This window comes from Gastrolobium bilobum, unplaced genomic scaffold (assembly GCF_033153095.1).
Source record: "Gastrolobium bilobum isolate Gb01-03AN ecotype WA unplaced genomic scaffold, APGP_CSIRO_Gbil_v1 utg15966, whole genome shotgun sequence".
Classification (NCBI taxonomy): domain Eukaryota; kingdom Viridiplantae; phylum Streptophyta; class Magnoliopsida; order Fabales; family Fabaceae; genus Gastrolobium; species Gastrolobium bilobum.
The window spans coordinates 100478-162159 of NW_026897912.1; the positions used below are offsets into that span (position 1 = coordinate 100478).

The 61682-nt window shown below is 35.5% G+C and overlaps 5 protein-coding genes across 6 annotated transcripts; 4 read left to right on the forward strand and 1 right to left on the reverse strand.

Annotated features, from left to right (window-relative positions):
• Window positions 1-10970: 10970 nt before the first annotated feature.
• On the forward strand, window positions 10971-12584 carry LOC133311367 (GATA transcription factor 7-like). Of its 2 annotated transcripts, XM_061512408.1 has the most exons (3): window positions 10971-11133; window positions 11245-11549; window positions 11631-12575. In XM_061512408.1, the coding sequence occupies exons 2-3, from the start codon at window positions 11247-11249 to the stop codon at window positions 12276-12278; spliced, it is 951 nt and encodes a 316-aa protein (XP_061368392.1). In that variant the 5' UTR covers window positions 10971-11133; window positions 11245-11246; the 3' UTR covers window positions 12279-12575. The 2 variants fall into 2 exon arrangements, with proteins under 2 accessions (XP_061368392.1, XP_061368390.1); XM_061512406.1 differs by having other exon boundaries at window positions 11245-12584.
• Window positions 12585-19731: 7147 nt separating this feature from the next.
• LOC133311349 (protein FMP32, mitochondrial-like) lies at window positions 19732-23935 on the reverse strand. The gene is made up of 7 exons (XM_061512379.1): window positions 23685-23935; window positions 23445-23576; window positions 23310-23369; window positions 20457-20533; window positions 20299-20355; window positions 20122-20188; window positions 19732-20036 (listed from the first exon to the last, which is right to left on the reverse strand). Exons 1-7 carry the CDS (start codon window positions 23856-23858, stop codon window positions 19908-19910), a joined length of 696 nt encoding a protein of 231 aa, XP_061368363.1. The 5' UTR covers window positions 23859-23935; the 3' UTR covers window positions 19732-19907.
• Window positions 23936-25427: 1492 nt separating this feature from the next.
• LOC133311348 (zinc finger protein GIS2-like) lies at window positions 25428-30724 on the forward strand. The gene is made up of 4 exons (XM_061512378.1): window positions 25428-25575; window positions 28122-28341; window positions 28692-28784; window positions 29888-30724. The coding sequence occupies exons 2-4, from the start codon at window positions 28211-28213 to the stop codon at window positions 30435-30437; spliced, it is 774 nt and encodes a 257-aa protein (XP_061368362.1). The 5' UTR covers window positions 25428-25575; window positions 28122-28210; the 3' UTR covers window positions 30438-30724.
• A 14691-nt stretch (window positions 30725-45415) lies between these two features.
• Window positions 45416-47636, forward strand: LOC133311345 (protein SRG1-like). The gene is made up of 4 exons (XM_061512375.1): window positions 45416-45673; window positions 46343-46590; window positions 46780-47107; window positions 47221-47636. Exons 1-4 carry the CDS (start codon window positions 45428-45430, stop codon window positions 47455-47457), a joined length of 1059 nt encoding a protein of 352 aa, XP_061368359.1. The 5' UTR covers window positions 45416-45427; the 3' UTR covers window positions 47458-47636.
• Window positions 47637-48765: 1129 nt separating this feature from the next.
• Window positions 48766-58832, forward strand: LOC133311344 (zinc finger CCCH domain-containing protein 19-like). The gene is made up of 10 exons (XM_061512374.1): window positions 48766-49933; window positions 50052-50131; window positions 51538-51722; window positions 52487-53411; window positions 53508-53635; window positions 54244-54303; window positions 54384-54434; window positions 55085-55155; window positions 56164-56318; window positions 56413-58832. The coding sequence occupies exons 1-10, from the start codon at window positions 48837-48839 to the stop codon at window positions 58509-58511; spliced, it is 4851 nt and encodes a 1616-aa protein (XP_061368358.1). The 5' UTR covers window positions 48766-48836; the 3' UTR covers window positions 58512-58832.
• The last annotated feature ends 2850 nt before the right edge of the window (window positions 58833-61682 follow it).

Sequence of the window (61682 nt, forward strand, 5' to 3'; positions counted from 1 at the left end):
CTTCATAACCCACATTAAAGTAGATGAATTCCTCGTGGAAGAAGTCCCACAGTCTGAACCTCGAAACAAAGCTTCTACAAAGATCAACCTCCACACAGATACGTGCAAAACGAGCTTTATTCGTTATCTCCCCCTCAGCCCCCTCCAATCTTCTAAGTGAGGTTTTATCAACTTTGATTGTTTTCCCCAGCATGTTCCCGATTTTACACAGATGGTGAGTCGTGTAAAACTCGGTTGGTAATACGGGGATACGTAGCCACACCGCAAGATTTTGTACATTGTCATTGTAAGGATCGAAAAACGGTCTCCAACGTTGCACAATGACGTAAAGATCAGCCACTATCTACGGGACGTCATGAAGAACATGGGAATAGTCCTCCTCTTCGTTGAACATCAGGAGAAGGTGACCATTATCCAGGTCCGTAAGTTCAAAGGACCCCAGGAGGTTCCACAGTCTCTTCAGGCGTACCAACAAAAATCTAGACGCCATCTTCTTGCCCATCAGTTTAATAATGAGGGCCTTGGTCCCAAAGGAAATTTTTCTTTGCTCTGCCACCCCGATAACACTTTTTTATTGTGACCATCCCCTGTACCCTTGGTACCAAGGATTGTTGACTCATGTTCCCAAGAAGTATCCAAGTATGGTCAATTGGTCACAAACTCACCGTAAAAGTGTGCTTAAAATTATGAGTAAATATCATTTTTGGTACTCAGCAAATTTCACGATATCCGCTTTAGTCCCTAGTTTGTAGTCCCTAAGAAATTCAAAATGTACCCATTTAGTTGAAATCATGGTCCTCACAAATTCAAAAAAGACCCATATTAGTCCTCAAAAGGACTAAAATGAGTCCATTTTAAATTTCTTAGGGACCACGATGAGCCTTTTTATTTGCTAGGGACTAAAGCGAGTATCGTGAAATTTGCTGAGGAACAAAAAAGATATTTACTCTAAATTTTTTGGTTTGAGAAAGGACTGAATATTGTTAATTGTTTGTGACTTTCACTACAGGACATGGTCTTGGGAGCATGCCAAATGTATCTCTTAGGGTGTGTTTAGTAGAAGGTATCTCGAAACTTTGCTAGGCATCTGAAAGTGGATAAATTGGTTCTCCACGTTTGGAACAGGGTTTCCCAAAATTTTCCTACCTAACTGATTTGCCTAGCAATTAAGTTTTCTGTGCAAAATTGGACCAAAACTAAGGCAATGAAATCATATTTCTACGGTGGTATTCTATGGATACCCAGCTAAGCAAAAACCATGAAAATGGGTGCTGCCAAAACTACCCTTCAGTAAATTCCCACATACTTGTCGCAACTGCTTTCCTTTTTATATTGCAGAGCCCTCTGATCAAGTTGCTGGTTCAGCGGCTGAAATTTAGACAAAAAAGGATAAAAAATATTATATTGTACAACAACAGCAATTACATAACTAGGAGTAGACTAGCAGTGGTGAGTTTAGATAGTTTGCAAGTGGTGATAGATGTTGTCTCCAATCAGCCCCAGGTGATTGATTATGCGAACTATGTTTCTGCCTCAAAAATGTTTCACCTCCACAACCATGAAACCCTAAACCAAAACCCAAAATGGAGGAATCAATAACTCAAAGTAGGGAACATGTTTTACCTGTACATGCAAGGATTAACACGCCACTGCCTCACCGTGCCGGAGTTATGGTTGCTGACCGGAGAAACGACAAACAGAGAGAAAGACAGACAGGGACACCAATTGGCGTTGGGGGTGAGATATGGTACAACACTCACTTGTATGCGGTGGTTATTTTAAATTTTTTTACAACAGGGTCATTTTGGTCAATTCAACCAATTTTTCCATCACTATTTTATCTTCAACCAAACATAGATTTTGCAAATTTACATAAATTTCCCCAGCAATATTTCGGTGAACCAAACAACTTTTTTACATTTTCCTACCAAACTCACTTTCTAACCATTTCCCTATCAATTATATTTTCCTAGTATTCAAAAAAATTCTCTTCAACCAAACTCCCCCTTAGGAGCTGTTTGGCATGTAGATTATTTTAGAAATCTTGGAAAAGTGAGATGAGGAAAAATATTTTTCAACTTTTAGTACAAGAAAACTAAAAATATTTTCAGAAAACATTTTTTACCACATTTTAGTTTTAACTACTCAGTCCCAAATTAAAAATACCTTATGATACACGGTATTTTTATTGTTCCACAACATCAATATAATTAACTTAATATTCCTGGAAAAAATTTGGACCTACCAAACACTTTTTCATAACTTATACGAGAAAAAAAATTCTCATCATATACCCGAAAATCTTTTTTTTTTTCCGATAAAAAATATCTCCTATATCAAATGACTCAAAAGGGATTTATATGTTATAGTGTTCCTGTAATCAAGTTAAGAATGACCAATTTAACAATTCAAGCTTTTGGGTTGGGATGTGCATGGGTCGAACCGAACCGAATTAGTTTGAATGGTTCGGTTCGGAAGTGGTTCAGTTCGATTCAAAAATGGTTCGATTCGGAAGTGGTTCGGTTCGGTTCGGAACCGGTTCGTGTCGACCCTCTTTTGAAAAGAAAAGAAAACTAAAAAATAAAGTTATAAAAACCAATTTGGTTCGGTTTGAAAACGGTTCGGTTCGGTTCGGTTCAGAATGGTTCGGTTCTTAAACTGGTTCTAAAAACCGGTTCGGTTCATGAATCGATTTTTAAAAATCGGTTATTTTAAGGGCGATTCGATTCAGTTTACAGTTTGATTCAATTTTTTTGGTTATTTTGTACCTCCTACTTTTGGGGCAACAGATATCCCCGGAAAATTGGCATTCTTCTCTGCATGAGTCAAATTGAGCTGTCACCTCCTAACTTGAAAACTGAATCGGGAACTGAGGAACTTCCATGGCTTGCATCTCATGTGACTGGTATCGTTGTGGTGCTTATGAAAATTATTGTAAAAGTGTGTGGGAGCTAGGGTATAAATAGGCAAGACTTTGATTTAAATAGGTGACCTATGTGAAATACTTTAGGTCTAGCATGATCTTTAATGTCATTGAAAAGTATGTTTATTGGGATTATGAGTTACAATTTAAATTGACATAATAATAGCGTGCATTTTCATTTATTTATACTTCATATTTTTGAGCTTATTTAATAAACCTTGTTTAATTCATTTTAGATATGGAGAATATAATTAAATTTATATGTTCACATTTATATATATATATATATATATATTTATATATATATATATATATATATATATATATATATATATATATATATATATATTTATATATATCCGGGTCGACCGGTCCGACCAGTGACCCAATGACTCGACCGGGTCCATGCCCGGGTCGAGTTTAATAACACTGGTTGTCATGCACACCTTATATGTAATAGGCTAAGGGGCTAGCTTAATATAAGCCGAGCCGTAAATCCCTGTTAGGCTAGTTGATCCATTTATATATACTCTTAGTGTGACTCATTTTTCTCTCTCTCTTTTCTCTTCACTTGACCCCAGATGGCCTTACACAATTTTAATAATATATAAAAATAATAATTTTATCTCTTACAACATAAAAAAATTCAAACCATTATATATAGGGACATGATATTCTTACACCGGTGTAAGAGTTAGAAGTCTTACACTCAATCTTGACCATTGATCCACTTGTATCCAATGACTCACATTATTTCAAAATTTAAACCGTTAGATATAAATGAAATTAACGGATAAAATTAAAAGTGCAATTTACCCTAGTGTAAAATGATGCTGACACTTATATATAATGGTCATGTTACTTTGTTTAATGTCCTTGCTATCTACGACTTATATGCATGACGACCATTGTAGATTTTTCTGACAACTGTAAGAGTTGGTGGAAAATGGTTTTAACTACCATCTACCGCACAAAACGTGTAAATTAGCTAGGACATATACAGCACCAGAATCTCATCACAAGCGGGCAAGACTCTGAATATATTTTCTAAGGGGGTGTTTCTTACTATCGAAAAAAAAAATTGCCTGTCAAACTGGGGTAGGGAGAAAACGTTAGCCATGTTTGGTTGAGGGAGAGTTAAAAGAAAAATTATAAACTTTTGTGCCCATCAAGTTTTTTTCTACATAGAAACCAACACAAACTTTACCATTCAAAACATGGTAAATAAAGCTGCCTTTTCGCTGAGGGAAATTGTTTACAATTTTTGTTGACCAAAACAACCTTCAGAACACTTCAAATTGTATATTCAAATTGATAAGTAGTTTCGTAACTTTATTAATATTCTCATCATTTTTTAACTATCAACCAAATAAAACATCAGTAAATTTAATTTAATTTTCTCGGAAATGTTTTAACCTACCGAACATATTTTTGTAACTTACCCAACAAAAAATAGTTCCCACCATATTAGTGTCAATTTTTTTTTTCCGTTAACAAAAAATTTCTCATGTACCAAACGTCCCTTAAATGTTTCTATTAGTTTATTTTAAAAAATAATTTTTTATAACTTTTTTAAGAAGACTTAAAATTAATTAATTGTTCTCCGCATATAGTCAATGGGTTTTATAAGAGTTATGTTGTAGGAAAAATGATTGTGTAATGTTATAGAAATTCATTTTGCGTGCCTTGATTTTTTATTTATTTTTTTGTTTTAAAAAGTGTGAGTCCCATAAAATATTATGAGTGTAGAAAAATTTATTGTGTTATCTTAAAGGATAAAACAAAAACCCATAGTCAATTGGGTGTCAAACATCGACTCATTGTGTCTGAATTGTGAAACAACCGCGGGGAATAATATCCCTCCAGTTTTGTGAGTCCATTAGTCTTTGGCCCATAAGAATGTTTTCCAATGTGTAAAATTAAACATGAAAAAAAAAGTTATATAAAGGCGTATATCATATGGGTTACCTTTTTCTGCAGTCACTGCAGATAAGTTATCTGCAGTAAGTCTAATATGACGTCGTTTTGGACGAAAATCATGATGTTTTTGTAATTTTAATTTATTTCAGGTTATGATAGTCTTTATATTTATAATTTTTTAAGATTTCAATACCAAAACGACGTCGTTTCGATAATAAATGCAGATAACTTGTCTGCGCAGAAACATTTTTCCCATATCATATTTATTGCTGCTTTTTACTTTGTTAGTTCATGTATAAAGCTAAAGAAGTAGGATCTGGATCTTTTCATGTGAAAATTCACATGATCATGTCATGTGAAAAATCATAACCATACAAAAGTGGATCAGTAGTAATAAAAGAGGAGAGAAAAAAAATATTAAAATAGATACCTAAAAGATTAAGAATCATTCCGAAAGTCAAGCAATATGTGAATCTTAATAAAGATTTATAAGTTACTTTTTAATTTTAAAAATGGACATTCAAATCAAATCGTAAAATTCTTTTAAGCAAAATATCTTGGAGATGACCCATTGACTCACAAGTGGTTTAATTTGAAAGACACCTTCCCACTTAATAATTATTGGAAAGGGGGAGGGGTTGTGAAGAAACATACTTGATTAAGTGTATTTTTAAATTTCAAATGCGAAATGCGTTGTGTTAATACCTCACACATGACCGCTAAGGATTTAATGGAGAGAATAGTAGATAAGCACCACTAACAGATTTTGTGCTAAATATCGTTTTAGTCCCTTTTTTTTGGTGGACAAAAAAAAAGGTTTAGTCCTGTTTTTTATTTATAGTGTAGTCTTTCGTATTTTTTTTTATTTCACGTTTTAACAGCTGGTGAACTCTTCTTTTTATATTAGAAAAAAAATTGCAGTTGGTCAATAGCAATAATTTAACTAACATTAATAATTATGTTGGACTGATATTTCAAAAAAATTAAAATATTGCATATGATATTTCTCGATATTCTGATATGCTTCGATATTTATGATATTTTAAATTTCATTATATATCATAAAAAATGTAATTGATATTTTATTAAATTGATATAATAAAATTAAATACCGAATAAATTTTACAAAAATATATAAGAAAGTTTTAATTTAAAAATAGAATAATAAATATTTACCTCTTATATTTCTATGGACTTGTACTTTAATACTCTGCACCCAAATGAAGCGACTCTCAGCTCATAGATATTATTTGCTGCTTGAAGTAGGTTCATTAGCACCGGACCCAGTGTCGTTTTTATCATTGAGTTTAGTTGGACACTTAGTTTCGCCTGTGTGTATATACTCAAAGGGTTTAATATTTTTTATATGGGATTTATTAATCTCCTTCAATAGAAGATAACTTACCTCATGCATAAAAACAAGTTATGTGGGTCCTACCATTTTTTAAAAATAAAAAAAATAAAAAAAGAATGGCACAACTTTTTATGTCTCACTAATATGAGATAATTATCTTCTATAAAAGGAGATAATTTAAACTCTTTTTATATTGCATTAGATAAAAGTTATCTCTTATATATAAAAGTCTATGAAATTTATGTTTCTCTTTCTTTTTTTCTTCTCACATAATTTTTTATAAAAATTTTAATCATTTTTATGTATATGTAAAAAATACTTCTATCTGTTATAATGTGAGAAATATTAAAATTATAAACTCTCAAACAGCATGGACCATGCATCCACGTGTCGGCGTTGTTTACACGCATTTGTTTGTAGCTACTCCTTCTGTCGTCAATGTCGTCATGCGTCGGCCGAATTCGGTTTCAGCATTGTGGCTGTGGAGGACAGTTAATGATGATCAGTGAGGCAATGAGTATCCAAACTTATTATCGGCAAGCACTCTGGTATGTATAAATTATAAGAGGGCGTTTGGTAGTTGGTATTTTTCAAGATTTTCGGAAAATTAATTTTTTTTTTAAATTTTTAAATTTTAAATTTATCGTAAACTGAATATTTTTGTTATATTTTTAAAAATTGAAATTCTTGAATAAAAAAAATTTATCCTCTACCCAACATCTCAAGAAATAGACATTTCTCTTTTCTTCTTTCATCCCTTATGTTTTTAACTAGCCCATAATATCACTCTCGCGAGTTATGAGTCTTAACTCTTCACTCATAGCTTACAACTCCAAGTATTTTTATATCTTGTTCGTAATATTTGAAAGAGAAATTTTTTATTCTTAATATTATTTTAATAAAATAATCAATGCGGATTATAGTGCTGTAAAACTAAAAGTCAATACTAATATTGTCTACATAAAATAGAAAGAGGCGTGTTTAATTAGTTGATTCAGCGTTTTTGGAATACTCACGGAGACGTTAATTGGTTTGGATGTTGTATTATTATAAGAAAATTAAAATTTAAGTATGATCAGGAAGCATTTTTCTGTTGTTATGTAATGCAATCTCATGGTACGACAAGTCAATACTCTAGCTAGGTATTCATTATTGAATAACTAGGCGCGATTCCTATATTCAACATTATTTTTCTTTGTTTTGTCCAAATTCTCTTTACATTCTGATATGAGACTAATTCATATTCAGAGGTTTAATGATATCACTTTCATTATAAAGTACTTTGAGTGATATTTAATCCCTTATTATGTGAAACGTTGCAGCGAGAGCTGCTCATATTTTTTTATCTCTTTATTTTTAAAGAAAATATAAAGTTGTCCTTCCCCAATACTTTTTTTATTAAGCTTGTTATTGAATGATTAATATGATTAATCTTTTAAACTTCAAGTCCTAATAATCGCATACATTAGATTATAATTCATTAATTAATAAAAGCAGTTAACATGTATGGTAGCAACATTATTATGTTAAATGCGTGAAACAAAATTTTTAAAAATAAAGCCCTAAATAATTCATTTATTTTTATCTATGATCAATTGTCTACAACTATTGATACAAGATTAATTTCTTTTAATATTGTCGTGATTAACAGACCTTCTCAGTCAGGACTTTTAGTTTAGATAGTGTGTTTATTTTATGCTTAAAACTCTAAAATCATAATTTAAATAAAGTTACAAGGAATTGTTTTTACCTAAATTATGATTTGGGGTTGAAAAACTAAAAACACAATAGACTTGGATTTATTGTAATGTTAAAGTTTTTGTGTTGCAAGTATTTGTATAATTTTTCTGGTTTTAGCAACTGCTAAAAAAAAGTGTTTGTACATTTTTCTTTATAAAATAAAATATTAAATAAATTCATTTAATTGAGACTATAAAATCCAAAAAAAATCTAAAAAATATAAAATAATCAATCTTAGCAAAAATTAAAATGCTCAAAATTGAACTTATTGAAAATAAGTTGTTACAGTGTATACAAATTCATATAACAACCTTTTTTTTCTATTTATTAATCAAGAAAAAAATTTATGAAAAGATATTTTGAAAAAAAATACTCAAGAAAGATGAAACACATCATTAATTTCAAAAAACGACATTGAAGGATCATATTGATGTATTTGTTATTAAAGCATCAAACTAATTAATGACACTTATAATTTTTAAGACATACACAATATTTAATCTAATATTAATAAATAATATTATCATATTAAAACTTCCAATTAATTTAAAGATAAAAACAATCTCTTTTCATATTGAAATGACTAGTTACTCGTTTGTTTGTATTTCGTTAGTTCAAAACATGATTACAAATTTTCAAGATAATGAAATATGTTTTTTCTAAATAAAATAATCAAAAATATACTTTAGTTCTGTCATTGTTGTTAATAATTGTCATCCAAAAATAAATCTGAAAATAAGTGCTACTACTTAAATATGGAACTTTCTATATGAGTTATTACATTATTAGTTAGATTTTTTCTGATTTATAAAGTTAGATATATTAACTTTTAACGTGCTGAAGTTCCTTTAACCATCGTTCCTTTAATCCTGTCAGAAACAAAAGTGATTCATAATTTATTTTATTTTATTTTTGGTAATTAAGTGATTCCTGATTTCATACGTAACATACAATGTTATAGGAAGTTTTTTCTTTCTTTCTTTTTTTGTTCTTTTTTGGTGTGTATCAAATTTTAAAACAAAATAGGTATAGCAAATGATACAAGGGAAAAAAAAGTTACACATCTTATATAAAGTATATGAGTAACATAAATCATTTGAAGAAATTAGAAAATTTAGAAAAAAAACGTGTAATATTGCCCATTTTTAACTATTAATATGCAACAATGAAATTGAAAATAAAATATAATACCAATATTTGAATAAAAATATAATCAAATATAAAAAAGTAATATTTTTATAGAAAATCATTTCTAAATATTAAAAATAATATATGTTATATAGTATATGATTATAAATATTAAATCACAATATGATTGCATAAATAAAAGTAAAAAAAGGCAGATTGAAGTGTCTTTCAGTCCGGTAGTATGTACAAGAGGAATCATTTGAAAATTTAAGAAAACGGAACAACAACAACAAAAAATCTAAAAGAAAACTATATAGTAAAGCACGCAAAGTTATCCAAGTTTTTTAGATATGTATATGCAAATTAATAATATTTAAAACAAGATATCGTATCAATGTTAACACTAAATAATATGAAAGAAATCATTTTTTTTCTTTTAGGATGACAGCTAAGAGTCCATTAAGCATAAAAAGAACGCGCCAGGGATGGATGATTGAAGACAGGAAGTAATGGCTCCAAACATGAAAGTTGAGACCACGAATCTAAGCGCTTCATATTTTTAAAAGTCAAAAACCATCGGAAGGTTCACGCGCCAAACAGTCCAGAATATCTGACGTGCGTGATCATCTATGTCTTCAGTTCACAATTACATAAAGTCATAAACAGAAAAAATAAATAAAAATAAATTAATAGTGGGATGTGAACGAAGAAAGGTTATCCAAAAATTAACCACGTCACGAGGCGAGATCAACGCAACGCGGCTAAGCAATCCTTACCATTCTCGTAGAGGAATAAATCCTCATTATTATCGTGTACGGATATTTTGAGAATAAATCTTTAGTACTACTGTTGTATCAAAAATTCAGTGCATCTCACCAGTGAAAATATTATATGTTAGCTAAAATTCTTTTTTTCCTGTCAATTTTTTTTTTCTCTTCTCTGATGTGTAATGCTTTCATTGAAAAAATGTACTGAATCTAGGTACAACAGTAATATCAAAAATTTATTCATATTTTGAGTGTGATGATGGAATGTAATAATAATATTATAATTATGTAATTTGAGAAGGATATAATTATAATATTAAATTTATTTATTTTTCCAGAAATTTGTTGACTAATGTGTCACACTCTCTACTAGTCCAATATATATAGGATGATAATACTAAAGATTTATGGGAAAAATATTTGTTAATTTAAATGATATAAAGTTATGTTTTTTTTTAATAAAATTATATTATTTTGTTATTTTTTTTACAGAATTAAAAAGAAGAAAAAAAGTAGAGAGGAAATAATGTAATAATAGACCAAAATAATATAATTTTATATAATTTAAAATAAAAAATATATTTTTCGATATTTATTTCTCTCAAAATCCAAAAAGCTTGTTACCAAAAAAGAGGAAAAAAGCCAAGACAGTCGAGCCAAATTTTTCTAAAGTTGGACAAGTCGAACCCATTCTTTTTCTCGGCGGTTTCATCGTTCCTTGTGGTGTCTGATTTTTGAAAACTGTTAGCGCCAAATTGCGCTTTAGTAACACAAACTCAATCCGAGCCGTTCATCATCCCTTCAATGGAAAACCCAATCACAGTGGCTGTGGCCTGCGATTGTAACAGTCAAAACCGGCGTGTGATTTTAACGTTTTTGTTTTTAAGCTGGTCGCATACATAGTCGCATTAGACCGGGCCAGTTTTTTTTTTTTTTTTCGTTTGGTCAAAAAATAAGAATCATCGATGGCAGAACTTTTGAATTTACGGAGCCATCAAGGATCCATTCGATAAAAATAGACCAATAATAGTCAAGCCCCGCCACGTGACCAAATGTAACACGCTTGCTACATCATCCTCTTTAAATAAGAAATAAGATTTGGTACTGTTATGTATTTATTTAAATTGAATAAAGGCACAGAACAGAGATACTGATAAGAGAGAAGGAAGCGAAAAGGAAGATAAAGATAAATAAATACCACAGACACACAAGCACCAATTTCGGCCTTCATTTTTCGTTGCTTCAAAGTTCAAACCTAACAAAACTCGTGTGCGGTTTCCCCTCTCTGTTCTTCTTCGCAGGTAATAAAAAAAATTAAAAAAACCAGGAAGCTTTCATGTTTATTTAACCTTTTAACAGGAGAACTGAATTTTGCGACTGTTTTTGAAAATAATGGTTGAATTTATTCATAGAAATGGAAGCTGCGATGGTGGATGCTCTGAAACCGAGTTTAAGGAGAGAGTTTATTTTTCAGCAAGCGCTTCGCGAGGAGATTTTGTACTTGAACGGGAACACCGTGGTTGGTGGTGAAGATTTCTCAGTGGATGATCTCCTTGACTTCTCTAACGGCGAGTTCCAACATCACTCTGAACAAGAACAAGAATACGACAAAGAAAAACACAGCTTATCTGTTTCCTCGCTGTCACATGACGACAGCAACTCCTATTCCAGCGGTGTTTCCTATGATTCCATTTTCTCCACCGAATTAGTTGTTCCGGTGAGTCTCTGTCCGTTCCGTTATCGTTTTCCCCCAAATTCTGTTTTGGTTTTCAAATTGAAATTGGTTTTTCTTCTACAGGCCGGTGATTTGGAAGACCTAGAGTGGGTTTCTCACTTCGTTGATGATTCTATACCGGAGCTGTCTCTTCTGTACCCGGTTCGTTCGGAGCAAGCGAACACGCGGGCTGAACCGGAACATAAAGTGAAGAAATCAACAACTACTTGTTTTCCCTCTGAAATGAAAATCACCACCAAGGCCAGAACCACACGCAAGAGAAAATCCAACGCTCGCCTGTGGTCACTTAGCCCCTTGCTCTCGCGTCCTTCTTCGCCGTCGTCATGTTCTTCGGTTTTTTCGTCGACCGCGCCGCCTGTCGTTTTCCGCGAGCCGCCGGCGAAGAAACAGAAGAAAAAGGTCGAGGCCCAAGTGGTCCAAGTCGTTGGGGCCCAGTTACAGAGACGGTGCAGTCATTGCCATGTGCAGAAGACGCCGCAGTGGAGGACCGGTCCACTAGGCGCCAAAACCCTTTGCAACGCGTGCGGGGTTCGCTACAAGTCCGGTCGGCTTTTTTCAGAGTATAGACCGGCTTGCAGCCCCACCTTCTGCAGCGATATTCATTCCAACAGCCACCGCAAAGTGTTGGAGATAAGGAGGAAGAAGGATATGTCTGGACCGGTTGGACCGGAGGCCGGTTTGGCTCAGACTCAATTGGTTTCGACTTACTGAGTTTTTAGTTTAGGAAATGGCAGAATAGGCAGAATAGGTATACATCCCACCAACCGGTTTGAACCGGTTCGTTTTTTTTTGTATAATATTTAGTGATTTTAGTGCTAGTCAGCTAGGCAGGTAAAGAATATTCTTATTAGGAAGGCATTGATTGTTTGTATCCCGTTTCCTTAGCGTTGTTGATTTATTTAATCTGATACAGTTTAAGTTAATTGGAGGAAGGAAGTTCAATTTAATTAGGGTTATATTTATATCATTTTGCATGAGATAATTAAATTTTCTACACACAGAGAAGATGGATGAGTCACATTTCTTACCTATGGGTTCCAATTGATCTTGTTTCTATAACACAAGATAATTATTTTTCTACATCATAAAAAAATTATCTCCCATTTAATTATTAAGCTATTTTGCCCTTCTTATTCTAGTTGGCTGGGTTTGTTATTTTACTTGTCTCTCTGTCAAACTTTATATAGCATTGGATTGAATAATTCAACTTTGGATTGAATCATTCAAATTAGTTCAGCTGTGTGTTTTAGATTTCGTGAGAGAGCGGGAGAGGTGGGCCATAGGCAGAGACTTGGAGTGTGATTGAAGCAATAAAGTTTAGTTGCACTCATTTGAGACCACCAAAACCGTGCTAGTGCCAAATGGAGTAGTCAAGTGGGTGGGGTGGAGGTGAATTGATTGATCTTTAACATTGTGTTGGTGTTTAAGTGACCCATAAACTTGTTCTGAGGCTTTGATAAGTAAGTGGGTCATTAAGGGTTCCCCTCATGGATCCTTCTTGTACATTATATTGCTAGTGCAGCATGCAAGTGTTTTTAAGTGCTATGTGGAGTGTCTGGTTATTGCAATCTAACGTGCCTGCATGTGTGTAAAGTAGTTGGTGGTGGTGGGGCAAGAAATTATTTGTAGGATAAGATAATCTATAGTGACGATGGTAGCCGCAACCATTCAATGAACAACGTGCATTGGATGGATGACAACGGAAGACTAGTAGTATTATTGAAACTTTGGACTTTGAAAAGCTGTAACCATCCAAATGAAAAAAGAGCACAAGGACCATTTTATTTTTCACATGACTTGCACACCACTTTGCGGATTATTCCATATTATAATGCTTTAACGCTTAGGAAAAATGAGTTAGCCAAGATCAAAGAGGATGGTGAGAGAGAGGCCAAATCTAAAGCTTTTGTAGGGTTATATCAATCTTTAGATACCAAGATGGAAAAAGATATGAAAGTAAAAGAAGCACCGAAAAAAGATAGATAATAAAAGGGTGGTTAGACAATATATATTATCAAAGTATCATTCAGAACGCCAATTAACAAGAGTGTGAAGTTTAAGAAAATTTCAAATAAATGAAAGGAAAATACTTTGATACCTATTTATAAATAATTGTTGTGAAATTCATAATAAATAAATATTTACCAATTCAAGTAAGGTGAGACCTTATTAACTAACAAAACAAGTCTTCAATTTAAGATACGATCGATCATTTTTTTTTTTTTTTAACATGACCGATCACTTTTTTAAGGAGTGCGGGCAGTCTACTAACAAAGCATTACCTTTATTGTTTGTAGGGGTTTGCATCCATGATGTAAAAGAAAAAAGACAGAATTTTCTATACACACAACATTTTATGGACGTCACAATTTATGAAGCAAAAAAAAAAAAACCTAAGACACAGAAAACGAATCTCTATGACATGACCACTTCACTTTTCCTAAAACATAACTCTTATAAAACTCTTGTTTTTATATATGTTTATTTCATACCACCATTACCCCCATTATCCGAAAACATTACAGCGTCAAAATTGAGCTTTGAGCATAACTTACAAGAGGAAGCCTAAACAATAAATGGTTTGGCTGAAATGGTTCTGTAGCGTGTATATTTTGTTAAAGGTGTAAATGATTTGGGGTAACTTTGATTTAAATAGGCCATGTGTATAAAATACTTTAGGTCTCACCTGATTTGTTAGTTTTGTCTAACCCCAAATTATAAGTGTAACCTGATTTATATTTAAAAAATAAAATATTGACCTAAGTTTGTTAGTCTGTTTAGCCGTCTAATCTATTTATACCCTATTTTGGCTCATAGATAAAGCCTTATTAATAAATAATGTGGTTGAAATGGTTCGTAACGTGTGTATCCTTGACACATATTTACTTTGACATAAAATTTTGTTGGAATTTTAAGCTCAAGCCCTTCAAAGATTAGCAAATTAAGGATTGGAGTCTGACTAATTAATTCCAATCACAGAAATAAGGAAACTTTTTTATTATATTTTTTTGGGTAAAAAGGAATAACAAAACCTACTTCTAAATATCTCATGAGTCATGTCATTTTATTTAGGGAATATTTGAAATCTGCTTTGAAAAATAATTTTTTGATTTTCATAAAAAAATCTGTTTAATAAGATTTGTTTTATAATTTTTTGTTTAAAAGTTGTAATTATTTTATTGTTTTTAAAATCAAATTTAGAGAATATATCCGAATTAATTTTGTTTTGTTTTTGACTTTAAACTTTCAAAATATAAAAAATACTTATTTCATTAGATAAATTTAAGAACAAATAAATCAGAACACAATAAAAAAAAATTAATTTTTCTTTTGGACAATTCGAGACTTTGAAATTGAAACACTCAATATTTTGGTCTCCAGAGTGCCCCTTGGAGCGATTCTACGCTTGCTTACAATAGATTCAACAAGACTTGGGAGTTAGAACAGACTTGGGCTTCAACTATTTTGATTTTTTACTTAGCGTATACGCCATGGCAATTCCACTACCTACCCTATTGTACTATATATACTACTATTATATTGTTTCCTATTCTATCCGATGTTTATATTTTGGGTAATACTTCTCTTGTATAAGAAAAGTATTATCTCATGCTCAAACAATAAATAGGAGAGAGAAAAAAGGTGAAAGTGAGAGAAAAAAATCTTGTGAAATCCATTTGAAAAATGTGAGTGTAGTAGATAAATTTTTTTTTAAGTAACATAAGAAAAATAATTCCCTTGTATTTTTCTTCCAAAGACCAATAGGCAGAAAAATCCCACGATTATTTTTCATTTTCTTTGTGCTAGTTAGAATAAATCCACTTGCTCAGAATGGAAAAGATGTTCGAGAGATGAAATTCTACATTTATGATATTGAAATGTGATCACCATTCACCACCTTATTAATTAAACTAATTAAAAAAGTAGTTCCAACTCAAGTTGGTCGATTACTACTGGCACAGAACTCATTATTTAGTTTGCTTCTTGCGAGCAAACTGCAATTCTGGCTGTTTCAAAAAGCTAAAATTTTCAGTGAATACCGTCCATGAGGTTTTCAGTACATCTGATATTCGCAAATGAGTACATTTTTTTTTTCTTTTCAAAAAGGCAAAGTTTTTTTTCATTTAAACCCTCACTTTTATCTTTATTTTTATCTAAATCCTAATTTTTTTTCTTTTTTTGGACCGCTGTATAGTGCAGCGGTGACACCAAAGTTTCTCTCACATGCAGAAACATTAACAGAGGCACATGAAAGAAGCTTGCACTTAGAAATTATGAGAAAGGAGACTAAAATAAAAGAAGAAAAAGAAAACACATGCCGAAACAAAAGGAAGAAAATGAACGGGAAGAAGACAAATATTTAAAGAAGGGGAAAGAAGCCACCTCTTTTCCTTGAAAAAAAAAAAGGGGGTCATTCTTTTAGGAATAAATTTTTGATACTAGTGTTATACCTAAATTCAGTGCATCATATCAATGAGAGCATTACATATCAGAGGAGAGAGAGAAAAATTTGACAGAAATTTTTAATACAACACTAGTACCAAAATTTATTCTTCTTTTAGATTTTGCCAAGACAAAACATTTAAAGCAGCAGAAAGAGGCCACTCAATTAAATCTTTTCTTCGAGAGGAGAACAAGGTCTTTTCCGTGGGAACCACTTGGCACTTGCAAAAAAGTCCTTTCAGTTTATTTTGGCCCTTCAATAGAAAAAAAGATCTGACTTTGTCAAATTTCGAGTCCAGTTTCTGGCACTTCTACCAGCCTATCGTTTTCTGTAAATCAGCTTATGAGGCTATATTTAATGGAGGATTTTTCAAAGGAGGCTATGGTCTAGCATCTCTTTCGATTATACAAATTGTTTTGACCAAAGCAGAATAAGAATCTAGAAAGTAAGAATGAAAGATGCCTAGGTAAGTGTATAGTCAATGACATAGATTACTTTACCTATTATTTTATTTATTTATTTTTGTTTACTAATTTTTAATACTGTTAGATTAGAATCTAAAAAGGAGAGAGGAAGATACATGTTAATTAGAACTCATTTGAATGATTTTTTTTTCTTCAAAAGCTGTTTTTTTAAGAAAAAAAAGCATTCCTCGAAAAAAGTCTGTTTGGATGTCTGCTTTTAAAAAAAAACATAAGTCGTAAAAAAAGCCAAAAACTTACTTTTTTCGAACGCTAAAAATTTTAGCTTTTAAAAAAAACAGAAGTCAAAAGTCAAATATTTTTTTCAAAAATCAAATATTTTTTAAAAAATTTAAATAGCTGTAACTTTTATAGAAAGTACTTTTAAAATAAGGAAGTGATAAAAAGAACTTTCTTGAAAAGGCAATACAAACAAGCCCTTGAGATTCTAATGTAACGATATTGAAAAATAGTAAACAAAGATAAAAAAAAATGATAGCTAGAATAATTTATCCTATGTTTACTATAATATTATTTGTTTTGGTAAAGACACACTACATGACTTCACATCCTTTTACGCTTTTATTGCAGTTAAAATCCGCTGCGATGAGCTCACACTGGTTTGATTGTATTTATTGTACTAAGGTAAGGAGTAAGGAAAATAACTAAGTAATTATTACATATTTCAATTAAGCAATTAAAGGTTAAAAATAATAATTAGAATTCTAGCTTAAAATACCACCTTGGCATAACATAGGTAACAAGACTTAATACAGATAATTAACATTAATTTAATAAAAATCATTATAAAAATTACCTTTCATTTTTGCTTAGGAACACGACTAAAACTCGCAAAACAAAGAAAAATGGGAAGAAAAAAGGTACGGGCTGCGACATATACACGCTAATTTAATTAGCAATGGAAAAACTTAAGTGCGTATTTGTATTAGTTTATTTTTAAAATAAAAAAATTTATATTTCGGAGAGAGCTTTTACCATACATATACTTAGTGCCAGCTAACAAAACCAAAACAGGGTTATGTGCAAAAGTTCTTTGTCACTTTGGTTAACTAATGGCTGTGCTTCAGCTTGCGACAGAAGAATATCTTTGATCTAGGTCTTATGTTAGCAGTGGGTGTAAAGAAACAGAGAAAAAATGGCCTCTCTTTGGAAGGTTCCTCTTATACCATAAGGGCTCTCATAAAATTTTCAGTATATTTCTCAAATTTCAGAGATGGTCCTTTATACAAGCAACACTCCCACCTAACAGAATGCCAAAGGAAAAAACGTAAAAAATAAAAAAACGTAAAAGCCAAAAATAGCTTAACCATTCACGCCATACATCCATTTCCTAACAACCACTGCGCGCTCCACTAACTGTTATTTTGTATTGGTTTTATGTTAACAAATAATCTCCATTAGGCCTTGGAACAGTGACCATTTGTCACTTTTGGACAAAAAAATTACTAGACTGCCACCACGCCAATAGTAAATTTTGTCAAAATACCACGCGGCATAATTCGCTACACAGTGTAGCAAATTATGCATCAAGTAATTCGCTACACAGTGTAGCACAGTGTAGCGAATTACTTGCATGCAGTGTAGCGAATTATGCCGCGTGACATTTTAGCAAAATTTACCGTTGACGTGTCTATTAATTTTTTGTCCAAGCTTGACATTTTGGTCACCGTCCCTGTACTCCTTTTTTGATAATCTTGTCTTTGGGCTGGTGTGTAACCCAACTAGCTGCTCCACTTGTTTCTGAATGTCCTCTTCCTCTTCTTGGGCCTGCTGCTGATCCAACTCTCCTTGCATGTCAACTTCTTACGGTAGATATGTTCTCCTTTGTTATTGGGGGAGGAAGCGACCAGGTCTACGACTAGCAATAGCAAGAGAATTCCCGGAATTTTTAAAACTCGGATCAACCTGGATTTCGGTGACCTAGTGAGGGCACTGGTTCGAGCGGTTATTTGAATCGGCCATGCTCTTGATCTGGTTTAGATCGGTTGACCCAACGGAGACTTGGTGACTCTGTAGATTAAACCAAACCGACGAGTCAATCTCTTTTATTAAAGAAAATTTTACACAAATGAAAACGACGTTGTGTGTGTCAAAATACAAACCCTAAAATCCTATATCACTTTCATTGTGCCCTAGACCCGTTCGTTGTGCTCTCAACCACTGTGTATGCTGCCGTGGTTGCTCATCCGCTGTCATCGCAGAGAGCAGTTCGTGACGAATCAAGAGGTCCTTCCGATTATAGCAGCTGTGTACAATGACAATGGCGACATGCGGTTCATGACAAAGAAGAGTTCTTCAGATTGACTGGATATCTGGTGTGGTTGTTTGGTTGCTAAGAAAATGGAGGAAAATGCATTGTGGAATCGATGTTAACTCGAAAAACAAAATGGCTTGTGAAACCACACCAGTTACTCGTTGAAAGTGAAAAAGACGAGTGAGTGTGGGGCATTGAGGCTTATGAATTGATTTTTAGAACCCAACGTTACTCGGATTTGATTTTGGAGCCCCTAAGCCCGTATCCAAATATTTAAGAAAGGATGGCCCCAAAGATCTATGGGCACATGCCTATTAGGACACGAGTGAGGATATTCTAACTACCAAAAATTTTTACTACTAATTTACTACTCATCACATCACCATTGGATTAACGAAAGAAAATGTTAAAAAGTTTTTGAAGAGAAAGAAGATGTCAATCTAATGGTGATTAAATAAATAGTAAGTTAATAGTGAAAAATTTTAGTAGTGAAAATATCCCTCCTTTTTAGGATACATTGAAAACATTTTTTATTTTTTCTTTGGAAGGTAGTTTCTAAATATTTATATTTTTTTTAATATGTGAATAATATATCCGATTGAACAGATCAAGCCAATGACCTATTCGAGTTTTAAACTACTGCCCAGAAGTATTATAGTGCAGAATATTGGGTTGAGAGGTGATAATAGAGTGGCCTTTAACACCGTTCGACCCAAACGTGGCTCCAAAAATCAACCCACTGGATCTCTCTGTTATATAGATGAATCACTGTTTTTTTCCACAGCATACAAAAATGACAATTCTAAAAAAATTCCTTTCAACATTAAGACTTCAGAGTAATTATCCGCTAACATTCCATTCATCACAATGATGCTTCAATTTCTTCCATTAATCTTCTGATTAACGTATAATAACACCATTTAGTTTCTGATTTATGCAACTCAATCCCAGCGCTCGAATTCAATCAATTTTAATATTATGAAGGGGATATATTACATAAGAAGTGAAGTTGAGGGTGATTCTTTGAAATTTACACAAAAAAATATTACAATCGGAACTTCAGGTCTTGTAGCAATGAAAAACAATGGTGCTCCCCCACCATAACGGAATTGCCATGAAAAAAGCAAACCGATACCTCAATAGTTAAATATAAAGCACCTTTAATTCGATTTATGGAAAGAAGAGGCGACGGCGAGACCCAATGCAGATATCAAGACAACGGTACCTAGACAGGATTTCATCACATCTTTCTTTGCACCTACTAACTGACCTCTTAATGCATGTATTTCCTGAAAGCAATATCCCAGAGCAAGATTTCAATCCAAACTGAACGTTCTCCAATAACAACTCAAAAAAGCAAAATCATAAACTCACCCGATCAAGTTTGTTTGTCAAATTGGTGGTTTCAGCATTTTGAATAGCAAGCTCATCTCGTATGCGTCTGTACTTAGATTTGATATAATAAACAAATGAGACAACAACATTAGGTTAAACCAACTAACGTTTACTACATCAACAGCGCCACAAAAATTGGACTTCATTTTCACTTACCCTCTTTCAAGATTCAAGTCCAAACGTTGCCCAGCAGTGACTTTGTCAATCTCATATCTGTTACAGACAATCAATAATGACATTATAGTACAATCTTAGGGAGTGGAAATCAAATTCGTTTCAGGTAAAAGAATATTTGGGTATAACAAGATGCAGACCTTAATTCACTTCTCATCTTCTCTATGTCACTACGAAGTTTTGCAGTCTCACGTTGTAACAAAGAAAAATGATGCTCCTGCATCACCAATCATAAAAAGGGACAACTTGAATGAACTGGTGCAGCAACGACTTTTAACAATTACAAAGTACCATCTTCACAAGAAGGAGAAAAATAAGTGAAGTTATTGAGAAAATTTTCTATAATATGAAATAATATGGCCCAAAAAAATTGGTGAGTCCCTATGGATGAAAATTATACTAGATAATCTGAGAATACATCATGAAACTCTATGAAGTTATTCTGTGACAAAACATCAGCCATCAGCATTGTCCATAATCTAGTTCAGCATGACAAAAATAAACATATTTAGATATACCAACATTTCATAAAGGAGAAACTAGATATAGCATAATATACTAATCAACACAGCCCATGTTTCTTGAGAGGTCCAGCTAGCCGATGTATTAACTAAAAAGACTTTCTCCAGAGAGGTTTTAGAATCTTATTGGCAAGCTGAAAATGATAGATATCCATTCACCAACTTGAGGGGGAAATATTGTAATTGTCCCACTCCCACATCTATCCCACAAACTTCACTACATAATGTTTTCTATAAATCATTGTAATTATTGTAAAACATTTTGTTACCAGAGTTTAGTCAATATATTTGGAAAGAAATTATTTACCTAGGTCAATATATTAGAATGAAGCCATGTACAGAATTATTAAGAAATATTATTCAGTATCTTTTCATTCAACTGTTAACCTCAGGCTAACACCAACCCAATTCCTCCAATTTCCTACTACATCCAAGTTTTTCCTCCCTTTCTAAAATGTGTCTGCATTTAACACCTTGTTTAGGAAGAAAGTAACAATGAGATGTGCCATCTCAATACTAAAATCTAGGCTTTCCCCTACTACGTAGGATCCATATAATGATCTCAGCTAGCTAGAGTGATATTGATTGACTCTCGTTGCCTACCTGTACAATTGGATGCATATACCCCTCCTGCCCCGTGCAAAGAACAAAATAGAAGAGAAGTCTCGTATCAACAAGATATTACACAGTCTAAAGTTTAAACCACAATTTGGTTGGTATTCATGATGGTGATAATTTTATAAATACCAAAAGCAGAACAGAGCATATTTACACTGTCTGTGATCAATTTTCAATATTATCTTTCATTATTCAGTGGGTACAGTTGAAGATAGTAAAACTACATGAGTTCAAAGAAAAGACAAATTAGAGAACAAGAAAAGTTGTCCTTTATGTAAATGATAGCCACCTTTTGTTGACACAAATCTATAACAATTAGGATGGAAGTGATTTGATTGCAAACTCAGACTACAGGATTATATTAAAACTAAGCTGAAAGGAGTTTATCTTTCAGATCTTAAACATGCAATTATTGGGTTTTAGGGCATTATTAAAACAACTTATACGTAGAACTTCGGAAGAGATCTCAAAAGGAAGGAAAATGAAGACTAGACTAAGCTAAACAAAGGGAACAAATATTATGCGCCCTATTAGAACATACTTTATATAGCAATGAAAAATGTGTTACAACTTGCAAGGGTCCATTACTACATAGTTTATTTAGTTAACACATTTAACAAAAGAAAAAATAAAAGAGAGGTTCATGCAAACATAATGCAGCAAATGGTGTTAGCCTTGGGGGGTTTTGATACAAACCTTGGGAGAGTCTCGCCCCAAAAGTTGGCTCGTAGGGTAGAAGAGTCCAAAGTCCATATAAATCCCATACCAAAACCTTATGTTTCCAATGTGAGACTCCAAGTCCCATAACTTGCAACTAGATCATAACATTCCACCAAACTCCTTAGCCCTGACGTCCACGCGGGCTGGCTTTGCGCTAGTTTTTACTAGCCCTGGGTAAGCACTACAATGTCAGTGTTACCAGTCACGCCGCTCGATTGCAATTGGGATAGTGGAAGGCTCCGATACCAATTGATACGAACTTTGAGAGAGCCCAAAGTCCATATAAACCCCACACCAGAACCTTATGTTTTCGATGTGGGACTCCAAGTCTCGTACCTTACAACTGGATCGCAACAATTTTCAAAGTGCTTTCCAGTATTGAGATATGCCTCATGGCCTGGGCATTTCCTTTTCAAGGTCCTATAAACCGACAGTATAAATAACCTCATGTGCAAGGTTGCTTGAATAATCCTCCCACACTTTTGAGAATTTTAATCGTCTGCACAATATGTCAAACTCAGTGTTCCATCCTATATTCTAAATCTTCTCCTTGATGGATACAACAAAAAAGAAACTCCCACAATATACCATCACTCCCATAATCCTATTACAAAATCTGTTGCATGTTTAGGAAATGTTAATTGAAATTTATCGGTCTCTTGACAGGGGCCACCTTATTTGTCTTTCACAAAGACCAGAATGTATGTGATCCACCTAAAAAAAATATATTTACAAACTAAGTATATAAAGCAAGTCACTTTTCAGTGTGTTTTAGGCATTTTAGCTATTGCAGACCCTATCCCAAACTCAAACAATATCACATGTTTGAAAAAAAGTAAACTTGATATTTCAAGTTTTAATGGTTCCAACTTCCAGGAATTCCAAGAGCAACACAAAAAAACATATGCAACGTAAATTCCTCCAATCTCTAGAGATCCCTGTGTATTCATTATATGATGCTGACATAGTGACATCTATTAAGTTATTCATATTGTCAAGCTTTTCCATGGGAAAACCGATCACTTTATTAATTATATGAATTCCATAACTGCTATAGCTAATCAAAGACCATGACTTTTCATGCTGAAGGAAAGTGAAATCTGCTTCAGAAAAAAATAAAATATAATAATATACCTGAGAACTTTGCACTTCAGATTTGAAATTGGACGGATTTGATTCTTGGAGCAGTTCTGACTGCAAGACTCCAAAGGAAGACATAAGTAAATCAATTATTACTTTAAAATTCATAAACCTTAATTCAAAACTCACCTTTTGCAATTCTGATTTTGAAACAAAAGAAGAAGCTACATTTTCCAAGCTATCATTAAGAACTTCAGTGATCGCAGAAGTTATCGCCTCAGCCTGTTTGTATGGGTATCCATTTGCCTCTAAACCCCTTACCTAGGGCAATTAAATTATACCATCATCCAAACAAGGAATTTTTCAATTTTTTTTTTTTGTAAAGCAATCAGAAAAAAATTAAATAAATAGTAAATAATAATAATTTACCAGTGCAAGTGTATCGACGAGAAAAGCGGGCTTTCCGTTGGAACTCAAGGCCTGCGAAACACGCCTACTAGTATGCGTCGTGGTAGAAGGAAATAAAGAAGCGACGTCGCGGCACTTGGCGAAGCAGAGGCGATAATTGGAACCAAAATGAAAAGCGCGTTTACACAACGCCATCCAACCCTGTTACCCTAGTGTAGAAATATAAACAGCAAAAGCGGGAAAATTCGGAAAGGGAGAATTGGTGAAGGAGACCAAATGACAGAGGGAGAGCGAATGCCAGTTATATGGTCCGATTGCCCTGAACGCCGGCGATTTATAATAATAAAATATAACAATCGATTTGTTTTTTCTAAAGTTACTTTATATAACTTTATCTAATGTTCATCGAAACGACGTCGTTTTGGGACGGAAATCATGGTGTTTTTGTAATTTTAATTTTTTTCAGGGTTATAATAGTCTTTATAATTCTAATTTTTTAATTTTTCAACCCCAAAACGACGTCGTTACCATGAACATTAGACAAAGTTATCTAAAGTAACATCAGAAACTTTTTTTCCTATAATAATATACCGTGGATTTTTTTCTTTCTAATTACTAATTAATTAATAAATTTAACCTAATAAATCATAACCGTGAATTAATAAAAATCAACGGTTCGGATTTAAAATAACACAAATTTATATATTTAAAAGAACAAATATTTTTTCTATATATATAAAGGAAAAAAAGTATCTAATGTTACTTTAAATAATTTTGTCTAATGTTCATTGAAACGTCGTCATTCTCATGTTGAAAAATAAAAAAATTAGAATGATAAAAATTATTATAACCCTGAAATAAATTAAAATTAAAAAAAGTCATGATTTCTGCCTCAAAATGACGTCGTTTTAATTAACATCAGATAAAGCTATCTAAAATAACTTTAGAAAAAACAAACTCATATATAAAATATTTTATTTTGTCAAATGTATTAAGATTTTCAGTAACTTTGTCAAATCTCGTACAATATATTATCTTATACAATATCATGTAAAACGCTGGATAGTATTAAAATTTAATCAGATCTTATACAATCATATTTTATAGTAGCTTTATTCTATATTATGTACCGAACATGCCCTTAAACACAACTAAAACTTGTGACAACTCCAACATTAAAAAAGGTGTATCATTTTAATGGACTTTATGTCATTTTAATGGACTATATGTTAGGAGTGAAAGGACATTTGATTCTTTATCCAAAAAAAAAAAGGACGTTTGATTTAAAATGACACAACTTTTAGCTTAAAAACTTAAAAATAAAAGAAAGAAAGAAAATCTTTGGCAGTGTTGTCCAAATCTATGTTGCACTGACACGGGACACGCGATATGACACGACACTCTGACACGTTAATTCTAAAAATTGTTAAATTCTGACACGTTTTGATTTTATATAAATTAGAAAATTTATGTAATGTATATTATATTTAGTATTCAATAATTTAACAAAAAAATAAAGCTACACTTATAATACTTATTAATTTTGCAAAAAAACATAATATATTCCAAATTTTTATATTAAACTCAATAAAATCGTAATTGTAATCTAACGAATCTAATAGTTAAAATTTAAAATGCAACGCAATATAATTTTTGAACCTTTTTTTAAGTCTTTACAACGAGTGTTGAAGTGTCAAAAAATGTCTAAGTGTACGTAAGTATCGAAAAATATCGTACACGAAGTGTCGGTGTGTAAATCGCATATTATATCTGCTCGACTGCGCGCTTTGTTTAGGGTTTTTACATTACATCTATCTAGCTATTCATTTGCACGTCGTTCATTCATAACTGTGGAATCCACTAAGCATCCCAATACCTCCGTTTCTGGCCGTAGCAATACTTTAAAGCTCAGGTTCTTTCTTTATCTCACTCTTCTTCAGCTTTAATATTCTTTGTTTCATTCCGATGCGACTCTGTTAGGGTTAGGGTTAGGGTTAGGTTCAGATTCATCGCCCGGCTATAATGATCAGTATACGGGGCGTGACGAATTTATGTACGTTTGATGCGTGTTTCCTTGGTAGTGGTTAATGATCTACCTGTAAGATTGAAGTATTTTTGTTGTATCCTAAAAATGATGTTGTGCTTATTACACCGAGAGAACTGTTAGCTGGTCTGCCAATTGCGTGATTTCATATGTACAAAAAGTAAAGCATCTTAATTTTCGTGCGTTGCTTTATGATATCTTGAAAATAGGAATTTAGTTAAATTTTTATATTAATACTTTCGTTTACTATTCTGTGAAAATATCAATCTTAGCTGTGGTGGATTGGGGGAGTTAAGGAAGTAAAATTTCAGGGAGCTATTTAACTTATGAAGCAAATGGAGAAGTTGGGAATAGAACGTTTATTGCGGAATCGAACCCAAGGACAGTTAATTAAGATATATCCTGTTTTACTGGCATTGGGTTTGCTTGGAGTAAGTAAAGAACAAGGAATAGTGCTCGTGTGGTGAGTAGTGACTGTTGACAACTAGTTAATTCAGATTTATCTGCATATGTTTTGTGTTTCACTCCATGACTATCTCCTGAATCATGATAAAAAAATGCCAGATATGCAAAATGAAGATGAAACTTTAGTTTAAAATAAAAATCTTTTGATGGGATTTCAAAGTCATTTTCTGCATTGCCCTTTGATATAAAAGAGGACTTTTAATGAGAAAACGGAGCCCTTTATTCTTTGGTCTTACAGTCCTAATCATTTTGCAAAATCAAAACACATCCAGATTCACAATATCAGATGTCTGTTTGTATGAAACATCAAGTTTTCCTAATTCTCGAACTTGTTTCCAGCTTGTTTCAGAATATTGGTGGATATCTGGTTTCCAATTCATTACGATGTTAGAGAATAATATAAACCATTAAAAAAGTCATCACCCAACACCTTAAGGTTTTGGGTTGAATTGGTTCTTAACATGGTATTAGAGTTTCAGTGACCATAAGGTCATGAGTTCGATCCTCACCGCCTTATACTTTCTAGTGGAATTAAATAAGCATAAAGTAAAAACCAAAAAATTTGGCCTATGCAATATCCACGCTTCAAGCTCAAAGGGCTCTTGTGTGAGGATGTGTGTTAGAGAATAATATAAACCATTGAAAAGGCTATCACCCAACACTTTAAGGTTTTGGGTTGAATTGGTTCTTAACAACGAAAGGGTATCACATTATCTGGTTAAAAACAATAAATCCATTGATATGAACCGAAATGTTTCTAAATAGCTGCTTAAGCGATTACCATCTCAACTTCATGTTTAATACATGGACCAAAACTGGAGACTCCCCTGTTAGTTGCAATAGAAACTGTTCATTTGTCCAACAGTTTCACCAAAATTGTGTTTGCGTTGCTATCTTATGAAATCTGGACCATCTATTGAAGGATTTTTGCACTTTCACCTTAATAGCAGTGCAAACTATTTTGAGATGTAATGTTGAATGAGGTTGTTTAACCAAGTCCAAAATATCATCTAATCAACATGAAGATGAAATTATTTTTTAAAGGAGCGAAAAATAAAATAATGGAGGATTATTATTTATTTTTTATGTCAGTAGTTTTTGTAATGGTCAATTTGTTATTTGTATTGGTAGTGCGAACGATGGTAGTCTGGGAGCATACTACTGCATTCTGTGCTCTCATATTTTCTTTCCATCTAACCTTATATTTGCTTAAAACATAGGTATACAGTATACAGCTATATATTTCGGTTAAAATAAAAGAAGAGAAGAATTACAGCTGTGTACAATAGATGTAGAAAAAGGATTAACCACAATAAAAGTTCAGTTAGTTCAAGAGAGCAAATGGCTATGTAAGTATTTCAGTGTCAGAGGTTGTGATTGTTATGAAAGCTGAAAAAAGCCTCTGATTATGGCTAGAAGTCTGTTCAAGAATATATGTGCATTTTAAAAGCACCCGTCATTTTCACTGGCACGACGTAGCTTGCTTTTGCCATATGTATCTCCATTCCTTTCTCAGCGGTCATTTTTCCATATTTTACCTCAATCCCCTCGAAAGGAAGAAAAGTACTCCTCAAAGTTATTTCTCCAGATGATTTCTGTGTGAATCAATATTTTAGTTTATCCATTCACTCTACCATGTTAGCTTAATTTCTGGAAGGGTGGAGTGATATCCTTTCCATTGTTTTTCAGTGCTAGTACTGATCTTATGTTAGGATAGGAATATTATTAATTGTGAGATATACGTGAATATTATGAAGAATGTGGCCCAGGAACTTGTTATAAATTTTTGGGTGCTGAGTGAAGTGATATTTGATTGATGTGAGATGGATTGCTTGTCGAATTTCATATTCTATGCTGTTGGAATTTGCGGTTTTTGTATTTTGAAGGGGAGGTAATGGGTTTGGCTTGGCTTAAGGATGATCTTGGATGTGTGGTTGTGATGTGGACAGGGAGGAGGAGGCGGCGGCTGGTGGTGTTTGTTGTGGTGGGTGTTTTGCTGATCAGTTGTGGTAGAGGTTAGGAAAGAAGAAATTTGAAAATGAGTTCAGACAGCCGGAGCCGAAGCAGAAGCAGGAGCAGGAGCAGGAGCCCATTGGATCGTAAGATCCGCTCCGATCGATTTTCCTATCGTGATGCACCTTACAGGAGAGATTCACGTCGGGGTTTCAGGTTGTTTTTTGGATTTTAATTATTTATTTGCTGTTTTCTTTTCCTACTTAAATGTACTGGTAAGGGAAGCTGAAGAAGGAAGAGGCTTTGAATCTACATTCTGCCGTTTGTTAAACATTAGGCATGGCCCATATATTTACAATTGACTGTTTTTGTGGTATGTTTCTTCTTACTCTGCCTGCTGCTTTGATTAGCTTGAAACTTAAATTGTATGGTTTGCTGCTCAAACATCCTGTGATTCTGGTTTATTAGCTACATAAATACCAAAGAGGCACACACCATGCCATTTGACATTTGGAATGTATGCGTGCATATCTCACATTGGTAACGCTAATTTGATTTTTTGTCAGCCGAGACAATTTGTGCAAGAACTGCAAGAGGCCTGGTCATTATGCTAGAGAATGCCCTAATGTCGCAATATGCCACAACTGTGGCCTCCCTGGGTATGTAATTTCATTCTTTGTTTCTTAAGAACTGAGTTTGTAATTCTGTGATATTCTGCTTGCTGTGAACTTTAACGGTTTTATGTAGTGAAGAAAGGTGATTTAGGAAATGATTAAGGGGGGATGGATGGTTGCCTTTCTTGCTGGTTCTTTAATTTGGACCTTCCCTAATTACAGTTTCTTATGTCTAAAGTTATTTAACTGATCTATTGTGTCCATGCTATTTTGAACTTTAATTACATTTTCTGTATTATGTTTGGATTCTAGTTAGTATGAATATACTCAAGAAATCTCTTCAGGATGAAATATGTTTACATGGCAGTAATGTCCATTCGGAATATGGTGTCGTGGTTTTTTATTTTGTTAACTGGACTGTGATTGAGTTTTAGGAATTCACCTATTATCATTCATCTTCTGTTCTTTTGTATTTCTTTCTTGTTTAAATGATGTGGTTTTGCTCTTATTCCTTGATTTTAGCTTGTCCTTTCTCTTCTACATTTCATCTTCTTTATGGTAGAAGGTTAGTGTTTAAGAATTGCTTTACAGTCTGATTTTCCCGGATTCACTTAGTAGATACCATTGCATAATTGCACCTCTAAAATCATGCTGTGTAACTGTTGACTGTCATATTACTTCTATCTATACTGTTACTGTTAGTGCAACTATATTAGTGCTATGTTCTTTGTGGATAAAAGCCGTTTTCCTTAATGAATCTGATGGTAGAATATTAATTCCTCATTTTACAAGAATGAAATGACAACTACTTTACGCGATCACCATGGTCTTTTGTAAGCCTCTCAGTCTTGCCATTTTATCTTCTGTGATCATTCTACTGATGCCACTTCAACTCAAAAAATTGCCAATCCTCATTTCGTTATTGCTTGCCTTTTCTTACCTGAGCCTGGATTTTCGACGCTGACACTCTTTTCTGCCTTTACCAGCTCTTTGATAAATTTAAGTTTTGAATTGTGAGTTGTTTGACTTTTACAACCTCCAAATATGAAGTATGAAGTAAAAAGTAAAGGATTATTTAATTTATGTTAGAAGTCAGTGATATGTGAAATCGTCAATTATATAATATCTGCTATTGAATGTTTGATCAGGCACATTGCTTCTGAATGCTCCACGAAGTCTCTGTGCTGGAATTGCAAAGAACCTGGTCACATGGCCAGCAATTGTCCAAATGAGGGCATTTGCCACACCTGTGGTAAAGCTGGGCACCGTGCTAGGGAATGCACAGCTCCTCCAATGCCTCCAGGGGACTTAAGGTTGTGCAACAACTGTTATAAGCAGGGTCACATTGCAGCTGAATGTACGAATGAGAAGGCATGCAACAACTGTAGGAAGACAGGTCACTTGGCACGTGATTGTCCAAATGATCCCATTTGTAACTTGTGCAATGTTTCTGGGCATGTGGCTAGACAGTGTCCAAAAGCCGACAGTCTTGGAGATCACGGCGGTGGAAGTGGCGGCAGTGGCTTTCGTGGCGGGGGTTTCCGAGACATTGTATGCAGGAACTGTCAGCAATTGGGTCACATGAGTAGGGATTGCATGGGACCCTTGATGATTTGTCACAATTGTGGAGGTCGTGGTCACCTGGCATATGAGTGCCCTTCTGGCCGGTTTGTGGATCGCTACCCTAGGAGGTACTGATGGATGGCAAATTTATGGTTTATGGTTATATTTTTTTTATCTGATTTTCTAGCCGAGGACAGATTTTTGAGTCTTGGTAGAGTATGTGTTGGCTTTACTATTTTTTTACTTGGTAGAGAGACTGACAATGATGCCATTCTGTCGGCCATTTAGCATTTACGATTGTGCTTGTGCTAGGAATAAGATTTGCTACTTGCAAAGGATGTGGGATTGTATGCTGTGTTACTTGATGAGGCTGTTTTATTTTATTTTTTGATCCAGTACAAGTTTTTGTGGTAATCGGGGCTGTTGGGGAATTTTTTTTTCTCATCATTTGTTTTTCCACATAAAAATGTTATGGAAGATTGCCATCAATGGGATGGAAACTTTTTTTTTCCCATGCGGTGGGAAAGTTATCACATGACATCAATAAAATTAATCTAACATTTCTATAAAAAATTTGGCCTACCAAATATCTTTTAGTAACTTAGTCAGAGAATTTTTTTTTCCACCATTTACTGTGCGTGTGTGAGAAAATTTGGGTTAATTTCTAACTACACCTTATAATTAGTGGGTAATTTATCCCTTTAGGTTTTATAAATTGTTGCTCCATTACTTCTACCGTTAAACATTCAAATTAGTAATGCACGTGTTCTCGGTCACAGGCAGTTCAATTTTTAAGCATTCCAGTGTAACTGACTTTCTTTTACAATTACTTCTACACGGGGTCATGTCACACGAAAGGAAAAAGGGATTAAAAGAAGGGATTTATAACTATGATGTTACAGGAAATTTTTTATATTATGTCAGACTGATCCGTGCCTGAAACTCTTACTTTTTCTTTTTTTTAAATAACAGTAGGTCCCACTTATGTTGTTCTGCAAGAAATTGTAAAATCTTCGTGTCACATGACATACATAAACCTCTTAACAGAATTACAGTAGAATTTATCACTATTTACATGGAATTTATTGATTTTGTTTTCGTACATTTTTCTTTCCTAATTAGAGGGTCCTAAGCCCTTTTAAATTGTGTTCTTTGTCATACTTGTCCGATTTGCTTTATTAAGAGGAAAATGTTATTTTTTTAAAAAAACATAAGATTGTTTTTTCTTAATTTTAACATTGTATTACGGGTAGTATACAATTATAATATGAAAAGTTGATTTTTTTCTCTCTCTTTCTAGTCATTTCAGCTGACGTGAAATGTAAAATAACAAGAGACGAGAGGAACATTGAAATAAATCTGTATATTGAATTGATTAATGTGAGTACAATATATAAAGAAAGACTAATGTGTTTAGCCCATACATAACCTCAATCGTAATGAAATAAGGAAATACATCTTTACAAATAATGAAGATATTCTTTCCAACACCCCCTCTAAAGCTGGAGTGGGTAGATCATAAGCAACAAGCTTGAACAAGAAAGACTAAAAATCATAACATCAAAATAAACTTGTGGAGGTTGTAATAACTCTATAACTCACCCTAAAGAAAAATAACAAACATAATAAACTAAAATAAAATATTATCTATATATCGAATACTCCTCTTCTAAATGGAGGGACACTTCATCTTGGGAAGAAAGAAAACTAAAACAAAGCTTCACATAATATAAGTAAGAGAAATTGACAGCAAATCAACTAGAAAGACCATCAGTTTGAAGAACTGGTAAAGAGACAGCGCTGGAATGGACACCATCAAAGGATGAAAAAGACATTAGCCAAGGCAGGGCTGGGAAAAAGACAATGTTACAACTGGAGCACAAGTCGATGGAGCCAGTATAACTAGAATAATCCGCGGACCAGGCAATAATGAAGATAAATGTTGTAATTGGAATACAAGCCGACGGAGCCAGTGTAATTGGAATAGTCCGTGGACCAGGTAACAACTGAGATAAATGCTCCCCCTAAATGGGAGGCAAAAATAAAGTCAAACAATGGCAAGAATAAATCAAATACAAGCCAAATCATACTTGAATAACACTACAAACATATCTGGGAATGAAATAAAATTGGCCAAATAAAAGTCATAAAAGAAAATCAAAATAAAAACAATAAAACAACGAAGAAGAAGAAAACATAGTCGGAAGAAACAAGATTCGGCCAAAGAAGAAAAGTTGATGTGGCCAGAACAATGACTTGATTTGGTTACTCGAGAGAGAAGAGGGGGGATCTGAGCTTCGCAGGAAAACAAGAACAAATTTGACGAACACAGGTCGGTGAAGGCGAATCAGATCGTTGACAGCAGAGGGAATCCGACGGTAGACCCCTCACCATGTGCAACTCGGTCGCAGGGCTCTTTCGGCTGCGGCAACGGTCGACGGCAACAGAGACAAGGTGGACATAAATGGCTTTCTCAGATTTTTCAGCGCGTCAGAGATGGAGGTCCGGCGAACATATCCAGGAAGACAAAGACGAAGCACAAACAGATCTATGGAGGTCTGGCGTGCGAACACTGGTGTAAGAACCCGCACCGTTAATTAAGGAAGTTAATTAATTAATTATGAGAAATTAGGAAATAATTTCATAATTGACCCTAATAATTATTATAAGGCTTTAATGATTGTAGTAAGTAAGTATTAATGTTGGAAGCCGTTTTTCTGACGAAAAGTGTAGATACCGGTTCTGCTAGTCGGTATAAATGCGTACCGATGAAGTATCCCAGAAAATTATAATAAGTGCATGAATATTCCTAGAATAATATGCTGGAGCTTAGTTGATGATATTACTGTTTATATGTTGACATGGTTGGATGCTGGACATATCTGTTGATGTTATGTTTTAGCTTGCTTTTATGATATTGTTGTTGTGGAGACTGTTGTTGGCTTGTGCCTTATTTGGGTGAGCATGGGGTTTTCTCAGGCCACTTTGATTTCTGTTATGTTTAAGTTTAACTGAGTTGTATAAACTATCAGGGTTGTCTTATCTACGTGTTGTAGTTCCGTGACTAGAGACATATTTATGTTGTTAATTTAATGAGGTATTTCAGTTAGATGTCCTTTGCAATTTACATACAGACAATGTTTTATTAAATGATTAAGTAAGCAAGATGGTAAGATTAATGACATCATAATTGAAAAGAAAAAGATATTCCGCAAGCACAACTTAATACGATGATATGATAACATACCAGATATATACAGGGAGTTACATTTTATGGTATCAGAGCAATGGTTCGAGGGAAAAGCTTGTATGTATTGCAATAATTAGGATGCTTGGTTGTGCATGTCTTGTGTGTTTGCTCCGTTGGATTTTATTATGATGATGCATATGTGATCACATTGCGTGGGCCTGATCAACTCATAATTTGTGTAACTTGTGCAGAGTCATGGTAGGATCCAGGAGAACTCACGAGACTGTTGAGGGTCAACCCGACCCAATCCTAACTGCATTGGCTGAGATGCAGGAGGCACTAGATTGGCCAACGTGGCAATGAAGGAAGCCGCTAGAGAAGCGAACCAGAAGGCCACAGAGGATGCTCTTGAGGCAAATCGGCTGGCGAACATGACCATAATGAGGGTTATGTTGGAGGAGATGAAGGTTGTTCCTGTTGTTGGCCAGTATCCTCCGCCACCACCTCCACCGCCACCGCCGCCGCTGCCTCCACATAGTGTTCAGGACGAGAGCCTGAGTCACATTGGTAGTGCTACTCATGTCACTGGGGTGATGGAACCCTTTATGGAGCCTGCTGACCGTGACGTGATCGACCGTAGGCTGAACGCTTTCAGAAAGCATAAGCCACCTTCTTTTGATGGGTCCTTGGATCCCATTGCTGCGGCGAGATGGCTGCAATCGCTGGACAAGATCTTCCGGTTCATGCAGTGTACTGATCCGCAGAAGCTGATGTTTGCAACCTACATGTTGGAGGGCGATGCCCATGAGTGGTGGACGAACACCTCTCGTGCTTATGAGATGCAGGGTCATGTGATGACGTGGCCATTTTTCGAGGATTGCTTTCTGGGTCGGTATTTCCCCTATGACGCGCAGGAGAGGAAGCATGAGGAGTTTGACAGGTTGGTTCAGGGCTCGTTGTCTGTTGACGAGTACCTGACCAAGTTCAATGAACTTGTGAAGTTTGCACACTTTCGGATGGCAGTGCCTACTCCGATGTTTTTGGCTGCTAAGTTTCACAGGGGACTTAGTGAGGTGATTGTAGAGCATGTTGTTGGAGCTGCTTCGAGGGATTTTGGTACACTGGTTCAGCAGTGTAAGGACATTGAGGATGTATGCATTACAAGCAAGGCTAAGAAGGACAAGATTGAGGAGACGAAGGGTACTGGTAGTTCCACTCCCACTTCTTGGAGAGACAGGAAGTTTGGTCCGAAAAGAAAGGGAAAACAGTTTGCGACTAGGCAGGCGCCTGGTCAGTTCAAGAGGACTACTTTTTCACAGCAAGGAAGTTTTGCAAGGCCTCCTTTCACTCCGAGATGTTCGGGGTGCAGGAAGGAGCATGTGGGACGTTGTGCTTCGGGGAAGTTGGTATGCTTTCAATGTGGCAAGGAGGGCCACTTTTCCAGAGATTGTCCGTCGTCGACGGCGAGAGCTGCAGCTGTTCAGGCAGTTCCTTTGCAGATGGTTCGCTTGGCATCTACTCCGCCACCTGCTACTGGACGTGTGTACACGTTGGACCGCCAGCAGTTGGATAGAGCTCCGAACCTTGTCAGATGTACTGTGTCTATTGGTGATTCATCTGTTGATGTATTATTTGATTCCGGGGCTATGCATTTTTTTGTTGCAACCCCGATTGCTGTGGGGCTTGAGTTTCCCATGTTTATGCTTTCTCCATCGATGTGGGTGACCACCGCCACCGGAGAAATATGTGATTCTACCACTGTACATCGCGATGTAGCGTTTCAGTGGGACGACCGTGAGTTCTCGGTAGATCTGATAGGATTCTCGATGGCCAACTTGGAGATTATTCTGGGCATGGATTGGTTGTCCAGAAACTGTGCATTGATTGACTGTTGTGCCAAGCGCGTGGTGATGTCTCAGTGTGATTCCACAGCTAGTTCCTCGCCATATATTTCATTGCTGCAGGCTAGGAAAGCCTTGAGAGCAGGGCACTTGGTTATGTCATGTTGGGAGGTTTGGTGAGTGAGACACAAGAGGATATCACTGGCATTCCTGTGGTGAGGGAATTCCTCGGAGTGTTTCCTGAGTTTTCGCCTCAGAGGAAGATAGAATTCTCTATTGACTTGTTGCCTGGTGTGGAGCCTATTTCATTAGCTCCATATCGGATGTCGCCACCATAATTGGCAGAGCTGAAGAAGCATATTGAGGATCTTTCAGCGAAATATTTCATTCGGCCGAGTGTGTCTCCTTGGGGAGCACCGGTCATCTTCGTGAAGAAGAAGGACGGGACAATGCGATTGTGCACCGACTACAGGCAGTTGAACAAGGTGACGATCAAGAACAAGTATCCCCTTCCTCGTTTTGATGATCTGTTGGATCAATTCAGGGGTGCTTGCGTGTATTCGAAGATTGATCTCCGGTCCGGATACCATCAGATTCGGGTGAAGCCGGAGGATGTCCCTAAGATCACGTTTCGTTCGCGATGCGGTTATTTTGAGTATTTGGTGATTCCTTTTGGACTCACCAATGCACCCGCAGTGTTCATGGATTACATGAACAGAATTTTCCAGCCGTATCTGGATCAGTTTGTGACCGTCCTCATTGACGACATTCTGATTTACTCCAAGACTGAGGAGAAGCATGCGGAGCATCTGAGGATTGTTCTGCAAGTGCTGAAGGAGAAAAAGCTTTATGCTAAGCCTTCTAAGTGTGAGTTTTAGCTCAAATCAGTCAAGTTCCTTGGGCATGTGATTTCAGCAGAAGGAGTCACAGTGGATCCCAACAAGATCGAAGCCGTGCTAGATTGGGAGAGGCCCAAGACAGTTACAGGAGTGAGGAGCTTCTTAGGTTGGGGAGGTTACTATCAGAGGTTCATCAAGGGATTCTCCACGATGGTTCTCCCATTGACTCGCCTTACCCGAAAAGAGACTCCATTTGTATGGACTCATGAGTGTAAGGAGTGCTTTCAGGAGTTGAAAGAGAGATTGACGACTTCACCTGTGTTGATCCTTCCTGATCCTGAGGAGCAGTTTGAGCTTTACTGTGATGCTTCTGGAAAGGGGATGGGCTGTGTTTTGATGCAGTCCGGTAGAGTTGTTGCTTTTCCTTCGAGGCAGTTGAAACCTCATGAGGAGAACTACCTGACTCATGATTTGGAGTTGGTTGCGATTGTGTTTGCTTTCAAGATTTGGAGGCATTATTTGTTCGATATGCAGTTTGCTGTGTTCAGTGACCACAAGAGCTTGAAGTATCTGTTTGATCAAAAGGAGCTGAACATGAGGCAGAGAAGATGGATGAAGTTTCTAAAAGACTACGACTTTGAGTTGAAGTACCATCCTGGCAAGGCCAATGTGGTAGCCGATGCTCTGAGTCGGAAATCCGTGAGTTTATCCAGTTTGACGATGGGTGACTTCGACGTCATAGAGAAGTTTCGAGATCTGAAAGTGACTTCCTTGTTTGGGGGTGCGCTTCTCGAGATGGAGACTGTGAGAGTCAGGAACAAGCTTAAGGAGAAGATCCAAGATGCGCAAGTGCAGAGAGAGTTCCTTGACTACGTGAAGAACCAAGACGGTGTGTCTTGGAATGAGGATGGACTTCTGTTGTTTCAGAAGCGGATTGTGATTCCTCGAGGTCTTTTGACCGAAGAGGTTATGGCAGAGGCCCATGAAAGCCAGTTTACTGTCCACCCTGGTGTGACAAAGATGTATCAAGACTTGAAGAGGAATTTCTGGTGGCCAGGAATGAAGAAGGACATAGTTGTGTATGTGTCCAAGTGTTTGATTTGCCAGAAGGTAAAGATAGAACACCAGAAGCCGTCTGGTAAACTTGAGATTCCGGAATGGAAATGGGAGAGCATTTCCATGGACTTCGTGGTGGGTTTGCCGAAGACTCAGGTTGGCTGTGACTCTATATGGGTCATTGTGGACAGACTGACAAAGTCTGCCCATTTTCTTCCAGTGAAGGTGAGCTTTACTACAGAGCAGTTGGCCAAACTGTATGTTCGCGAGATCGTGAGGCTTCACGGGGTGCCCGAGAGAATCATTAGTGATAGGGACCCGAAGTTCACATCTCGATTCTGGGAGGCGCTGCAAGAAGCTTTTTGAACTCGGTTGAGACTGAGTACAGCCTATCACCCTCAGACGGTCAGACTGAGAGAACTATCCAGACCTTGGAGGACATATTGCGGGCTTGCACGTTGGAGCAGGGCTCGGCATGGGATAGGTACCTTCCGTTGGTTGAGTTTTCGTACAACAACAGTTTCCATGCTAGCCTGGGCATGGCACCCTACGAGGTGTTGTATGGTAGGAGGTGTCGTATTCCTACCTGCTGGTCTGAGAATGGAGATCGTAAGTTGTTTGGCTTGGACTTCGTCCAAGATACCACCCTGCAGATCCAGATGATCAGGGAAAAGCTGAAGCAGACGCAGAATCGCCAGAAAAGTTACTACGATGTAAAGCATCGTCCACTGGAGTTCAATGAGGGTGAGCAAGTGTTTGTGAAACTTTCACCTGTCACCGGTGTTTGACGAGCACTCGGAGTGAGGAAGCTGATCCCGCGTTATATTGGGCCATACCAGATCCTTGGTAGAGTAGGACCTATTGCCTACCGGCTCGCCTTGCCTCCGAACTTGGCCAACATCCACGACGTATTTCACGTGTCTCAGCTTCGCAAGTATGTAGCGGATCCTTCGCACGTGGTACAACCGGAGGATGTGGAGGTTCGGGAGAACCTAAAGACTCCTGTCGGACCACTCAAGATTCTCGATCGTGGCGAGAATCAGCTGAGGAGCAAGATCATTCCGATGGTCAAAGTGCAATGGTCAGGAAGAACTCCTGAGGAGTGTACCTGGGAGCGAGAGGACGAGCTTCTCAAGAAGTATCCCGATTTCCGAGACATGTATATTCTGATTTTGAGGACAAAATCCTAAAATGGTGGGGTGAATGTAAGAACCCGCACCGTTAACTAAGGAAGTTAATTAATTAATTATGAGAAATTAGGAAATAATTCCATAATTGACCCTAATAATTATTATGAGGCTTTAATGATTGGAAGCCTCTTTTCTGACAAAAAGTGCAGATACCGGTTCTGCTAGTCGGTATAAATGTGTACCGATGAAGTATCCCAAAAAATTATACTAAGTGCATGAATTTTCCTAGAATGATATGTAGGATTGTGATTTCGAGTTTCAGGTCAAAATAATGAGAACTGGTGCCAGAACTGATACTAGCTATGGAAAAGTGCGTATCGAAAAGGTGCTGCGAAAAATATAGGAAAAATATGATAAATCTTGTAAAATTGAGTCGGTTCAGAATCCTGAGTTTGGGATTAAAATGCTAAGCGTAGTAATTAACGATAATACTGTGTGTTTTATTCTTAAGTGACTATATATACTTAAGAGGCACATGATCCTAGGTCTGATTTGCCACCCTACGTGCCTCTATTTTTTTCTAAAACACCTCCAGCCACCCTTGCCACCCTTCTTCTCCACTTGGTGAGCCAAAGTAAGCACCTTTGCTCTTGTTTTCTTCACAAAATACCTTAGTCTTGTGTGAGCTTGCTTGTGTGTGGAGAGGAGTCACCATTTCTGAGTCCTTGCTACTGTCTTGGTGGGTTCTTATTGCTGTTTTGGTAGTGGTGTGGTGAGAGCCTTTGGTGGTGACTTTTTGAGCTTCAAAGAGTCATCTTTGGGTGCAAAGAACTCATCTTTGTGTACCATTTTCGTATTCCTTGGTAGACAGAATATTTAGAGTTGTTTGGTGAGTTCCAAGAACACTCCCTTCTCTGTTTTGAGCTTTAGGTAAGTGTTACCACCTTTGATCTTGAGTTCTAATGGTTAAAAGAGATGTCTTGGCATGTTTAATGAGTTAAACACGTATGTAATATGAGTATGAACCTATATGTGGCTAAAAATGGAGTCTTGAACGTTTTTAATTAGTAAAAGTTGGGCCTTTGATGGATATCTTCGCGAAATACAGAAACTGCATTCTGTCGCGAAATATCCAGATATGGATATCCGGATATGATTACCACCTTTGATCTTGAGTTCTAATGGTTAAAAGAGATGTCTTGGCATGTTTAATGAGTTAAACACGTATGTAATATGAGTATGAACCTATATGTGCCTAAAAATGGAGTCTTGAACGTTTTTAGTTAGTAAAAGTTGGGCCTTTGATGGATATCTTCGCGAAATACAGAAACTGCATTCTGTCGCGAAATATCCGGATATTGGCAGAGAGATATCCGGATATGGCCCCGACATATATCCAGATATTCTGGGTTTTCGAAGAACAGTAGCTGCACTGTTCATACAGAAGGCTATTGGGGGTTTTTGGACCCTAGTTTGAGGAAGTTGAACTTCTGTAATAATTAACTAAGTCAGAATCTAAGTCATTAAGGACTTGTGGCTTTGTGAGAAGCATAAAGACATGTAACGTAAAAGAGAAGCGTTGTCTTTATGTTTATGCTTATGAGCTATGTTTATTGATATGATTGCTGGTCCAAATCAGATTGTGATTCTGCTGTGTTTGAACTTTGAGCATTGGTTGGACTCTTGGCTTGGATTGTTAGCTTGCAAGGTAAATTTTTGTGTCCTCGATTTAGCCATTGTTGGTTCCATCATGTCCCATTGGGATATGGTTATATGCATGCTGTGTTACATGCTTTGATATTTGAAATGCTTTTGAGCTGTTAAGTGCAAATGCTTATGATATGTATGTGGTGTTCGCCCGATGGGATGGAATCCTAAGGGTAGGTACGGCAGGGCGCGTACTGTGTGGGTAATAGACGTATTCCTGCATTTCTCTGGCCAGTAGAATATAGCATTGACACACATGACATGATTATCTGCCATTTTGCACTATTTTGGAAATAATGTTGATAAGCTGCTTTTGAACTTATATTGCACATGTAAGTGAGCTTGGGGTGGAAGATCCGTGAGAACCCCTTGTCTTACTGAGATTTCTTGTTTAGAGATCTCACCCCACGTTTGGGGACGCTTATTTCAGGTTCAGGTAACTTGGGGGCTGATGCCTCTGGCGGCAGGAGGCCGGAGCTTAGTTGATGATATTACTGTTTATATGCTGACGTGGTTAGATGCTGGATATATCTGCTAATGTTATGTTTTAGCTTGCTTTTATTATGTTGCTGCTCTTGAGACTGTTGTTGGGCTTGTGCCTTATTTGGGTGAGCATGGGGTTTTTTCATGCCACTTTGATTTCTGTTATGTTTAAGTTTAACTGAGTTGTATAAACTATCAGGGTTGTCTGGTCTACGTGTTGTAGTTCCGTGAATAGACATATTTATGTTGTTAATTTAATGAGATATTTCAGTTAGATGTCCTTTGCAATTTACATACAGTCAATATTTTATTAAATGATTAAGTAAGCAAGTTGGTAATGATTAATGACATCATAATTGAAAAGAAAAAAGATATTCCGCATTTTTAATTAAGCGCAGCTTAATACGATGATATGATAACATACCGGATATATATGGGGTGTTACAACTGGCATGGTGGTTGTTGACGACAACAACGATGCTGGTGGCAATGAATGCGGGCAGAGGGCTGGATGGTGGCTTGGTCGTCGACGGTGATGGAGCACAACACTTGTAGCAATGAAGGCAGGAACAAGAAGAATAAACTAAGAGAAACGAAAAGAAAAAGAGAAAGGGAAAAGTTGGGAAAGTCAACCTCTCATGGTGGGTGATATCTTTCTACTACCATATTAAAATTATGAAAAAGAGTAAGCAAAGGCGGACAAGGATTCCTCTCGTTAGACTTTAGATACCATGTAAAATAACAAGAGACGAGAGGAATATTGAAATAAATCTATATATTGAATTAATTCATGAGAGTACAATATATAAAGAAACACTAATGGGCTTAGCCCATACCTAACCTAAATCCTAATGAAATAAGGAAATAGATCTTTACAAATAATAAAGATATCCTAAGGATATATTTTCCAACATGAAAAATGAAAAAATACAACTTTATTATTATAATTATGTACTACCCATAATATATAATATTAAAAATTAAAAGAACACAACTTATGTCCTTTAAAAGAACACACATTTAACCACTTTATTAATGTGTTCAACCATATCATTAAGGGCAATACTTTTAAAACAATAAATAAACGTGGAGTCTAGAGGTGGCAATATGGGTTGAACCTGACGGGTCAACGGTCAAAACTGGGCGGGTTGGGTTACACATTTTAACCCACCAACCCACCTCAACCCGCCCCGTTAGGTTTTGGGTCAAAACGGGTTGGCGGCGGGTTGGCCCGTCGGGTTGTGATTTTTTTTTTTTTACTATTAGGTAGTAGTTTATTTGTATTTAAGCTTTTGTGATATCCAATTTTTTGTTATTTTAAAAAAATAAAGTAGAAAAATGGGATAAAAACTGGACAATGGACAAGGTTTAAAAATTCTATTATTACTAAAGCTATACAACTATAGTAACTAAAGGCTTGTACTTAAAGACTTTTCACGATAAACTTTGTGCAGTTCAACAGTTTTTCTTTAAGTTAATGCTTTTTGTTTTGGGAGAGAATGTTTTATTGAATACTGGTTGTGTCATTGATCTTGCAGGGAAGGGCACTCTATTATATACAAAGGGAACTCTATTATTATTTTTGTTTCGATCAATAGAATCTGTGTTGCTTTCTAGTTAACTCCTTCAACTCGTTGCTAATGTGTGTCTATTTCACGAAAAATTAATTAAAATATGAAAACTTCGAAATATTTGTAGTTAATAAAAGATAAAATGGGAAATTAGAGAATAAGAAAGAAAAAGAAAAAACCTGCCATCCAGTGAAGATAATACTAATAGAATCATCTGTTCCATTTGAAAGGTAATAGATTTCAAGTTTCACTAAGGAGTTATGTATAATGGAAAAAATAAATAAGAAAAACTTTATTTATGAGAAAGGTAATCTATATATGGAGATAAAAACAAGTTTGTAAAAAATGTATGACTGAATATTAACCTACATTTAGATTTAAAATTGGAAAAAAATTAAGGGGAATGTAATAAAAAAATAATAATATTGTAATATTAATAAAATACAATTTATTTTTTATTTTTAATTATTTTTTATTTTTTAGGCGGGTTGACCCGCCAACCCATCATAAAACGGGGCGGGTTAGGATTTTCAACCCATATTCAAGTGGCGGGGCAGGGCGGGCCAACCCACTTTTGGTGGGTTGATGGCGGGTCGACCCGTTTTGCCACCTCTAGTGGAGTCCACCGTTTAAAAAAAAGAAAGGGTTGGCACAATTTTTTATATATGCCAAAGTCCCCGATCATTAATATTTCAAACATGGTCATAGACTTACGGTTAGTGTTTTAAAACCTCGCCCCACTCCTGGATCAATCCTGTCGGATTGCTAATCCCCTATCTCTGAGGGTTGGGATCAACAGTTATACCCTACATGCACGTTAACCTCTCCGACCCCCGAAATCCTCTGGTTGAACCCGTGACTCTCGGGTCAGATGGGGTCACTGCATCTAGAGCTAGATGTGAAATATGAACCGTTCTTCTTCTTCCCTCCCAGCCCTACATAGTCTCCCTATCCAGTGATCTCCTCTGCTGTGGTGATGGTTCCTCCTATCTTCTTCGGTGTTCTCTCTCCCTCTTCTATGCTATTTTGATTCTTCTCTTCCTATAGTTGATTCATCGCACCACCGCCTCTCCTCTGCCGTTCTTTCTTGGGTAAGAGATATCCTTTTACATGCAGTTGTAGCCTTGTAGGTGCGTGAGAAGTATAAGGAGGGTATGAGTTTGATGATATAATTTTTCATTAACTCCATTGGAATATATGTTTTATACTTTGATAGTTTGATTAGCTTATGCAATATTGAGTTGTGGATGTAAGTGGTTGAATAATGTTAAGTTTATTTTGAATCTTTGGTGATTGGTAGTTTGATTTTTTTAAAATTTTCATATAGGATATATATTTATATTTTTAATGTACAAAATTGTGTCAATAAAGTAACCCTATAATCCCCCGATTAAATCTGTAACCCTCGACCTCGGTGGCCGAGCCGAGGTTTTGATGGGTGTTTATTAGTGGTGTTTATCAATCGATCCAAACCGATTCAAACTGCGGTGACCGAATCGAAAAACTGAAAAATCGAAAACCGAAAAAAAGCCACAAATTTTAATTGGATTGGATCAGTTTTCGGATTGATGGATAAAAATCGATCCAATCCAAACCGATCCAATATATTAAAAACTCTCTACTTACTTAGGTCTTTCCTCAATCATAACTCAAAAATTTCTAAATCCAAGACCCATTAACCCATTAACTAAACCTAAGAAAAAATTTAGTCACATCTCATCAACAAAATTTCATCTGTGTAGAGCTTCATATCCCATTACCAAAAAATAAATAAATTATATTATCGTTTAATGATACTTTTGTATTTAAAAAAAAACAAATTACAAAGCCAATATATACAAAAGATGTTATTTGCACAATAATCATGAAACTAATTTTAGGATTTTCAAAAAATCAAAAACCGATCCAATCCCAACCGAAAAAAATTGGATTGGATTGGATTTGAAAAAAATTCAAATCGAATGGATGATTATATGATCAAATCGAAGGAATTGGATCAGATGATTTTTACTTCTAAAATCGGTTCAATACAAACCACGAAGACCTTAGTGTTTATAGTTGTTGTATAAGTCGAATGGGAGGATGACATTAGGTTAGCAGTTCAATCGCCGATCCATTAACCGGACAAGGAGATTCAGTTAAAGACTTAAAGGAGTTTTTTTTAATGGTTAATATAAAAACTATATTAAAAGTATTTTATATGTAAAAAAATGTTGCGTAACATAACTAATGCTAATAATAGTTAAATTGGACTAGTTAAATAATAATAAAAATTAATAGCTAAAAGCCTATTTTTTTTTTTTTTGAGCATAAGTTTATAATAACGTGCAGTTTAATAATATAATATTTTATTACAAGAATCTTTCTTGTATCATGATTAAATTTTATAACTACTTCTTTTAAAATTTTCTATTTTATAATTAGAGTTATGATTTTAGTATCTCATAGCCTATTCGGCTTCCTTCCATTTAAGGAATGTCTAAATGGGGGGAGTTTGAAGAAAAAATAAATGGATAAATTCTATTTTATTAATTAAATAGTATCCTTATGTCATACATTTTTTAAAAACAGACAATTAATTTAAGGGATTATATACAATAGCTCTCTAATAATTTCTGTTTCATTTAAAATAATGAACCCTTGATTCTGTTTCTTTTTAATTAGGAAACGAAAGGTTTTAAGAAGATCAAAGAGGAAGATTAATTTTATATTTCTAAATTTGTTTATAAAATAAATAAATAAATAATAATTGAAAAGCTTTGGGCAAATCTCACATCATTCATACAAGACGGTCGACGGATGGGAACCGCCTCCTTTCTATGAGAAGACACCAAAACACAGAATCCGTCCAAATATCAATTTCTTCGTGGCATAGGCTACGTTCTTCTCATGTGGTCGTGTAGACGTGTCTCTTTTTTTTTATTTTTTTAAAGTGTCTATTATTGTACCAAAAAAATTAAAAAGTGTCTATGTACATTTATGACAGCAATGCCCCTCAGGGTATATTCCATTCAATAATTTCTCAGCCCACAGAGGCCCATCCGTGATTCTGTCGTGACAAAAGAAACACAAATAAAATGGATTTACTAGTCTACATGAGATAGTACTTTTACGAAAGTGATACAAATATATGAGATTCATAATTTAAAGAGAAAAGAAAAAATTAGACACAAAATTTATGAATCTATGACATGAGATAGGTATCTTATACAGCACGCGACGAGACTATCATTTCCCTAAAACCTATAAGGCAACTTTTGACCTTTCTATTTGTAAAGTACATCTGTTCTGCAATTTCAAGTACTAACATGGCAGGATCTCAAGCTTCGGAGGAGGCAGTGATAGTTGGTAAACCTGTCCAAGAGCTGGTCTTGAATTCTGAAAACTTGCCAAAAAATTATATCTACGATGAAGGTGGTGCTGGATTTCGAGATGCTCTTTTATCATCAGAGGATATTCCAGTGGTTGACCTTGACCAACTCACTTCTCCATCTACAGCACAACAAGAACTTGCAAAACTCCGCTATGCACTCAGTTCATGGGGCTACTTTCAGGTCTGCCTTTATGATTCTTACTCTTAGGATTTAAATCTAGGTTAGAAAACTATGAGAGAAGATATTACATGTGAACTAGACCCTTTTATTTAGTTTTTTTTTCCATCATAAACCCGTTTATTTTATAGATTCACGGCTTCAGAACATACCAGAAACAAATTGAAAAAAATAAAATAAAAGTTAGACACCGGAATCATTGCATATATATTTGCCTATAGAAGCTACCAAAGTGTAAACCAAGCCTCCAAAGTCTAGATGCGTGAGGCAGTGTGTGTGTATATATATATATCAAAGTTAGAAAAACATCAGAGAAGATATTAGAGGTGAAATAGAGCCCATAAGGTTCTGTTCATCATAATCACTTTTTTTCTTATTTCCCTTAATTGATTGGGATTTTACTTGTGCATACATCAGGCATCAAACAAGTGGACTGAAGCATCACCTGTCAATGGTGTGGAACTTAATTTTAGAGAACAGTGTAATCTCTACTTTGAATACTTTATCTTTCCTATTATGATCAAATGATCATAGAGAAGCACAATCTCTACTTTGGATACTCTATCTGTCCTATAATAAGATCAAATCAGAGAATAAGATTTAAGAAATGTTAATGTAAAACAAGAGGCATTGAGCCCCTAATTACATTCGCAATTATTTTGTGGGATTCAGGCAATAAACCATGGTGTGACAAGCTCATTTCTGAACAAATTGAGAGAAGTTTCAAAGCAATTCTTTGAACTTCCGATGGAAGAAAAGCAAAAGTATGCAAGGGAACCAAACGATATTGAAGGATATGGAAATGATATGATATTTTCAGAAAATCAAAGGCTGGACTGGACTGACAGAGTATACATCAAGGTGCATCCTGAAGACCAGAGGAAGTTAAAAGTTTGGCCCGAAAAACCAAATGATTACAGGTATATATATTCTGCTGTTTTAGATATTTAAGTAAAGTAAGCATGAACTATTTCTAATCTTGACAAATGCATAGCATTATTATTTTTGGACAAGGACTAAGCAAATTTTCCCCACATTTCTCTTGGGTTTGTGACACAAGTATTCACTCCATCAATTGCACATGAACCACTGTGGATGTCTGAATGCAGGAGTACTGTACTAGAGTATACCGAAAGGTTAAGGCTGCTAAAGGAAGTAATTTTAAAGGCCATGGCAAAGTCACTGAACTTGGAAGAGAACTGTTTCCTAAACGAATGTGGGGAGAAACCTTCAATGTTTATGAGATTCAACTACTACCCTTCATCTCCTATGGCTGATCATGTTCTTGGTCTGAAGCCACATGCTGATGGATCAATTATAACATTTCTGTTGCAAGATAAAGAAGTAGAAGGCCTCCAAGTCCTCAAAGATAATCAGTGGTTTAAAGTTCCAGTAATCCCTGATGCTCTCGTGATTAATGTTGGTGATCAATTAGAGGTAATTAATAACTGAATGCTCATACATTCATTCAGGCATAACAGCAAAGAGAAAATTAAGCTTGTTCATGATAACTGATATGATTGATAGAATCTGTTGAATGTGATAAACAGATAATGAGCAATGGAATTTTCCGGAGCCCAGTACACAGAGCAGTTATAAATGCAGAAAAGGAGAGGCTTACAGTAGCTATGTTCTGCATTCCAGATTCAGAAAAAGAGATTAAACCAGTGGACAAGCTAGTGAATGAGTCAAGGCCAACATTATACAGACCCGTCAAAAACTATACTAAGATCTATTTCCAGTATTACCAGCAAGGAAAAAGACCAATTGAGGCTTCAAAGATTTAGCTTTTAATGTGCTTGTCCACGGTGGTGATTCCAAAAACACAAATAAATTGAGAAACACACTTTATTTTTCTCGATAAATCCTAAGATATGACTGGCAGCTTAAATTAAATTCGTGTTAACTTGTATGATGATTTATTGGGAGATATAGTATGTGGAGTTTAATTGCATGCAATGAGGTGATCCGCACAATTATTAAAGTTTAAAGGTAACTGCATTCAACTGCAAAATTTTCTTGTTTGTATTTTGGGGTTTACATTTATGCATATACTGTACGTGCAACAATCAACTTGAAAGCATTAAATGTGCAGATGTTGTACGTAAAGCAGCTGCAGAAATAATTTTACCTTATATTTTATACCAATGGGTTGAATCGAATTAATTCATTTGTCATGATTAATGAGATAGATATTAGTACATAACGATTGGCTTGTGGGAGTGAGAAACATGATTGTTTGTGGTAAATTTGATGGAGAAAAAATTCATTAACAAATTTAATTGATTTTCCTATATATCAAGAATGAATCGATTACCAACTAAAATAAAAAGAAAGAATGAATCGGTTTGCTTCTAATTAAAAAAAATAAAACCAAATCAAATCGATTTTATCTTTTTCTTCTTGTTTTGTTTGGTTAAACCAGGATATCCAAATTGATTTGTTTCATTTCAATTGATAAATAAAATTTTCTTAAATGAATTCAAATATAATTTTCTTAAAAAATCAAATAAAAATATCATTAATATATATAAATAATAAACTAGTTTGAAAAGTTTAATAAAAAAGTAAGTTGAAGCGGAAATATATAAATATTTAAGTTTTTTCGCAAATCAAATAATACCAATCGATTTTTGCCAAAAATAAAAGAGAATCAAATAAAACTGAAATTAGTTGACTTTGTTTAGTTTTTAATATTCTGATTTGATAATTTCGATCGAGATTGGATTAAATCAAAGATTTGATTTGATTATTTTGGTAGCAATTATTTTTGTAATGTCATTATTATAGATGCAAAACATTGAATGCTCTGTGTTGCCATCGTACAGAGAAAGCCCAGCCCAATCTACTACAGGGGTGAAGACGGATTTGTATATAATTGAAAGTTGTATGGGGCTGTGACTAGGGTCTAGGGCACTATGTTGAAGAGGCAAGATCGTCATTCTGAGTAATAATGAAGGAGATTTTGGTCTTTGGGACACAGATGATGCCGAACGGAACACACGAATCCCTTTCTACAACTACAAGGCCCGTTCTATTGCCTTGTTTTGTATCCCATTAACACACAAAAATCGTTCTGTTTCGTTTTAGTTTTCAGAAATTAATTGCTTCAAAATTGAAGGTTTGAATACCTATTGCTAGGGATTCTAATTCACCCTTCTAAGATATGGATGCGGAGGATGAGGAAGCTCCACAAACTAAACCTTCTCTTCCATTCCAACCACACCCTGATCCTGATGCTGATGCTGATGCCGATGCACCTGTTGACCTCTCAACCACCGTGTCACAATGCGATACCGGCCTGCAAAATTTTACCAACTCCGGTGGAGGAGACGTGCCGCCGGCTCCTGTTCACGGCGGAGATGCCGAGGTTGTGATCACGGGGAAGTCGAGTGAAGCCGACGCGGTGGTGGTTTCAACCGATGAGATAAAGGAGACGGTGATGGTGGTGGCCGATGGGGGCAGCGAAGTGCAAGTGATGGACGTAGCGGGTAATGAGATAGTTGAGGATAGGGATAGCGTAGGGATGGATGATTCGGAGAAGAGAAATGCCTCTGGCTCATGTGTGGTTGGTGTGGAAGATGAAATTGTGGAGGGGAAAGGGAATGAAGGAACCGATGTGGATGACATGGTTTTGGAGACTGGGAAGGTGGAAGAGGAAGCCAATTTGACAATTGGGGAGAACGAGGACGATGGGGAGACAAATGAAGTTGCTTTGACGGAAGGAAAAAAAGAACAACAACAAGAAGAAGAGGAAGAGGAGAAACAACATCAACCAGAAGCTGAAGCTGATGCTGATGCTGTTGGTAGTATGGCAGAAGATACAGAGGATGCTGAGGAGACAAATGAAGCTGCTTTGATGGAAGAAGAAGAAGAAGAGCAAGAGCAAGAACAACAACGAGAGCGACAAGAAGCTGAAGGTGAAGGTGATGCTGTTGGTGGTTTGGCAAATGATAAAGAGGATGCTGAAGAAACAAATGAAGCTGCTTTGATGAAAGAAGAAGAAGAAGAAGAGGAAGAACAACAACAGCGACAAGAAGTTGATGCTGATGCTGATGATGGTATGGCAGAAGAAGATACAGAGGCTGCCGAGGAGATAGAGGTGACGGAGGAGCAGAGTACGAGTGTCAGTGGTGGGAAGAGGAAGCGTGGGGCTGGGAAGAATGCTAAGTCTGCAGGGAGAGTTCCATCCAAAAAAAAGATGGAGGAGGACGTTTGTTTCATTTGCTTTGACGGGGGTGACCTTGTGCTTTGTGACCGCAGGTGAGACTGAGATTATTATGCTCGCACTTCTTTTCTTTTTTTATTGCGAATTCGCTTGGTATTTTTATCCACTATGTTTATTTGGAAAACTCAATAGCTTTTCTTTGGTGTTTATTAGGGGATGCCCCAAGGCTTACCATCCTTCATGCGTCAATCGTGATGAGGCCTTCTTTCGAGCCAAGGGAAGGTGGAATTGTGGTATGTTTCCTTATTCTGTGCTGTCTTGGTTCTTATCATCATCGTTTAGTTACTTTTTCTTTCGGGTTTGGTTCAATGTTCACTTTTACTTTTCAATGTCTGTGCTGTAGTCTTATGATTCTTTAAACTCTTTAGGTGTTAAGATAAAATTCACAGTGGAAGTTTGAATATTTAATAGTGACATGTGGGTTATACTTATGATTTGAAAGTTGTGAATATGCCTCAATATATTTAAGATTCCCAAATTTCTCTGAGAGGTTTGAAGATGGATAATTCGAAAAGTTGATATTGCTTGAAGAGAGTGACTGAAGTCAAGTATATGCATATTGTTGAGAAACTGAGGTTCTTGCATCAGCATGACATTGGAGGAAGCTTGCAATATTATATAAAGCTATGATCTAATTACAAAAATATCCCTATTACAATAGAAACTACAGTAGTGATTTGACCTAAGCATTTTCACTTTGATATACTAATAGGCCCCCTCAAACTCAGGGTGGATGCAGCAGATTGTGAGAGTCCACCACCCAGGGTTATCAATTGTGCCACATTTGTGCCACAATCCTGCTACAATAGCGGGTTGCGGTCAGTGACCGCTACTGGCCGCGCTGCAACAGGTAAGAGTTGTGGCAAATCGTGACTTGTCACGGCCAAATCGCAGCACAATGGGGAAACAATTCGAAATTCAAAGTTTGTCATCGTTTTTAATTTCTAACAGCTATTTTCGTGAGTTTCTTTTGGTCTTTTAACTGGGTTTTAGTACAATACCCTCAGCCCACTCTCTTTCTCCCCACTCTCATGAGCCTAACCTGACTCCCTCTCGTCTTTCTCTTGTCTCTGCATCTCTCCTTGAATTTGATTAGTGAACCATGTTTTTAAAAATTGTTACCCATTGAACAATTTGTTACCAGTAGGATCAAAATTACCTAAACTGCCTGATAGTTGTTCTTATTTTGGAATTGTGTTTCATGGTCTGCAGTATTGTACTTAGTGGCATCAACTTGGGATGTACTGACATATCTTTGGGGAATGATTGTTTGATTGGAGGCAATTGATATTCTGGATGCAAGGGCTTAAGATAGGGAGAGTACCGTTGTGTTAAAGCTATGCTTTTTCATATTTTCGACACACTTTTTTGTCAAATGTAAATGTGTTTAGCATCAATACGCTTCAATGAAGGTTGCATGCTTTTTATCTCAATTCTCTCTTTTAAATTTCTCTTTCTTTTTTATTATTATGTCTTGTTTATTTGGTAGTATTTTTTTAATTTTTGTGTGTGTGTTCTGAACATAATTGAATTTATTTTGAATGCCAAGGTATCAAATCTGCAAAAACTTAATCATGTTTACACTTGACATTGCTTTATCCTATCTGACTTTCCATATCATCGATCTTCATGATCCCAGGTTGGCATCTTTGCAGCATCTGTGAGAAGAATGCATACTATATGTGCTATACATGTACGTTCTCTTTGTGCAAGGGATGCATCAAAGATGCTGTTATCTTATGTGTTCGAGGAAACAAGGGATTTTGTGAGACATGCATGAGAACTGTAATGTTGATTGAACAGAATGAGCAGGGAAACAACATGGTATATCTTCCCTCCCTGCCTCTCTTCTTGTCATATGCTTGTAAAAATGTTATTCTGAAACAATGCAATGTATGTGCGTTTTGGAAAGATTAAGTGTTCATCCTTTTTCAGTGATTCCATTAGTTTCAAGGTGGTAGTGGTTCATTGGTTTTTGATATCCACTTGTCTTGTTGCTAACTTATTCTTTCTATATATATATATATATATATATATATATATATATATATTGGTTTACATTTTAGAATTTTTAAGAATGCCTGGGCTTGCATATCAGCGCATGTTGTCAAGTGAATATGTTGGTTCATGTAAAGAACCAATTCAACCCAAAACCTTAAGGTGTTGGGTGAGAGCCTTTTAATGGTTTATATTATTCTCTAACACACCCCTTCACGCAAGAGCCCTTTGGACTTGAAGCGTAGATATTACACAGGTCCAATTTTTGGTTTACCTTGTGCTTATTTAATTCCACTAGAAAGTGGGGGGCGGTGAGGATCGAACTTGTGACCTTGTGGTCATTGAAGCTCTGATACCATGTAAAGAACTAATTCAACCCAAAACCTTAAGGTGTTGAGTGAGGGCCTTTTTAATGGTTTATATTATTCTCTAACAGTTCATATACGACGGACTTGAAAATCTGGCTATTTTGGTATTGTAGTTGTGGAATTAGAGAACCATAATAAAATGTAGAGATCTGAATTTTTAATGGCATTAATTGAGAGCACCTAGTTTTGACTACAAATAATTATTCTTCATGCTTGTTGCAGGGACAAGTGGATTTTGATGACAAAAACAGCTGGGAGTATCTCTTCAAGGACTACTACATAGATCTTAAAGGAAAGCTATCTCTAACATTTGAAGAACTCACTCAAGCTAAAAACCCTTGGAAGGGATCTGATGTGCTTCCTTCTAAAGAGGAATCACCAGATGAACTTTTTGAAGGCAATAATGATAGGGGATCAGATTCAGATAGATCCTATGAGAATGTAGATTTGAGTCGTCCTACAAGAAGAAAGGCCAAGAAACGGGCAAAAATGCGTTCCAAAGAAGGGAGTTCATATAGTGCAGTGACGGTGCTTGGTGCCGATGGGCCATCTGCAGATGGCAGCTTTGAGTGGGCTTCAAAAGAGCTTTTAGAGTTTGTTATGCACATGAGGAATGAAGACAAATCTGTTTTGTCTCAGTTTGATGTGCAGGCTCTTTTGCTAGAGTATATTAAAAGAAATAAACTTCGAGATCCTCGCCGAAAAAGTCAAATCATTTGTGATGCAAGGCTCCAAAATTTGTTTGGTAAACCAAGAGTGGGACATTTTGAAATGTTAAAGCTTCTTGAATCCCATTTCCTTCTGAAAGATGACTCTCAGGCTGAAGACCTACAGGGTAGTGTTGTTGATACTGAAGTGAGTCATTTGGAAGGTGATGGAAATGCCGATTCATTTCTAAAAGCTGGCAAAGATAGGAGACGTAAAACTCGTAAGAAGGGTGATGAGAGAGGACTTCAATCTAATGTTGATGATTATGCAGCCATTGATAATCACAATATTAATTTAATTTATCTACGACGTAATTTGGTGGAAGATATACTTGAGGATATGGAAAAGTTTCATGATAAAGTTGTTGGTTCTTTTGTGAGAATAAGAATTTCTGGTAGTGGACAGAAGCAAGACTTGTATAGGCTGGTTCAGGTTGTAGGTAAATATTTGGACAACAATACCTTTCAACTATCATTATTTGCGATATAAAATAAACTTTGCACTTTGGTTTCTTTTTAATTATCTTCATGGTCAGGCACATGCAAAGCAGCAGAGCCGTATAAAGTTGGTAAAAGAATGGCAGATATCTTGCTAGAAATCTTAAATTTAAACAAGACAGAGATTGTATCAATTGATATTATCTCAAATCAGGAGTTCACAGAGGTGATTCAATACACAGCATTTTTTACATTTTTACCTCCCTCCCTTTTGTTATTATTCAGTGACAGTTGACTTTTGCGGTAATTCCTTTTGAAAGCATTATTTACCCCCTTTAAAACTTGACATGAAAATATCAATGTGCACTACCATCCTCCAGTACATCCTAATTGCATTTAGGGCGATATTCCATTTGATAATCAACTATACTTATTGCTAAAAGTAGAATCTAAAGGCAGCTTGGGAGCCGCTTATTTAACCATAGAGCAAACACTTAAATTAGTCCTCCAAATGTTTGCATGTCACCGCATTAGTCCTCCAACGATTTTTGTCAACAAATTTGTCCCTCAAAGATACCAAATTCGTCCTAATATCACCACTTTAATCCTCCATAAGGATGAATGTGATGACGTTTTAGATCTTTGAGCCTTTGAGGTGCTAATTTGGTGATAATTTTGGAGGAGCAATTTAGTTGTTTACACTTAACCATATGATGTTGAGAATAAATAATTTCTGTATTTTATATTTTCTCAGAGTTGATGATTTGTATAATTTAAACTTACGCTTAAGATTTATTATTTCCTTGCATAAGATATTGATTAATTTTCTGTTAGGATGAATGCAAGCGTCTCCGCCAAAGCATAAAGTGTGGTCTCATAAATCGGCTGACTGTGGTAATTTTATGTTCAATAAAATCATTCTTTCACGCATCAGATGTTATACTTTGTACTGAGGACATAAATTTGTCTTGTAGGGTGACATTCAGGACAAAGCATTGGCGCTTCAGGCAGTTAGAGTGAAAGATGTAAGTTGTTTTTCTATACCTTTACTTATTCCTCATGGGATTGTGCGTATGCATCTTTCAAAAATTCTTATTTTCTTATGGTGTGTCATTGTTACTTCAATTTTATTGATGCATTGAAGGAAATAATGTGAAATATGTTAGGAAGTTACCTTCAATTTACAAATGAATCTTTATTGATTTAAAGGCTTCAGTTGAAATGTTAATAGAAAGTTAGATTGATGAATTCAATTCCTATTTAACGAGAGTCTGGAGAATTGTCGTAACTTTTGTCTGATTACATCTTTCAGTAACCGTGTGATCACATTTGGGAGAGGAGGCATGATATTCTTTCTGTAGTTAAAATTTCTAATTTGTCATCTCAGGTTTAAATCTGTTGAGGCTTAGTAATGTAGTTCTGATAATTCTTGTTCTTGATATAAGCACTTTCAACTAAGACTGTCATTTCCGCTTTGGAAGCCAATCAAGGATTACTTCACTTTGGAAGTTAACTGATTGTCCCAATTAGTTTAAATTGTTAAATTGAATTTCTTGGTGTGTGTTCAATAAATCCTCATTTCATTTCCTAATAATTTATTGTCTTGATTTAGACTACTTTTTATCTGTGAAATTTGAAATATATTTTCTGGTCTTTGTCATCTAATTTATTACAGTGGCTAGAAACAGAGATAATGCGGCTGAGTCATCTTCGTGATAGAGCTAGTGAGAAAGGTCGCAGAAAAGAATATCCTTTTCTCTTCAGAAAAATTTAAAATGCAATATATCTGGCAATATTTTGGTGTTTATTGCTTTTCGTTTCCTTGATGTAATTTGACTTCTTGTAGCATTAATGATAGGTCTTGTTTACAACATTCAGCTATGACATTATCGGCATGTGGAAAATAGAAATCTGCAGATTGTTTTTGGTTGATCTTTTTTATCAATTTATAGTTGCCACAGCTCCTAGTAGTTTCGGAATTGATAATTCTTAAAATGGGATCTTTTCATCTGAAACTTGTATTGAGGGCAAGCCTTGGAACAGTGGTAAGGTGGCTCTTTTGTGACCGAAAAGTCACGAGTTTGAGTCTGGGAAACAATGTCTTGCAAAATGCAATGGTAAGACTATGCTACGTATAATTGACCCTCACCCCTATGCTGAATTAGGGAGCCTTGTGCACTGGAGTTTGCCCTTTGGAAACCTATATCATATATTTCAGAATGAGATATCTGAAAAATTTAAAATTCCCGTGTTTGTTGTAACATGTCAAGCCTGAGGAATTTTTCATATATTTCATACTCGAATATCTTATAAATATACTTCCTAATATGTTGTTCGCTTAACAAGCACACTCAGTTTTAGTCAGGTGTTTTTAGTGGGTCAATTTCTAATAATGCAGTCCTTACAAGCCTTCAAATTACTTTTTTTCTGCATTTACAAAGTTTCTAATCATAACAAAATTCATCTATGAATTATAAATCGTTAACTGCTTCATATGACCATATTCAGTCAAATAGATGGTGGGGCAAAATTCTTTAGTAGCTAGAAAATTATTTTGGTAATATTGCTGATGTTTGGGTTGAGATGGGTAATTGTCATTATAATTTTTTTTTCCTTTGTGATTATGTTTTACTTGGTTCTACTTGTCAATAATATCATTTTCATGTTATTTTCAACTTACTAATTTTTGTGATGCTTTGAAATTGACCAAGAACTCTCGGTACTATTTTGTATTGATCCTTAACTTCTTCTCACGCTAAGAGAATGTGTAGAGAAATTGCAGCTTTTGAAAACACCTGAAGAACGTCAGCGTAGATTGGAGGAAATTCCCGAAATACATGTGGATCCAAACATGGATCCAAGTTATGAGTCTGAAGAAGATGAAGAAGAAATGGATAATAAAAGACAAGGTGGTATTAATATAGTTTGAACTTGTATACTCACCTATTTTTTTGTTTCGTTTTATTCTAATATTTGTTCATAATTTCATTTCTATGCCTGCAGAAAATTACATGAGACCTAGAGGATCTGCCGCATTTGGAAGGAGGGGGATGGAAATTGTTTCTCCTAGAAGTGGTTCTATTTCAAGTGATTCTTGGACTGGAACAAGGAATTATTCTAATGTGAACAGAGAGCTCAGCAGAAATTTGTCTAGTAAGGGTTTTTCACTCAAAGGCGATGATGTTTCTAATGCTAGCGAGGCATTAAATGATGCTCAATTGCATCAGGGAAGAGATAGGGAATCACAACTATCAAATAGCTGGGAGAGGCAAAAGCTATCTTCAAGCTTCGAAAGTGGTGCTAAAAGTAGCCAACCATTGGTAACATCTGAGTCTTTTTCTACTGCTGTGCTAGAAGCTTCTGCAACACCATCTTGTGCTGGAATAGCTCCCCCAGCGGTGAAAATTAACGAAACTGAAAAGATGTGGCATTATAAGGATCCATCTGGAAAAGTTCAGGGACCATTTTCCATGGTGCAGCTACGCAAATGGAGTAACACAGGATACTTTCCTGCTGATTTGAGGATTTGGAGAACCACTGAGAAGCAAGATGAATCTATACTCTTAACAGATGCCTTAGCAGGGAAAGTTTCTAAGGAACCACCAATGGTGGGTGAAACTCTTCCTAAGGCTCAAACGGTGCATTTGGCTGCTCAAAAAGGCATAGAAGGTCAAGTTGGAGGAAGATCAACATTTGATCAAAATAGTGGATCTTGGAATTTAAATAGTACTCTGGGTTCTCCTGGACAAACCACAGGAGGAATTTGGAGATCTAAAGATAATATTAATTCTGTAGCAAATAGACCCTCTCCTTTGGCAGTTGAGGTCCCCAAGAATCCTGCAAATGGTTGGGGTTCTGATGCCGGTGTTAGAAATGAATCAACAAATCTTCCTTCGCCTACTCCCCAGCCTACTTCAGGTGCGACTAAGGGCCAGGCTTTTGAAAATACATGGTCTCCAACCCCTGTCCAGTTGGCTGGGTCTCTCTTACGAAATTCATTCCCAGGCGGTCCTGGAGGTTTGCAGGCCTCTGGGGTAGTGCTCCCAGAGAATGTTGTACAAAATACTGAAAATGGTTCAAGTTCACAAGCTGGTATGACTTCAGCTTCTAAATCAGAGAAGGGTATGATATTGAGCTCCACAGATACTCAAGTGCATCCTCAAGCAACAACAGCGGCACCTGTTCTGACTTCAGGTGTTGACATTAAAATGGCAGGTGTCCAAAACCAAGTTGTGAGTAGCCATAACTCTCGTATTGAAGCTCAAGGGTGGGGTTCTGGTTTGGTTCAAAAGCCAGAACAACAGGCCTGGGGAGGTACCCCATCTCAATGGATAGAACCAAATAATCCTGCTACTATGCCTGTCCGGCCCGCTTCCCATGGCCTTTGGGGTGATGCTTCGTCTATCCAGAACTCTACCTCATTTAGCACTGGAAATCCAACTGGGAGTTTACCCACGCCTGGCTTTGTGGGTATGACTACACCTGAGCCTTGGAGACCACCAACTTCAAGTAATCAATCAAACATTACAGCTCCGGCTCCAGCTCCGCCCAATATACCTTGGGGCATGGGCCTGCCAGGAAATCAGAATATTAACTGGGGTAGTGGGGCTTTTCCTGCCAATATGAACATGAACATGAGCTGGATGCCTGCGCAGGTGGCAGCACCTGGAAATGCAAATCCAGGATGGGCTGCTCCTAGTCAGGGTGTACCTCCAGTAAATGCAGTTGGCTGGGTTGCACCTGGTCAAGGAGGTTCACATGTAAGTGCAAATGCAGGTTGGGTTGTTCCTGGACCTGGTCAAGGGCTGGCACCTGGAAGTGCCAATCCCGGTTGGTCTGCACCAGCTGGGAATCAAGGGGTGTGGGGAAGTGAGCAAAGTCATAATGGAGACAGGTTTCCCAACCAAGGGGATCGTGGTACCCATGGTGGAGGTGGAGATTCTGGTTATGGAGGTAAATCTTGGAACAGACAGTCATCATTTAGCAGCGGAGGCAGAGGGGGTTCTTCCAGGCCTCCTTTCGGGGGACAAAGAGGAGTCTGCAGGTTTCATGAGAGTGGACATTGCAGGAAAGGGGCTTCCTGTGATTTTCTACACCCTTAAAAGAGTTGTAGGGCTTATTAGCGGCAGAGAATTATCTCTTACTGTACAGTATTTTCCCTTTCCCTGTCTTAACACTATATAAGAGTGCGTCATGTATGTAGAACTTGTGCATTGTAGCTTTTCATTTATTTCTCTCGCTTGATTGCCTTTTTTGGCCTTGTATTCCTTACTTACTTGCAGTTGAGTGATGCGAGAGATGACTAGCAGCAGAATTTAAGGTGGCTGGCTTTAGGGGTCCGTTTGGATGAGTTTAAAAATAAAAATGTTTTTTTATAAAAAAATTTAAGTCAAGAGTTATTTTATGTTTGGGTGGTATTTAAAAAGAGTTCGTTTTTTCTACGGTCAATGTAGATAATTTATTTACAGTGAGCTCAAAATGATATCATTTTGAGGCAGAAATTATGGTATTTTTGTAATTATAATTTATTTCAGGGTTATAATAGTCTTTTTTATTATAATTTTTTAATTTTTCAATTCAAAATGATATCGTTTTGGGAGTGAATGTAGATAACTTATTTATATTTACTTTAGTCACATTAAAGCTATTTAAAAAATAATTTAAATAAAAAATAGTATTATAATTTATTTTAAAAGTCTTAACTCTTTTTTTTCCTTTTTTTTTTCAAAAATTATATTCAAATACACACGTAAAGCGAAAATTACTTTTATTTTGAAAAGGACAACTTCTTAAAAAATATACAAATGGGGCCATAGATTAATAACCAATTAATGATGAAAGGAAGTTGCGGATATATAAAGATGGATAAAATAAGAGGCGGGATAAGAGTAGAAATGGATACGAGTTTGACAAGCTCATATTCTTTCCTATGTTTCATGTGCGTTGTATAAGAAATCTGATAGAATTATATTATTTTATCTTGTGTTTGGGATAGACTAGATATTATCGCGATATGATATAAATAGATAAAAATATCTTTTATAAAATAATTTTATAAGTTTTTTTAATTTAATTTTTAAACGTTTTTCACTTTATAAATTATTTTTATTATAAGTTCTTAAAAATCTAAAAGTAATAATTTTAAATTAAATATATAAAATAAATATATATGAGTGGCTACAGTTATCAATGTTGATAAAATATAACCTTGAATTCAATTTAAATAAAAAATTATGTACGCATATTTAAAAAAAAAAAAAAGTAAATATCTTTTTGGATCCTCAACAAAAAATACGAAAAGCATTTTAGAGTCTGTTTGGATGGACTTTTGTTTCTAAAAAAGTTTATTTAAAAAAAAATAAATCATTTTAAGGAATTTTAGATGTTTGGATAACTTTTTAAAAAAGCAAAAGTTAAAATAGTACTCTTTTTTAGCCAATAGTTGATTGCTTTTGACTAAAAGGATTGGGCCGAGTTTAATTGCAATTAATTAATAGAACGAACCGTAATTATTAGATTACTAATTACTGGATTATAAAGTATCCATTGCTCGGAATTCAAATTTGATCTCCTTCTAAAAGATAATATAAAATTTTAAAATACAAATTTAACCTTATCCTATCAGTCTATTATCTTTCCCTATCCCACGATTATGTTATTTTTTTGTTAGCTACAACAACCTATTACTTTACAATCAAACACCTCCCTCTTTTTTATTTTCGTTCCTATGTTTTCTTCTTCCAGGTACCGTTTTCTTTCATTTATCCTCATCCTACAATTGCTATTTTTGGTTCTTCTTTTTTCTTTGGTTCTTGATATTTTTCTTTTTTTCAAGCCACAATCACATAAGCAAGAAAATAAACACAGAAACTAAGTCACAAAACAAACAAGAAAGTGAATACAACATTAATGCTCTCCCTATTAATGTCGTTTTTTGTAATTTTGTATATAAAAAGTTCTTTTTTTTTTTTAACATCCAAATGATTATTTTTTTATGTAAAAGCAATTTTCACATCATATTTCCAAACGTAAAATAACTTTACCTTTTAAAAAAAGATATTTTGAAAAAAGCAATGCATAAAAAGTCCTTTTTTCAAAAGTCCATCCAAACGGGCTCTTTGAAATTCTAGTTCTTTAAAATTATGGTCCCTCAGAAATTCAAAGAAAACTCACATTAGTCCCTAAAAAAGGACTCATATTAGTCCTCCAAAAGATATTTACTCCAAAAAAATCATGTAGGCAACAAACAGACAAAGGAAAAATGCAAAATGCTTATTGATTCATTCCCTATGCCATTTCAACTTTAAAGGGGAAAATCTTTTATGGCAGAGGAGTAAGTAGAGTTGGCAGAGAAGAAGGGTTCTTGAGGTCAAAAAAGAAACGGTGGGGTTGGAAGATTCGGTGGGTCCCGAACACTTCCTAATTCTTGTTTACGACATTATTTTTTTCTTCTTATTCTTTTATAGCATTATTTTAACAGCGAGTTGTTGGTGGTGTAACAATTTTTCTTGGAGGCACTGAAGTTGTTCCTTCTAATCCCACTTCCAAATATCATTTCTTCAATTTGTGTTTGAATCACATATAACAATGAAACCGAACCCACCATCAACAATAGAGAGGGGGAGAGAGAGGGAGAAAGAGAGTCACTTGTTGGGCATCATGATCGAGAAGATATAGATAAATTTTCTGATTTTGATAGCAAAGAGGGAGAGAGAGAGAGAGAGAGAGTCGCTTGTATTGGGTAGCATCGATGGAGAATAGGAAGGGTTTTTGACATTGTAGGGGTTTTTGTTGGAAAAAATTAAATTTATTTTTTCTATCCCATCTTATTAGGTTCTAACCTAAGCCCTCTATTGGGACAAGTTATCGGGCTCTAGATAGGAAAATATTAACCAACCTGATAATTTTATCTTATACGTTAAACACACGAAACAACTGATACAAACATGATATGATAAATTATCTTATCATAAAAAGTATCTAATGAATTATGAGCTGAATACATCCTATTTAGCATAATGACGTATATTTCTTGCTCATTATCAGACAATTACTTATTCACAAACCCCGTGTGGGGTTAATCGTTTTCATTTAGGCACCAAACGGGCCTAAATGTTTCATTTTAGTGGGAAACACACACACACACACACACACACACACACACAATGTTATAAAGACTAATGGGACGAAGTTAGGTAATAGACTCACGTTTCTCAATCTTAGGAATGAGGCACAATAGAGTTTGATTCATCTCCTCGATTATTTTTGACAAA

Coding starts and splice junctions, on each gene's coding strand:
- LOC133311345 (XM_061512375.1), top strand. CDS start 45,428: ATGGCAGGATCTCAAGCTTCGGAGGAGGCAGTGATAGTTGGTAAACCT. Junction 45,674..46,342: donor GTTCATGGGGCTACTTTCAG/GTCTGCCTTTAT, acceptor TGTGGGATTCAG/GCAATAAACCATGGTGTGAC. Junction 47,108..47,220: donor ATGTTGGTGATCAATTAGAG/GTAATTAATAAC, acceptor TGTGATAAACAG/ATAATGAGCAATGGAATTTT.
- LOC133311367 (XM_061512406.1), top strand. CDS start 11,247: ATGGAAGCTGCGATGGTGGATGCTCTGAAACCGAGTTTAAGGAGAGAG.
- LOC133311349 (XM_061512379.1), bottom strand. CDS start 23,858: ATGGCGTTGTGTAAACGCGCTTTTCATTTTGGTTCCAATTATCGCCTC. Junction 23,577..23,684: donor TCGTCGATACACTTGCACTG/GTAAATTATTAT, acceptor TAATTGCCCTAG/GTAAGGGGTTTAGAGGCAAA. Junction 20,189..20,298: donor GACTTGAATCTTGAAAGAGG/GTAAGTGAAAAT, acceptor ATCTAAGTACAG/ACGCATACGAGATGAGCTTG.
- LOC133311344 (XM_061512374.1), top strand. CDS start 48,837: ATGGATGCGGAGGATGAGGAAGCTCCACAAACTAAACCTTCTCTTCCA. Junction 53,412..53,507: donor TAGGCTGGTTCAGGTTGTAG/GTAAATATTTGG, acceptor CTTCATGGTCAG/GCACATGCAAAGCAGCAGAG. Junction 56,319..56,412: donor AATGGATAATAAAAGACAAG/GTGGTATTAATA, acceptor CTATGCCTGCAG/AAAATTACATGAGACCTAGA.
- LOC133311348 (XM_061512378.1), top strand. CDS start 28,211: ATGAGTTCAGACAGCCGGAGCCGAAGCAGAAGCAGGAGCAGGAGCAGG. Junction 28,342..28,691: donor GATTCACGTCGGGGTTTCAG/GTTGTTTTTTGG, acceptor ATTTTTTGTCAG/CCGAGACAATTTGTGCAAGA. Junction 28,785..29,887: donor CACAACTGTGGCCTCCCTGG/GTATGTAATTTC, acceptor ATGTTTGATCAG/GCACATTGCTTCTGAATGCT.